Here is a 72,089-nt window from a genome sequence, read left to right as displayed (position 1 = left end):
ATAAACTAACGACTTTTGTCTTCATCGTGGAATTGATATTCGGGATAGTACCATTATAAGACTGTGTCCTTAAAAGAAAATACACTATTATTCTTTTATCTTTATTCAAAAGCAAGGAAGTTTTCGGAACCAAATTCTAAGGATATTCAGAACTGAGGAAGAGTGTATTCTCGCGTAGCATAAACTTAACACCTGCAACAATTATCTGGTTTAAAACCAAATAAAAAATTTAAATCGGTTCAAAACTAAGGGAAAATATGAAAAAATTTCCTATATTTTGGTGCTACTCAATGGTGGCTCAATGAGGAACTAATCTCGGCACGTTTATCTTTAATACTAGTAAATAATAATGCTGTAGATAGTGCAACATACAGTTGTCAGTGGATAGGCAAAGGTTGTGGTAGATACAATTCTTGAGGTATAAAATTTGTCTCTGAGCTTTGTTTATGTTTAATAGGAAACTGTCATCTAAGTTGAAATTTTAAAGGAAAAGTAGTATCAGACAGAAAAGATGTACATTTTAGTAGCATAACACTACTCATAGTAATAACTTTAAATTTTAAACATATTTTAATTGTTAGTCTTGTCCGAGTAAATAAAACAATTCCTAGATTCATATTCCTCAGTAAAATTACATTTGCTCAATTAATAAACTCAGTTTTTGTGGTAGCCATCAAGCTATTAATATTAAAACTTATACAGGCCGTGTAAATTGACAGGACACATCCTTAGTTCTTTTTTAAACTATAGCACCTTTGATTAAATATCTTTCAAAGGATATGTATATTGATATATATATATATACACACACATACCATATATATATATATATATATATATATATATATATATATATATATATATATATATATATACATACACATGTATATATTCGGATACGATCCCAAGTAATAGTCTTAATATGAAACTGAAGAATAAATCCACCCAATGATTGCAAAGTAGAGTACAAACAAAGGCAAATGATTGAACGAGGGAAAAATGGCGTGTCGAATTGCTGCAGGAACTGCTACTTGCGATGCAGACAACAGCTTGCCGCAGGAAGCCGACAGACCAACCCTTATTGTCTTAGAGGAACGAATCATTGTTGAAACAATCTCAGGGCAATCGGTGAAACTATTTACGATTTAATGCTGGATGATTGCTCATCTTATTTCAACCCGCGTTGCCACGATTTCTACATAAGATGTTTGAATTAGTCCATGTGCATAAATGCCCAGTATTTTTATGAAGCACAGTATAATTTGGACATTGAACATAATACTCAGATTTTGCAAAGCAAACATGAGTAGTCATACAATGAGTATCAAAGAAATCTGCCTTACAGCATTACATTGAAACAAGTGAATTGCAAAAAGAAATTGCCAAATTTACTCACATTTCATAAATATATTCTGAGGGCTTATTAAATAAAACTAAATTTAATGCCTAAAATTGTGAATACGTGTACTGCAGACAGATACACTTTTATAAAATAAATATTTGCGCCATCACAAAGGAGAGATGGCGTCATGAACGCATGGACTAATGCCGTGATTGTGGGTTCACCAGATCTAGGACTGCCTACAGACTACTTCCATTACTCTTAGACTTCCATTTTAATTCAGAAAACAAGAAATTGTCACATAAGCCCAAAACCTGACCTTCTAGCCCACAGTCTCATAGTACACAACAATTTGTATGGCTTTCAATACAACATCCACAAGGAGACAATACAAAACTAACGGTAATACATTGTCCTGCCAAGAGCAACAATTTGGAAGTTGTGTCGCACATGAAGACAGCTTTCATTGCCCACTATTCAACAGTGCTTGGACACAACTTAAAAGGGAGAGATTTGTGTAAATATGCTGATAACAATCCATACAGAAAGACACATCCGATGTTATTGGTAAACACATAAGTAAGTACTTAACACTCTCATGTTCCAAAGGTTTTGCCTCTCATTTGACGCGAGACCTCTCAATAACAATTATGCATGATTCCGGGGAAGTATACCGGTTTGGTAAGGCTTAATATCAGGTTTGCTTCATGAAATAAAAAACAACACTGTGGTGGGTTAATTTTTTCAAATAATTTTAGTGTTTTTGGAACAGCCTATGCTCAGTAATACAATATTTAGTACTTTAGAGTTAGAAACATATCTTTGAAGTACTTAGCACAAGTAAATCTTGTAAATTATAAAATTAGTTTAGAAAAAACTATAAAAATAGTACTGTTACTGTTAGTAATTTTTTGCTAATTTAATTTTTTTTTATAATAAGTCTGCACTTTTCAGTATTTATTGTAAGTTTACGACGCTCTATATGTCTTACCGTAACAATACCAGGATCTCAGCATACAAAATAATAAATATATTGTTGTGACTATACCATCTCTGTTTTGAGTAGAGAATTAAGAACGTATGTGTAAGAAAAAGGTTCTCAAAGTGTATAATCATACTACCAGTTATCCGTGGACTCGCACGAAATTTCGTAGGGTTTGCTCCTGTATGAAAAATTCTGGTTCGAGAGAACTGTATTTCTGTCGCCAATGTTTGCCTTCTTCGAGCAAAAGAAAGTCTGTTAAAAAGTATATTTGTGGCCATTGTAGTTTACTCCAGTAGTTAACTTTACCTTTTTCCTGATAAAAAAAATAAATATACATACCGGTACACAGCTCTGAGAAGTCTACTTCTGTCAAAAGACAACTAAGATGTGTTTCATAACACTCTTTAAATGTATAGTAAAAGTGAGACCACATTGTCTCTTATATCTGCACTGCTAGCGGTTACCCGCTGCTTTGCACGCAATTAAGTAGGCGTTGCACATCTATGAGTAATGCTAGTTCAAGCGAATTATACTTCCGATGCCAATGCTGAGTTTGTATTGTTGCCTCGATCACAAAAATATGCCAAAAGGTATATTTATGACCATTGTAATTTACTTCGTTCTTAGTTCCAGTCGATTTTGCTTTGTTTCCCGATTCAAGAAAATGTATGTATATTTAAATAACCAGATCAGAGAAGTCTACTTCTGTCAAAAGAGAACTAAGATGGGTTTTATAACAGTGTTTCAATTTATAGCAAACGTTAGATAGTAACTTTGTTTCGTTATACCTATACTCAATATTTGCTAAAAATGTACATTTAAAAGTCCGTTAACAATTACACTATTTAGGTGTTTGGGTCTTTGTAAACAAAATAATATTTTTAATATTTTTAAAATTTAGAACTGTAATTGTTACATTACTTCAGCAGTACAATCCAGCGAAATTTCATCTTGCATAGTTCTTGCCGACTGCTTCAAAGGGCGTCTTTGAAGTCAAATTCTGACCATCTTATGTTTTATTATATTTGTTTAAGTCTGAGTACTCACATAATCGCTGAATAGAAACACTGCGTGAAGACTAATAGATATTCCTTAGATTATTTACAAATTATAAACAAATTTAAATATTGGTGAAAACGTGTTTGTGCTTTCTAAAAACGATGTTTACAAAGAACAGTTGATTACTTACATTTAACAGACCCTTTAAAATTCAGAACTTCAGAGACCAAGATGGGATTTTTCGCTGCTTTAGTAGTGCGTAACCCGGAGGGAGTTTCGAAATAAGAATATACCTATATTCATCCCATGTAAAATTTCAGTACTATCCGTTGAAATTTTACGTGTAGAATCAAAACAAAAAAAGGCACTGTCGCTTTTATAATATTGGTTAGGACAATATCCGATCAGGACAACGCATTGTTATATAATTATTTAAATAGTAAATGACACGTGTATTTCGTCACCAAATAAAAATGTTAACCATGTTAAAGATCAAAAGCATGAAAAGGCGACTACATAGTGCCACATTCTGCCGCTTGGAGCGCTGTCAAAGCTCGGAATGCTCAAGTAGTGTCAAAGTTCAAAGTGCTCATGATAACTTTATTCTCGCTTAATCAGTTTAAATATGCCTTTTGATACTTAGCACTAATGCTTTGAATAATCTAATTGTGTATTAATGTCTTTTATGAAGGCTTGCACAGGAAATATCCTTAGATGTTATATTGATGGTGGCATTCAATTCCCTTAGAAGTAATGAGAATAACTTGTAAATTTGTAATGGCTGGTAAAAACTGTAATGTTTTAAGGCGTATAAAATAAAGTTCATAATGTTCTCAACTACGAAATGCTTAGATCGCAGAAATTTTCATTTTTCTCATTACGTGGCAACCTGCCTCTGTTGGCCAAATGAATTGAAGTACAATCTGACTTGCAAGTGTTACCCACAATATTTCAATCCCTAAAAAACCTAGAAAAATTATTTTGAACTTTGATACAAGCTTCAAAATGACATTTTTTGAATGAGTATCGGTTTGTTGAACATGTTTTAATATGCCATTTGTTTTACATTACGATTAACATATGTGTTGGTTGTAGCATAACGTTAAAATGTTTTTACACTTTATTTTATTGCATTTATCTTTTGTTCATGTGTGAATTTGTCCAGACCTTTAAAACTTTTTTTTTTAATAAAGATGATATTTGTTGAAGATTTTTTATTATATGTTGATGTGATTATTAGAAAGGATAATAAGCAAAGGGGGAGGGATTTCAGGCGTCTGAAGCTCAACCAAATATATAAAAAAACAAACATTAAAAGTAATTAGAACACCTTTAAGTGGTCTTAAGGCTCAACTTTTCCCCTGGGGAAGATTTACGAGCCCCTTTTATACCACCTAAACCACCCTTTGTGTCAGCTCCCTCCGAAATAAATAAACCATACGCCCCTAGAATGGATATTAGGATTTCAAACATTTGCCTTCGTTATATGTACTATATTTTACATGACCATCAAATTAAAGATCAATGAAAGATACATTTGATTGTTTTAATGATATATAGCTTTACTATATCACCAACGGTTTTAGATTGTGTAAGAAAAACCGCTTTCTAATATTTTATGATTGCACGTTACGGGTGTAATGTGCTCTAAAAAGTCGATGTTAGAAAATAACGAAGCTTCTGATTGTGAACAAAAGTTCCTCAAACAAATTTAAATGCGAATGTTGAGTTCACATTCCTCGTACATTGTCAAACTGACGCTGTCAAAAACTTGAATCCTGGAATCTGGAGTCATGTTCGTCTGAAGAAATAAAAGAGAATTGAATGGTCAGTGACCAAACGATGCGCTTAGAGGAAGGTGAACTGGAGCTGACCTCTAAATTCACATTGAATCAACCCTTACCCCCATAGCCACGTCATATGAAACTTTAAATTGTAATAAACCTTTGGGAAGTGGCATGTCATCGAACTCATTTTATACTAGTAAACGACCCAACAAAACGAACAAAGCTATTATATTTAAATTTTCAGCTCACATTGTGGCGACAATTCGTTTAAAACAATATAAACTCAAGAATAGACACAAGATCCTTCGTATACAGAAGATAGGAACTTTGGTAAATTGTCATACAAGCGTTCTAAAGTTGGAAAACTTGTATCTTTATTCCAAAAATGTCTAAAAAAAAAATAAAAACAAAGTTATATTTAAACCCTGTGTCATTTTTTGTTTAACACCGTTGTAAACAGTAAAGACCATGAGACAACTTCAGAACAATTACTTATTTATATTTGTCATAGAAAAATAACATTTAATTCAAACATAGAACAGTGTAAAATGAGTAATACCTGTTTTCAGTACTGAATCCTTAACTTCGTAGCGTAGGGATAAAGCTGCTGGTCGGTCCTGCTAAGGTCTCGAGTGCGATCCTGGAGAGGTCAAAGTCAATTGACCATTGACCGCTTTCATTTAAAAGCATTTAGTGGAAAATCAGTGAAACTGTCAGTGCTGTAGGAGAACCTCTATTAAGAAAATTCCAACCTAATAATAAAGATAAAGTCCTAATATTTCCGATTTTATGGAGAGCAAAATATTAACTAATTGATAACTTTTATTATTATATAAAAATAGCATCAAGCAAATAAAATTTAAATAGCTTTCCACATATTATATCGCTAGAAAGATTTCATATGCTAGAACTTTACTTTGCAGTCAGGCAGGGATAATGTGTTCTTGAGAACGCCAAAGGGAATATGCATTACTAGCTAGCAAAGTTGGAGAATGTATAATACGAGTTTGCTGCCGTACATGAATAACTGCCATTAGTCACTTTACAGCTCTCGAGAGAATGACTTTCGGCGATAATACTCGACTGTATAACTTAGCAGTATTATAGTATATGGGAATCTGTATGGTATTAATACATGAATAACTGCCATTAGTCACTTTACAGCTCTCGAGAGAATGACTTTCGGCGATAATACTCGACTGTATAACTTAGCAGTATTATAGTATATGGGAATCTGTATGGTATTAATACATGAATAACTGCCATTAGTCACTTTACAGCTCTCGAGAGAATGACTTTCGGCGATAATACTCGACTGTATAACTTAGCAGTATTATAGTATATGGGAATCTGTATGGTATTAATACATGAATAACTGCCATTAGTCACTTTACAGCTCTCGAGAGAATGACTTTCGGCGATAATACTCGACTGTATAACTTAGCAGTATTATAGTATATGGGAATCTGTATGGTATTATTACATGAATAACTGCCATTAGTCACTTTACAGCTCTCGAGAGAATGACTTTCGGCGATAATACTCGACTGTATAACTTAGCAGTATTATAGTATATGGGAATCTGTATGGTATTAATACATGAATAACTGCCATTAGTCACTTTACAGCTCTCGAGAGAATGACTTTCGGCGATAATACTCGACTGTATAACTTAGCAGTATTATAGTATATGGGAATCTGTATGGTATTAATACATGAATAACTGCCATTAGTCACTTTACAGCTCTCGAGAGAATGACTTTCGGCGATAATACTCGACTGTATAACTTAGCAGTATTATAGTATATGGGAATCTGTATGGTATTAATACATGAATAACTGCCATTAGTCACTTTACAGCTCTCGAGAGAATGACTTTCGGCGATAATACTCGACTGTATAACTTAGCAGTATTATAGTATATGGGAATCTGTATGGTATTAATACATGAATAACTGCCATTAGTCACTTTACAGCTCTCGAGAGAATGACTTTCGGCGATAATACTCGACTGTATAACTTAGCAGTATTATAGTATATGGGAATCTGTATGGTATTAATACATGAATAACTGCCATTAGTCACTTTACAGCTCTCGAGAGAATGACTTTCGGCGATAATACTCGACTGTATAACTTAGCAGTATTATAGTATATGGGAATCTGTATGGTATTAATACATGAATAACTGCCATTAGTCACTTTACAGCTCTCGAGAGAATGACTTTCGGCGATAATACTCGACTGTATAACTTAGCAGTATTATAGTATATGGGAATCTGTATGGTATTAATACATGAATAACTGCCATTAGTCACTTTACAGCTCTCGAGAGAATGACTTTCGGCGATAATACTCGACTGTATAACTTAGCAGTATTATAGTATATGGGAATCTGTATGGTATTAATACATGAATAACTGCCATTAGTCACTTTACAGCTCTCGAGAGAATGACTTTCGGCGATAATACTCGACTGTATAACTTAGCAGTATTATAGTATATGGGAATCTGTATGGTATTAATACATGAATAACTGCCATTAGTCACTTTACAGCTCTCGAGAGAATGACTTTCGGCGATAATACTCGACTGTATAACTTAGCAGTATTATAGTATATGGGAATCTGTATGGTATTAATACATGAATAACTGCCATTAGTCACTTTACAGCTCTCGAGAGAATGACTTTCGGCGATAATACTCGACTGTATAACTTAGCAGTATTATAGTATATGGGAATCTGTATGGTATTAATACATGAATAACTGCCATTAGTCACTTTACAGCTCTCGAGAGAATGACTTTCGGCGATAATACTCGACTGTATAACTTAGCAGTATTATAGTATATGGGAATCTGTATGGTATTAATACATGAATAACTGCCATTAGTCACTTTACAGCTCTCGAGAGAATGACTTTCGGCGATAATACTCGACTGTATAACTTAGCAGTATTATAGTATATGGGAATCTGTATGGTATTAATACATGAATAACTGCCATTAGTCACTTTACAGCTCTCGAGAGAATGACTTTCGGCGATAATACTCGACTGTATAACTTAGCAGTATTATAGTATATGGGAATCTGTATGGTATTAATACATGAATAACTGCCATTAGTCACTTTACAGCTCTCGAGAGAATGACTTTCGGCGATAATACTCGACTGTATAACTTAGCAGTATTATAGTATATGGGAATCTGTATGGTATTAATACATGAATAACTGCCATTAGTCACTTTACAGCTCTCGAGAGAATGACTTTCGGCGATAATACTCGACTGTATAACTTAGCAGTATTATAGTATATGGGAATCTGTATGGTATTAATACATGAATAACTGCCATTAGTCACTTTACAGCTCTCGAGAGAATGACTTTCGGCGATAATACTCGACTGTATAACTTAGCAGTATTATAGTATATGGGAATCTGTATGGTATTAATACATGAATAACTGCCATTAGTCACTTTACAGCTCTCGAGAGAATGACTTTCGGCGATAATACTCGACTGTATAACTTAGCAGTATTATAGTATATGGGAATCTGTATGGTATTAATACATGAATAACTGCCATTAGTCACTTTACAGCTCTCGAGAGAATGACTTTCGGCGATAATACTCGACTGTATAACTTAGCAGTATTATAGTATATGGGAATCTGTATGGTATTAATACATGAATAACTGCCATTAGTCACTTTACAGCTCTCGAGAGAATGACTTTCGGCGATAATACTCGACTGTATAACTTAGCAGTATTATAGTATATGGGAATCTGTATGGTATTAATACATGAATAACTGCCATTAGTCACTTTACAGCTCTCGAGAGAATGACTTTCGGCGATAATACTCGACTGTATAACTTAGCAGTATTATAGTATATGGGAATCTGTATGGTATTAATACATGAATAACTGCCATTAGTCACTTTACAGCTCTCGAGAGAATGACTTTCGGCGATAATACTCGACTGTATAACTTAGCAGTATTATAGTATATGGGAATCTGTATGGTATTAATACATGAATAACTGCCATTAGTCACTTTACAGCTCTCGAGAGAATGACTTTCGGCGATAATACTCGACTGTATAACTTAGCAGTATTATAGTATATGGGAATCTGTATGGTATTAATACATGAATAACTGCCATTAGTCACTTTACAGCTCTCGAGAGAATGACTTTCGGCGATAATACTCGACTGTATAACTTAGCAGTATTATAGTATATGGGAATCTGTATGGTATTAATACATGAATAACTGCCATTAGTCACTTTACAGCTCTCGAGAGAATGACTTTCGGCGATAATACTCGACTGTATAACTTAGCAGTATTATAGTATATGGGAATCTGTATGGTATTAATACATGAATAACTGCCATTAGTCACTTTACAGCTCTCGAGAGAATGACTTTCGGCGATAATACTCGACTGTATAACTTAGCAGTATTATAGTATATGGGAATCTGTATGGTATTAATACATGAATAACTGCCATTAGTCACTTTACAGCTCTCGAGAGAATGACTTTCGGCGATAATACTCGACTGTATAACTTAGCAGTATTATAGTATATGGGAATCTGTATGGTATTAATACATGAATAACTGCCATTAGTCACTTTACAGCTCTCGAGAGAATGACTTTCGGCGATAATACTCGACTGTATAACTTAGCAGTATTATAGTATATGGGAATCTGTATGGTATTAATACATGAATAACTGCCATTAGTCACTTTACAGCTCTCGAGAGAATGACTTTCGGCGATAATACTCGACTGTATAACTTAGCAGTATTATAGTATATGGGAATCTGTATGGTATTAATACATGAATAACTGCCATTAGTCACTTTACAGCTCTCGAGAGAATGACTTTCGGCGATAATACTCGACTGTATAACTTAGCAGTATTATAGTATATGGGAATCTGTATGGTATTAATACATGAATAACTGCCATTAGTCACTTTACAGCTCTCGAGAGAATGACTTTCGGCGATAATACTCGACTGTATAACTTAGCAGTATTATAGTATATGGGAATCTGTATGGTATTAATACATGAATAACTGCCATTAGTCACTTTACAGCTCTCGAGAGAATGACTTTCGGCGATAATACTCGACTGTATAACTTAGCAGTATTATAGTATGGGAATATGATTATAATCTGATTAGTGTGACTTCGGCGATAATACTCGACTGTATAACTTAGCAGTATTATAGTATATGGGAATCTGTATGGTACACTGCCATTAGTCACTTTACAGCTCTCGAGAGAATGACTTTCGGCGATAATACTCGACTGTATAACTTAGCAGTATTATAGTATATGGGAATCTGTATGGTATTAATACATGAATAACTGCCATTAGTCACTTTACAGATCTCGAGAGAATGACTTTCGGCGATAATACTCGACTGTATAACTTAGCAGTATTATAGTATATGGGAATCTGTATGGTATTAATACATGAATAACTGCCATTAGTCACTTTACAGCTCTCGAGAGAATGACTTTCGGCGATAATACTCGACTGTATAACTTAGCAGTATTATAGTATATGGGAATCTGTATGGTATTAATACATGAATAACTGCCATTAGTCACTTTACAGCTCTCGAGAGAATGACTTTCGGCGATAATACTCGACTGTATAACTTAGCAGTATTATAGTATATGGGAATCTGTATGGTATTAATACATGAATAACTGCCATTAGTCACTTTACAGCTCTCGAGAGAATGACTTTCGGCGATAATACTCGACTGTATAACTTAGCAGTATTATAGTATATGGGAATCTGTATGGTATTAATACATGAATAACTGCCATTAGTCACTTTACAGCTCTCGAGAGAATGACTTTCGGCGATAATACTCGACTGTATAACTTAGCAGTATTATAGTATATGGGAATCTGTATGGTATTAATACATGAATAACTGCCATTAGTCACTTTACAGCTCTCGAGAGAATGACTTTCGGCGATAATACTCGACTGTATAACTTAGCAGTATTATAGTATATGGGAATCTGTATGGTATTAATACATGAATAACTGCCATTAGTCACTTTACAGCTCTCGAGAGAATGACTTTCGGCGATAATACTCGACTGTATAACTTAGCAGTATTATAGTATATGGGAATCTGTATGGTATTAATACATGAATAACTGCCATTAGTCACTTTACAGCTCTCGAGAGAATGACTTTCGGCGATAATACTCGACTGTATAACTTAGCAGTATTATAGTATATGGGAATCTGTATGGTATTAATACATGAATAACTGCCATTAGTCACTTTACAGCTCTCGAGAGAATGACTTTCGGCGATAATACTCGACTGTATAACTTAGCAGTATTATAGTATATGGGAATCTGTATGGTATTAATACATGAATAACTGCCATTAGTCACTTTACAGCTCTCGAGAGAATGACTTTCGGCGATAATACTCGACTGTATAACTTAGCAGTATTATAGTATATGGGAATCTGTATGGTATTAATACATGAATAACTGCCATTAGTCACTTTACAGCTCTCGAGAGAATGACTTTCGGCGATAATACTCGACTGTATAACTTAGCAGTATTATAGTATATGGGAATCTGTATGGTATTAATACATGAATAACTGCCATTAGTCACTTTACAGCTCTCGAGAGAATGACTTTCGGCGATAATACTCGACTGTATAACTTAGCAGTATTATAGTATATGGGAATCTGTATGGTATTAATACATGAATAACTGCCATTAGTCACTTTACAGCTCTCGAGAGAATGACTTTCGGCGATAATACTCGACTGTATAACTTAGCAGTATTATAGTATATGGGAATCTGTATGGTATTAATACATGAATAACTGCCATTAGTCACTTTACAGCTCTCGAGAGAATGACTTTCGGCGATAATACTCGACTGTATAACTTAGCAGTATTATAGTATATGGGAATCTGTATGGTATTAATACATGAATAACTGCCATTAGTCACTTTACAGCTCTCGAGAGAATGACTTTCGGCGATAATACTCGACTGTATAACTTAGCAGTATTATAGTATATGGGAATCTGTATGGTATTAATACATGAATAACTGCCATTAGTCACTTTACAGCTCTCGAGAGAATGACTTTCGGCGATAATACTCGACTGTATAACTTAGCAGTATTATAGTATATGGGAATCTGTATGGTATTAATACATGAATAACTGCCATTAGTCACTTTACAGCTCTCGAGAGAATGACTTTCGGCGATAATACTCGACTGTATAACTTAGCAGTATTATAGTATATGGGAATCTGTATGGTATTAATACATGAATAACTGCCATTAGTCACTTTACAGCTCTCGAGAGAATGACTTTCGGCGATAATACTCGACTGTATAACTTAGCAGTATTATAGTATATGGGAATCTGTATGGTATTAATACATGAATAACTGCCATTAGTCACTTTACAGCTCTCGAGAGAATGACTTTCGGCGATAATACTCGACTGTATAACTTAGCAGTATTATAGTATATGGGAATCTGTATGGTATTAATACATGAATAACTGCCATTAGTCACTTTACAGCTCTCGAGAGAATGACTTTCGGCGATAATACTCGACTGTATAACTTAGCAGTATTATAGTATATGGGAATCTGTATGGTATTAATACATGAATAACTGCCATTAGTCACTTTACAGCTCTCGAGAGAATGACTTTCGGCGATAATACTCGACTGTATAACTTAGCAGTATTATAGTATATGGGAATCTGTATGGTATTAATACATGAATAACTGCCATTAGTCACTTTACAGCTCTCGAGAGAATGACTTTCGGCGATAATACTCGACTGTATAACTTAACAGTATTATAGTATATGGGAATCTGTATGGTATTAATACATGAATAACTGCCATTAGTCACTTTACAGCTCTCGAGAGAATGACTTTCGGCGATAATACTCGACTGTATAACTTAGCAGTATTATAGTATATGGGAATCTGTATGGTATTAATAACTGCGTAAAAGGGCCATTACATTTTCACGTTCTCTCAAAAGTTTAGTCCAGAAAAATGTAATTACTCTGAAAATTGATTTCTAAATTTAATGTGGTCATTGCTAAATTGCCATATTCATGGTTTTTTTTCTAAAATATTTTGCATGTCTGATTCATAAATACCTTCAGATCAATTGTTTCTAAAAGAAAATTAAGTAAAACAAATTTTCTAGGGTTATCAAGAAATTTCTTGTTGAAAAACTTCGATATTTTGTTTAAAATAAAATATTAACAATGTAACTCTGTACTACATATATTTCAAAAGTTATTAAACAAGGAATTTCAAATTTGGGCAACCATGGTAGAATTTAAATGAATCGTACATATTAACCTAAATGAAATTTGACGTTCAGTTTTTACTGAGTCTTATACCACTCTTACGTTGTTTAATTTTAAACCTAATTACCTATTATTGTTGAATAAGTATGTATTTAAGAAAAGGAAAATATTTTCTAGGAGCGATGTTATGGTGGTGATCGTGTCTCCGCTACTTGTGGACCATTATGAAACGAACTAAAGTATCATGAATCATTGCTTGGGAAATATTTATTCAAGAATTACAAAATGCTAAATTTTAGACTTGTGATAATTGTGTTTTAAGTGTGAGAGGTTATAAAAAGGGCGGGGCCGTAAAGGTGGTTATGGGTGTTATGTTATCCCTACAGTCCTACAGCCAAGAGAATATTTTAACGTGACCATAAAAACCTAATTGTTGATTCCGATTAAAATATTTTCAGATTACCGTCGTTTGTCATACAAAGGTAAAATATAATATTTCCTAAATAATAAAAGAACAGTGTGCTGTACTTTATATGTTATTTTCACCTTATAAATGAGTAGTCATGAAGGGAAAAGGGTTGAGTCAATGCGAATATTGAGTTTAGCATTCGCTGATATTTTTACGGATCTCTTCATACAAACAACTCGGACTGTCAATCTGTACCAGCGTCAGATTTCCGACGCTGCGTTAAGCGAGAAGCGAAATAGAGTTTAAACTCAGTATTCGAATATCACTTGTGCTATAACAGCCGTTGCATTCAGGTTATTCAAGGGGGGATGGGAGCAAACATTCTGTCTGGCCACTCACAACTGGGTTTACGTGACTTCTACAGGGAGAACGTGATCAGTTTTAAAATAACACACGAGTAACGAAATTTTCCCTATCATCTATAAACAAAGCCCATTATTATTGTCAGTAAATCCCACATTTCTAAGGTGTACCTTCCTTCATATTGACCCAAGGGTCACTTGTAGAACGCTGGTATGAACAACGAAATGTTCCCTTGTAAAGCTGTGATAAATCATGACAATTTTTGGAAATTAAAAACTGAAATATGCTCATGCGCCCACCACCAGGAGCCTAAGGAAGGAAAGAAAAATTTCCTTCTGCACTTTTGTGGTATTTCATGGTGATTTAGATAAACCCCTATATCTGTTCACTGTTGATTCCTCTGCCTAGCTGCACAACAACAGCCTATAGTTCCAACGTGGTTACTTATTATAATCTGTGAGATCAGTTAAATGCGATATTTCAAACCTCTAGGGTTACTTAGCATCGTCTAAAAAGATACCTTCATATATATACGTAGTAATAACATAATACCAGGGCTATGATTAAATGCCACTAATATAATTATTTTGTGTAACTAAAACTTTAAAATGAATGTTGAATGATATCACGAATAATACGTAATAAACTTGTACGTGGCACTCACTCATTGGCAATGAATAAAGCATATTGTGTCTGCAGTTCCTAGGATTCAATGCTGATAACCTCGCTGTGAGGTTGTAAAAGTTCTAAATTACTTTAGTTCTAAATTTTATTCGTTTTTGTCTGAACACGCGTGCACGAACACAAACGTAGCCTGCAACTTCCATAGCTATTTTAGGCTTCGTAATTTCAATAAGAGTATTTGCTCTATCTTGAATTACTATTATTTTTGAATCTGCAATTAAATGATATAGGTGTATAAAAATAACTCGCCCCAGGCCCCCATGATGTACGCTTGCAAATTCGGGGATATGCGGAATTCGGGGACAGGAGGGATTCGGTTGTTGGTTAAATTCGGACTTGAGGTTTTCAATTTACGTGTACCCCACTGTGTCCTTTCTCGTGGGAAACACATTATCAAACAATATTTAGTGTATAATGTGGTCTACAATAAAGTTCAAGTAATATATTGCTGTATCTCCCTTGGGTAGGCCGTGAAACGCCATTACGTGCGAAATTCTTTTTTAATTTTTACGTGAAAATTGAGATTTCGTGTCCGGTCAAACCGTTACTAATATTGTTTACGCATCACGGCTGCAAGTTGGGAGATTTAGCGGTACATATGTTTGTGTCAAATTAGTTGCTAGTAACTTTTAGTTGATAAAACTGTTCTTTGCCCGTTAGTTTGTCAATGCTCAAATACGGAGACCATATAATTATAATTAACAAAATTACAGCTATGATATTTTGTCAATGATATTCTCTGATGTCGTGTGGAAATTTGCATATTTAGTTGTGTATATACTTGTGTCAAATGATTTGGTAAAAACTTATTGTTGTTGAAACTGTTGTTTGCCCGTTTTTTAATGCTTTAAATGCAAGCATGACGTATCCAGTCTCGCCACGGGGAGGCCGGCAAACGTGGAGACCATATATTATTAACAAAATTACATCAATCGTTGGTTAATGTTGATCTTCACTGTCGTGTGCATCTTTGCATATTTAGTTATGTATATACTTGTGTAAAATTATTGGGTAATAATGTATTTTTATTGAAACTGTTGTTTGCCCGTTAGTTTGTCAATGCTTTAAATGCAAGCATGACGTATCCAGTCTCGCCACGGGGAGGCCGGCAAACGAGAGACCATATATTTACACATATACAGAAAACTATTTACATCGACGAGGAGTTTAGGTGTATAAAAATAATTATAACATAGATGTAAAACCAAACTAAACGAATAAATAGGTATTTATATTCGATTTGTATTCAACTACAATTACAATTTAATATCTTTATTTTCGCCGTTTTTGTTCCTAGATTCTGAGACAGTCTAAAACAATGAAAATAAGTAGATAAAACTAAAAAGAAATTACCTGGTGGTATATTTCAATTGATTTGACTTTCCAAACTAACAATCCGGAAAGAAACGATAAAAATACAACATATCTATATGTAGAATATGATTAAGATTCATATATGCTTACGTTACTTTAACTCATAGAAGCTACCACGAAACAACTTTGCCCTAAAGTAACCTAATTCTGTATTATTGCCGAAACTCATATCTCGTAAGTGCTCTGAAGCACCTAACAGCATTTACAGCGCTGAAATGTATTATGCAATCTTAAACTTTGCTTTGCTGGTATAATCTGTGCTTTTACTTAATTCTGAGAGACAGTTTTGCATCATTTACAAAAAATGAACGAAACCAGTAATTATGAAGAATTTGCACATTTGGACAGTGAAATTATACCAGAAAAAGCTATGGATGAGTTTTATATCAAGTACAATATTTCTCATTGCCAATGGTTTGATTATTGCAGCGTGAATTAAGTTTTCCAATGCTTATTTTTCTGGCCTATATTTTGAGGCATTCGTATGAGATCCCTTGGAGGGGCTTGTTATCCATATCCTCTATAACCTCCCTCTCGTTAAGGCAAGGCTCTAGTATGATAATAAAACATCATAAGCTATAACATTTTACGTTTAGCTACTACGCAAATATTCAATTTTCATAATAGGAAAGTTTAATCAAAACTTAACGCGCACAATATTTAATATAAAATGTTAAATCTTTGATACTGACTTATTTTTGTTACCTCCTTTTCTGGAGGAAGGAAACAATATTGCAAGGATGTCAAGTCATCGTTTACAATAAAACATATTACAGTCACAATCAGGAGTTTTCTCTATGTCGCTGACTCGATTCTATTATCTTTAACTATAGTTTTAAACCAAATTCTATTTATAACTTATTTTCTAAGGGTAGAACCGATACAAGTGTGCCAAAGCGCATAACCGAACATAATAAATTACGGTTTTATTTTCTTTCAATACTTAATAATTATAACTATTTTTTAAGTTATATCAAACCTTTACTAAAATACACCTATTCTAGTGACAAATCCAGTTAACCTAATGGTATGCTAAAGCATTACAAAATTAATAATAATAATCGAAATACAAGTAGTTCTGCAGTAAGTCATAAAGTTTATTACTCAGTATGAACTGCAAAATTTGATTTGATAAATTCCATTTCCAAAGTAACATGAAGGGCCGGTCGTGCTTGTTTGTATTTACATGTGAGGCTAAATATTGGCATTAAAGTGACACAAGGCTTTTGTATATTCGACCCTTCCAGAGATATTAAACTAAACACAGAAATTATCCAGCGCGCTACGCATTAGTGCTTAATTTCAAAAGGCATATTTAAACTTATTAAGCCAAGAGTAAAGTGAAAATGAGCACTTTGAACTTTGACACTTGAACATTCCAGGCTTTGACAGCGCTCCAAGCGGCGGAATGTGGAAGAGGGTCCTCAGCGTTTCCAGCTTTTGATCTTTCAACTTCGCAAACATTTATTTTGCTGTCACAAACAGATGTTTTAATAACATTACGTCTTATGAAGTAGACAACTAAACTTTGTCCTAGCTAGTTAGTTTGTCTCTACTCCGTACTCTTTATTTATTTGGCTGTGACAAACAGATGTTTTAATAACATTACGACGTATGAAGTAGACAACTAAACTTTGTCCTAGCTAGTTAGTTTGTCTCTACTCCGTATTTATTTGGCTGTGACAAACAGATGTTTTAATAACATTACGTCTTATGAAGTAGACATCCTGTAGACCTAACTAAGTACAAACAGATGCACTCTGTCCTAGTAGTACTCTTTATTTATTTGGCTGTGACAAACAGATGTTTTAATAACATTACGTCTATGAAGTAGACAACTAAACTTTGTCCTAGCTAGTCTCTACTCCGTACTCTTTATTTATTTGGCTGTGACAAACAGATGTTTTAATAACATTACGATGAAGTAGACAACTAAACTTTGTCCTAGCTAGTTAACTCCGTACTCTTTATTTATTTGGCTGTGACAAACAGATGTTTTAATAACATTACGTCTTATGAAGTAGACAACTAAACTTTGTCCTAGCTAGTTAGTGTGTCTCTACTCCGTACTCTTTATTTATTTGGCTGTGACAAACAGATAATAACATTACGTCTATGAAGTAGACAACTATTTTTCCTAGCTAGTTAGTTTGTCTCTACTCCGTACTCTTTATTTATTTGGCTGTGACAAACAGATGTTTTAATAACATTATATGAAGTAGACAACTAAACTTGTCCTAGTCAGAGTGTGTCTCTACTGTACTCTTTATATTATTTGGCTGTGACAAACAGATGTTTTAATAGAGCACTTAGAGATGAAGTAGACAACTAAACTTCATGTCCTAGCTAGTAACTATGTTACTCCGTACTCTTTATTTACATCAACTAGAAGACGAACATTGCCAGTCAGAAGTGGTGACTGTATTATATTATATCAACTACATTATCACTAACACCGCCACTAAGAGCACTTAGAGATGGAGAGCTCTCACTGCCTCGTACACATTTAACTATGTTACCCCGAGTATTACATCAACTAGAAGACGAACATTGCCAGTCAGAGGTGGTGACTGTATTATATTATATCAACTACATTATCACTAACACCACCACTTTAGAGCACTTAGAGATGAGAGCTCTCACTGCCTCATGTACACATTTAACTATGTTACCCCGAGTATTACATCAACTAGAAGACGAACATTGCCAGTCAGAGGTGGTGACTGTATTATATTATATCAACTACATTATCACTAACACCGCCACTTTAGAGCACTTAGAGATAGAGAGCTCTCACTGCCTCATGTACACATAACTATGTTACCCCGAGTATTACATCAACTAGAAGACGAACATTGCCAGTCAAAGGTGGTGACTGTATTATATTATATCAACTACATTATCACTAACACCGCCACTTTAGAGCACTTAGAGATAGAGAGCTCTCACTGCCTCATGTACACACATAACTATGTTACCCCGAGTATTACATCAACTAGAAGACGAACATTGCCAGTCAAAGGTGGTGACTGTATTATATTATATCAACTACATTATCACTAACACCGCCACTTTAGAGCACTTAGAGATAGAGAGCTCTCACTGCCTCATGTACACATAACTATGTTACCCCGAGTATTACATCAACTAGAAGACGAACATTGCCAGTCAAAGGTGGTGACTGTATTATATTATATCAACTACATTATCACTAACACCACCACTTTAGAGCACTTAGAGACGTGGTCTCTTACTGCCTCATGTACACATAACTATGTTACCCCGAGTATTACATCAACTAGAAGACGAACATTGCCAGTCAAAGGTGGTGACTGTATTATATTATATCAACTACATTATCACTAACACCGCCACTTTAGAGCACTTAGAGATAGAGAGCTCTCACTGCCTCATGTACACATAACTATGTTACCCCGAGTATTACATCAACTAGAAGACGAACATTGCCAGTCAGAGGTGGTGACTGTATTATATTATATCAACTACATTATCACTAACACCACCACTTTAGAGCACTTAGAGATAGAGAGCTCTCACTGCCTCATGTACACATAACTATGTTACCCCGAGTATTACATCAACTAGAAGACGAACATTGCCAGTCAGAGGTGGTGACTGTATTATATTATATCAACTACATTATCACTAACACCGCCACTTTAGAGCACTTAGAGATAGAGAGCTCTCACTGCCTCATGTACACATAACTATGTTACCCCGAGTATTACATCAACTAGAAGACGAACATTGCCAGTCAGAGGTGGTGACTGTATTATATTATATCAACTACATTATCACTAACACCGCCACTTTAGAGCACTTAGAGACGTGGTCTCTCACTGCCTCATGTACACATAACTATGTTACCCCGAGTATTACATCAACTAGAAGACGAACATTGCCAGTCAGAGGTGGTGACTGTATTATATTATATCAACTACATTATCACTAACACCGCCACTTTAGAGCACTTAGAGACGAGAGCTCTCACTGCCTCATGTACACATAACTATGTTACCCCGAGTATTACATCAACTAGAAGACGAACATTGCCAGTCAGAGGTGGTGACTGTATTATATTATATCAACTACATTATCACTAACACCGCCACTTTAGAGCACTTAGAGATAGAGAGCTCTCACTGCCTCATGTACACATAACTATGTTACCCCGAGTATTACATCAACTAGAAGACGAACATTGCCAGTCAGAGGTGGTGACTGTATTATATTATATCAACTACATTATCACTAACACCGCCACTTTAGAGCACTTAGAGATAGAGAGCTCTCACTGCCTCATGTACACATAACTATGTTACCCCGAGTATTACATCAACTAGAAGACGAACATTGCCAGTCAAAGGTGGTGACTGTATTATATTATATCAACTACATTATCACTAACACCGCCACTTTAGAGCACTTAGAGATAGAGAGCTCTCACTGCCTCATGTACACATTTAACTATGTTACTCCGAGTACTAAATCACCTTTTACAAGCTTCTCGTTTTTTCTTGTTTATTAAAATTTTACTTATCTTTTTAGTAACTCTATCTCTAAGTTATTGTGTTTTGCCAAGTTTATTTTTTTAATATAACTTACAACTTATTTGTTTTATATTTAAATAAATCATTACTATGGCGTTTTAAAATATTGTATGTAAAAAGGCCCTATTACATTGTAATAATATATGTACGATTATTCATTCGAAAATATTATTATAATTTATTTTGAACTTATGAAGCTAATAAGGCTATAAGAATTAGTAACGAATTAAACTATATTGCCAGTTTCTGGGTGATTACAAATGCTGCGTTTAGCAAGATCATATTTAAAAAAATAAATGTTATTCTTTTGTGGATGTACAGTTTGAAACATCTATGGAAGTACTGTAAATATAATATAACAACTTTGAAAATGTCATATTTATATTGACATACATGCCCTATCAACTGCGTTTTACTAACTTATTTGTGAATCATTATTTTTCAATATCAAAACTAAAAAAAAAGAATTATGAAGAATACTGCTTGATTTTATTTTGATTATTACTTTTATTCCAATTAATTAAAAATGCATATTTATAGATGAATCGATCCATATAATGTGTGTGTTCCTTATGGAATTGTAAAAATTGCCATAACGTGCATGAGTTTATATATAAGCCACTTCAGAAATAACACATTTTGTTTCGTATATTTGATTTACAAATGTGTCTTACAATTATTCGGATTCTTGTTAGTAATCAATAAAAATAAAGCACGTTTAGTTAAAAATACTTTTTTGTTTTTTGTCTCATTAGATCACATTGCTAATTTTTGTTTGAATAAATTTATGTTCAAAAATGCAAGAAAATCGTCACCATATTGTAATCCGCCAATTACATTACTGACGCCAGTGTACATGAGCTCCAGAATTGTTCTGAGATTACACTGAGTTACACTTTTGTCTTTGATGATTTGCATCCAATTAAAAATATTTCTTTTTATTGGATATTTTGATAATATCCGTCACTGTCCGACGAATAAATCTACCGTATTACTCATTAAAAACCTGAATAATTCTCGCGGTAATTTTTCCACACACAACACTACTATGTGAATAATTACTCTTCGCAAACTCCGTAATGAAGTGTAATATATTATAATGTAAGTAGATTATGAAGATGAATATTACAGTTACTTGCACGAGTCAAAATAATGCAACCAATATCCAAATGGAGACCATGTCCTTGTGATAAATGCACAGTACGAGCTATGCTTACTTTGTTAACTCATTCGAGGAGATAATAAAATATTTCATTGAAAGTTCAAGATGAAATAATGTGAACATAATCCAAATGGAGACCATGCCTTATGTTACGTACAGTACGAGGTGTTCATACTTTGCTAACTGCCATTGCTTGAGGAGATGATAAAATATTTCATTGAAAGTTCAAGATGAAATAAGGCCAACATAATCTAAATGGAGGCCATGCCTTGTGTTACGTGCAGTACGAGGTGGACACACTTTGCTAACTGCCATTGTTTGAGGAGGTGATGAAATATTTCATTGAAAGTTCAAGATGAATAATGCCAACATTATCCAAATGGAGACCATGCCTTGTGTTACGTACAGTACAAGTTGTGCATACTTTGCTAACTGCCATTGTTTGAGGAGGTGATGAAATATTTCATTGAAAGTTCAAGATGAATAATGCCAACATTATCCAAATGGAGACCATGCCTTGTGTTACGTACAGTACAAGGTGTGCATACTTTGCTAACTGCCATTGTTTGAGGAGGTGATGAAATATTTCATTGAAAGTTCAAGATGAAATAATGCCAACATTATCCAAATGAAGACCATGCCTTGTGTTACGTACAGTACAAGGTGTGCATACTTTGCTAACTGCCATTGTTTGAGGAGGTGATGAAATATTTCATTGAAAGTTCAAGATGAAATAATGCCAACATTATCCAAATGGAGACCATGCCTTGTGTTACGTACAGTACAAGGTGTGCATACTTTGCTAACTGCCATTGTTTGAGGAGGTGATGAAATATTTCATTGAAAGTTCAAGATGAATAATGCCAACATTATCCAAATGGAGACCATGCCTTGTGTTACGTACAGTACAAGGTGTGCATACTTTGCTAACTGCCATTGTTTGAGGAGGTGATGAAATATTTCATTGAAAGTTCAAGATGAAATAATGCCAACATTATCCAAATGAAGACCATGCCTTGTGTTACGTACAGTACAAGGTGTGCATACTTTGCTAACTGCCATTGTTTGAGGAGGTGATGAAAAATTTCATTGAAAGTTCAAGATGAAATAATGCCAACATTATCCAAATGGAGACCATGCCTTGTGTTACGTACAGTACAAGGTGTGCATACTTTGCTAACTGCCATTGTTTGAGGAGGTGATGAAATATTTCATTGAAAGTTCAAGATGAATAATGCCAACATTATCCAAATGGAGACCATGCCTTGTGTTACGTACAGTACAAGGTGTGCATACTTTGCTAACTGCCATTGTTTGAGGAGGTGATAAAATATTTCATTGAAAGTTCAAGATGAAATAATGCCAACATTATCCAAATGGAGACCATGCCTTGTGTTACGTACAGTACGAGGTGTGCATACTTTGCTAACTGCCATTGTTTGAGGAGGTGATGAAATATTTCATTGAAAGTTCAAGATGAAATAATGCCAACATTATCCAAATGGAGACCATGCCTTGTGTTACGTACAGTACGAGGTGTGCATACTTTGCTAACTGCCATTGTTTGAGGAGGTGATGAAATATTTCATTGAAAGTTCAAGATGAAATAATGCCAACATTATCCAAATGGAGACCATGCCTTGTGTTACGTACAGTACGAGGTGTGCATACTTTGCTAACTGCCATTGTTTGAGGAGGTGATGAAATATTTCATTGAAAGTTCGGGATTAAATAATCAGGAACTTGGCAGATCAATCGAGGCGCAACGAAGTTTTGTACTGATTTACAATTTAATCGGATTTTAATTAACTTACTGTAGAACTTTTTATTAAAATTAAGTTTATCACATTATCTTGACTATTGATCTAGTAAATAAAATTACTTATACAGATAAAAACAAATAAGTGTTATCATATTTCTTTAATAGTGATTATAACTCAAACATTTTAGAATTTGTTTGTTATGTTACTGATAGACCGTTTTAGGTTGTTTTATTTTACTCTTTATTCATATATAGCAGATATAATTTTAAAAAAAATTAACTCGCTGTCCACAATCTGTGACACATAAAAGAATTTAAAATATATTTTCCATTTATACTGTTTAAAATTTTGAAATTTGAGTTTAATTTTAAACAACACCAACAATTTCGTACCCTAATTCAAATCAAATATATTTAACAAAACATAATAATCAAATATTAATCAAAATATTAACAGACGTATATCTTATTATCCAAAAACGGACGGTTGTTGATTGATTCACAACCAAAAGTTTAAAAAATAATGGCCACCCGTTTTGGATTGAAAACATAGCATTATTTTATGAAAAATACATAATCATAAATTGGTTTCAATAATGGTTTTAGAATATTCCAATAATTTATTTTAAATGGATAAAGTTTGTAATTCTTCCAAATAAATCCAGACTTTACTTTAATTCAACCAGGAGACATATTGATTTTTGTAAAATGAAAATTCGCTGTAGCAGAACTAAATTTCATTTATGTTTTTACACGGAATAGTGATTTGAATAAGAATGTAAATTGGGAAAGCACTGATAGAATGGAAGTTGCAGTTATTTAATTGCATTGTGTATCTAGGGTACAACTGGCTGCACATAACTGGGACATCCATCAGCGAACATTGTTTAACATGCACCAGCCAGTTCAAACAATTAGATTATTGGCTGGGGGGAAGGGGGAGTCGAATATGGGGGAAGCTATCTGACATTTTAAAATCTAAGAAGAAGAGCAGTTTTAAGAGAAACTAAAATTATTTTATGTACAATATTTCGTTGTAATTACAAATTTATTAAGTACACTTTATAAAAATACACGGAATAATATAAACAAACAAAAGAAGAAACACCTGGTAATAAACTTTATAAATGTAAATAACAATTTTGACAATTAAACAAGTTTGGATTAGTTGTTAATTTAAAAATAATACAATACAATTTTGAATTTAGGTAAATTTATAGATCAGAATCGAAGGATTCGAGTGGAAAAATAATAATTTAGCGAATGTTAAGTCCATATGGTTGTTTCGATTTCAATATAAGTTGGTGTGCCAATTCATTATTCCTTAAATTTCAATAATTTCGAGAGCTATTTTCAAAAGGTGTAATTTTGTTTGTAGCTTTGAGTTTATAGTAATCCTCAAAGCTTTTGTTATGGTGAATTGCGTGTAAGGCTACTGATTTTTCGTCTTTGTGATTAATAGAAAAACGGTGACCGGTCATTCTTACCCGCAAAGAATTTGAGGTTTGTCCAATTTAGTCCTTGGAACAAAACCTACAGGTTAGCTGGTACATTGAATTGTTGGAGGTACAGACAAAATTTAACAGCTCCTGGATAAGTTTTCTTAGTGACACTACGTTGGAATTGATCGGTCTTATCCGTAATTTTGCAAATACCACAACGTGGTTTATTACATGGTTTACAGCCAAAAGATACATTTTCAGAATTTTTCCAACATGAATTTTGGGCCTTACTTACAAGCATATTGCTCAAATTTGTAGGTCTCTTAAATACTATTCCAGGTGGCCTGGACAATAATTTCTCAGTTAAGGGATTAAAATTTCATAGCCAATTTTCATAACTCTATTGAATGTGTGCAAACCAGGATAAAATGTTGTTATAAATTTGGGATAATTTTGGAAGTGATTTGGAATATTTGTAATCTCTGCCGGTTCAAAAGTTTTTTTAGGGTATCCCCTGTTAGAAAGAGCTTTAGTAAGTTTGCTTTTGTAAATTTTGAAATCTGAAGCGTTTGTACGTAAGGATTTGGCTCTAATGGAAAGACTTTTTGGTATGGACTTTTTGCCATGATTTGAATGGCAGCTACTGTAATGTAGGTAATTCATTTGATTTGTACCCTTAACATGTATTTTGGTTTCTAAAATATGATTTTCTAGAAAAACTTCTACATCCAAAATTTTGTGGTTAATATTCCAATTACAGTTAAGACATGAGAAGTTATTTAAATTATCAAGGAAATGATGAAGTTTCTCTAACCCATGATTCCAGACTACAAAAATGTCGTCTATAAATCTGAACCACAATAGAGGAATAAAATTTTGAGTTTTAAGAAAATTTTGTTCTACAAATCCTATAAAAAGGTTGGTGTATGTGTGCGCGCGTGTGTGTGTGTGTGTGTTTTATTGATGAAAACCATTGATAATAAATCGACCTTCATAGTGAAATATGAAATATGTACTTTATTACTTTACTGTAGATGAAGATTCCAACCTCAATGTAATTATGGTTGCGTCCTTGTTACACTATCTGGAATGATAGCCATAAATATCCGTACATTCCTAGCATGAACTTGATGTGTATGAAAACACAGGGGGAAATTTATAGAGGAGTAAACTACTGTTTAGGAGCTGAGTATCGGTTAGTTATTATCTTAGTTTAGTTTTTTTTTTTTTAATTAAAACCTAAACAAAATATATACAAATTTAACGTTTGAAATCTGACAATACAGTAATAAATTAGCTTATAGTCAATTTAAACGGCAGATATTTCATAAAACCACATTCAAAATTATTTGTGTACTTTTGCGTAAAAATTGTAAGAAAACTGTTTAAAACTGTAAACATTATAAATATTACTTTTACCAATTAATTTTACTACATAAAGAGGTTTTTTTATTATTTTAAGAATTAATTTAGTTAAAATCAGAAAAGAATATGTAGAAAAAAACATTACCTGGCGAATCTTAAACGTCGGATTAACATTTCTGTGGAATTTCCACTTTGAGAATGCGCAGCATGCCGCAAACGTTTTTGTCAGAAGAGAGCTTTTTACTAGAATTTTAATTATTTCCTCAGGTGTAGTTAGAATGACGTATTTTATAAAAGAAACACCTACCAACATTTCTTTATTACCTTTGATTGGGCATTTGAAAAGAAATACCTAATAAATACCCGCACTAGTAATAAGTCACCCATTGATTGCCAAACCTGCTTTCGTATATGTTTAAACTCAATATTTCTCTCAATTCACTATTTGACTAATTTAATTAATGTTGATAAAGAGTGTGGTTTTACTACTTAAAATCTTTTGTTGAATTTCAGCCTTTCAGCAGCATGTGACACTAGACAAGACTATGGTTATAAGAGACATTAACACGTAAAAGGGTTTTTGTCAATCTCTATGACGTTTCCAAATCAACCTCATACATAAAGTTCTTATTTATGAAGATGCCGAGATACAATATTGATACCCAACCAGTGTCTCCAATACATTTAACCCCACGACCATAACAAACATTCACGGATTTTTGAGCATGCCATGTAATAGATGAAAGGACCGTGATCATGTTAATTAGACTCGTGAAAAATAACTGTAAGCCATCTTGGTATTTAACACGTAATGTCGAGTGCCGATGTTTTTGAGCAAACTGTTTGAGCTCTTCCTTGACCTCTGGGTCAGTATTACCGGAGACGACAAAAAATAGTTCGAGCAGAAATGTTGAGACCGCGGACATTATTATGGCCAATTCCTGCGATTAATTGTGAATTCGTCTTGTGATGGTCCGATTTCTCAAAGTAAAAAGTACGGAAAAACTGATCATTCCTTTAGTGTTTGCCTATAGGAAGACCTTGCCCCGCCGTCTAAGGTCAGGGGAACGACAGACTACGCTATAAGACTGTGATGTGTATACCTATATACCTGGCCACTGAAAGTCCAGCTTCTCACCAAATCCCTCACCTTGTCGCCACGAATTCTGTTAAAACCCATTTATGATCCATAATATAAAAAATAATCTATCCACGATAGTAGAAATGATCGAGAATACATATCTTGTAACACTGAAATAAAGATTAAGTTTCCTGGGCAAATATGTATCTGATAAGGGTAACATTTTCCTGTGACTGGTTTTTACTTTATCAGGATTGAGTAATCATTACTTTGTATCTTATACGTCTTATGTGTTGTTTTTGAAAGCTACCGTAAATAACTGAAAGCAAATTAATTCTTAATATTTTTATTTTTTTTAATTTTTAATTTCTATTTTTTTATTTACTGAAATGCATAGGCTTGCGTTAATTTTGTCCAAGAGTTTATATGGAGTACAAGTTGATCTAACAAATATTCAACCTAATTCAAAGTATCAAGACAATTTTATTGAAATAAAGATTAGTTTACAAAAGTATATTTCTCCTAGAAACTCTCATAAACCTCAAATAATACTAAAAAAAACAATGTTTTTCAGTAATTTTTATAATTTTGTTTAGTTGACTTTTCTTTTTTCCAACAGTAAACACTGAAATATATAAAAGTAATAAGAACTCGCGATTTTACATTTTGTTTAATGTAAGTAAAAGAAAGTTCTCTGTTTTCATGAATATGATCTGTACAGTGGAGAGTTCTTCTTTACTGACAACATAATGATTAATGCAGAAGAGAGTTAGATTTTGTTTCCTTCTTTCTTTCCAGAAGTGTCAAACTTTTCACCAGTATTGAGCAGAGCTCGAGCAAACTGTAACTTTTAATTGCCACTGAAGTTAAGGGAACCACTAGAAATTAATTAAAATGTTAATGTTTACAATTTTAAAGTTGTTCAGAAAATTAGCAACTGTCCTAATCTCGTTTCACTTCTTTGTAGTCGAGATTTCTTTAGCTGCACAAACTTTGGAATTGCTTGAAATATCTGAGTTATTTACTGACAAGTTGACGTTACTGTTACAGCTTTATTGTTGATTACTGCATATACTAAGGTCCGTATTACTGTTATAATGTTTATGGCTTATTACATGATTGTATAATCAATGTGCGTTGAGGTTAAATCAACGTATATTTTTGTACCTGGATATTTGAAGAATAACGTGACCTATGGTATGTTGTAACCAACGTTCGGGGACACCGTATTGTCTATAACTCCTTATGGCACTATTCCTTGAGATTAGCAGGATCTCAACACCCTTGTTTGAAACTTAATGAATGATACGTAAACATAGGGATCAATCTCAATAAGCGATATAACCCAAAGCTCAGATATATAATTTTATTTAAGGATTCCTGGATCTTATTACTTGCCAATAAATTAAATAAAACATTTACTTGTTGAAAATAAAGGAGTTAATTAATGAAAATGAAACTAAAAATTTAACACTTAATGATATACATATATTCTAATACTAAAAATAATGAAAATCAATAAATTAAAATTGAATTATCTCTCACTTAGTTCGTATGGATTCAAATTAATTTCTGCTCTCCTCAAAGTAACAGAGCGGTGCTTTAACATACGTTTTATCTTCACAGTCTATTGGTTAATATTTTTCAAAATTTGTATTTCTGAAATTTTGTTCCTTAAGAGATTTAAATTTCCTGAAAGTAACTACAGACAACGCAACACATTAACACAAACCTGCGCCAATCTTAAGCGATTTATACCAGATTCTATAAAAGGACAAACTATAACATCCTAAAACCAAATTACAATCAAATAATGGGCCACCTAAAAATATTACAAAGTGAGACGCAATGTACAAACCAAATAAATATTCAGCAGTTACTTACTCGGTTAATGTTAGTACGGTAAACGTAGGCAGTCTTCAAATGGTAAAAGGCGCAAGCTCAGATTAACAGAAAAATTACAAACTCAGACGTCTGCCGGATGCGCATTACACAATGAGCAAGTTTTAACTGGAAACAAATACTACAAGAACCGCGACCAAACCTGTAAGCGGCTGATCATCTCCAACCCCTGCCCACCACTAATCATTTAATTTGCAAATTGCCCCTTCAGAGCCAATTTCCAAGGGTAATTGCAGTAAAATTAAAAACGAATTTACGCCTCACAGTTACGTTAATTTTAAAATCGGTACATCAGTATATACACAGATATGCTTCTCTTGCTATCCAGAGTTCTTGATGGCCACCTTGTTTAAAACAATAAACACGGACTCATAAGCCCACGTCAGAGACTTGATGCAATGAGATGTGATGTCAACATAGGTATTTATCATAAATATTAGCAAACAAGAAATGATTTTCGACATTTTGCTACCCGTGGCTTTTGTGATAGCCACCTCGTTCAAAACAATGAGCACTGTCTCATAATCCAACGTTAGAGACTTGATGCCACATGTGACGTCAACATAGGTATTTATCATAAATATTAGCAAACAAGAAATGATTTTCGACATTTTGCTACCCGTGGCTTTTGTGATATCCACCTCGTTCAAAACAATGAGCACTGTCTTATAATCCAACGTTAGAGACTTGATGCCACATGTGACGTCAACATAGGTATTTATCATGAATATTAGCAAACAAGAAATGATTTTCGACATTTTGCTACCCGTGGCTTTTGTCATAGCCACCTCGTTCAAAACAATAAGCACTGTCTCATAATCCAACGTTAGAGACTTGATGCCACATGTGACGTCAACATAGGTATTTATCATAAATATTAGCAAACAAGAAATGATTTTCGACATTTTGCTATCCGTGGCTTTTGTGATAGCCACCTCGTTCAAAACAATGAACAATGTCTCATAATCCAACGTCAGAGACTTGATGCCACATGTGACGTTAACATAGGTATTTATCATAAATATTAGCAAACAAGAAATGATTTTCGACATTTTGCTACCCGTGGCTTTTGTGATAGCCACCTCGTTCAAAACAATGAGCACTGTCTCATAATCCAACGTCAGAGACTTGGTGCCACATGTGACGTCAACATAGGTATTTATCATAAATAATACGAAACAAGAAATACTTTTCAACATTTTGCCATCTAGGGCTCTTGTGACATTATTAATCTTTTCCAGAAATATCACCCACAAAGTCACTGAAGTAGTTAGAAGATGTACTGTGAGCAAGGTGGAATTATTATAAATTTTTATCAGTTTATCGACAGTGAGTCTTATTCGAAGACATTGACAGTGTCACAGAATGTTTCTGTGAAGGAAACAGTGTTTTCTGGACATCTGCCATAACCTATGAACTACAATGTAAAGTCAATTACAATCCTATAATGACATTAATTTGATACTTATTATTTGAATGTTTAAATTAGGTTAACTCGTATTTCATTAGATGTGTAAATTTCTTCTTATGCACTTGGCATTAAATACACGTTTAAATTTATTTTGAATAAATTCCAAAGTAACAAATTTTTACTCATTAACAAGCGGTGATGTAATAAAACATTGTGATTATATATGTTGGTGCTTTTAAACCATATTTGATTATTCAGAAACCATTTTTATTTTTTTATTACAAATGCATTATTCCCCATACGTATTTGTTATAAATCGGTAGACTTACAATTATTATAATATTAAACACTGCCTTCCTGGTTAATTTATTATCAGTGCGTTTGGAACTTTAAGGATTTTATTTGACTCCCAAAATCCACATTTTCATGTTTTGCAAAATACGACTCTCTTATCTGTATAAATAGTATTTAAACATAGAGATTCCTCAATGGTAAAGTATGAGATAATGGGTTTACATCCTGCCCTAAAGGTGAATCCTGGATACGCTGCTGATGTTACGCTACAAAGTTGTTCTTGTCGCAAGTAAACAACTTGTCTGCTGAACATTTGTCCACAGAATCTTGTTACTCTCGGCTTGTGTGTGTCTGTTGTATAATGCAGGCACAAATCTCCCAGTCCATCTCCATGTACGTTACACTCCACCTAAATAAATTAGGCTTAAAGGCTTTCCTTGTCGCCTTCTCGAAAATAAAAGTCCCCAAGTGGGTTGGCTTTCTTAGCATGCAAATGCTTTTAGCTTTCCCGTCTAGCTTTCTTTTTATTTTATACCCTCTGCATTGTTGTCTTAATGTGTGGAGGTTTTCTTTCAGTAGACGGGTTTTCCGAGAGTTTATAGCATTCGTATTTTCAATGTTCTTATTTACTTTCCTGCTTGGTTTATAACGATTGTAACAATAAGATTTATATTTATACATTACGTTCTCATGACAATAAGAATACTGTAATAAAATACATTATCCCATAATTCTACATGTATTTTATAAGATTAGGCGTATTTCATTTTATAAGGATAAAAAAACCAACAGAAGTAATTCACTATTATTATTGTATTCAATTTTACTGATATTTATACAATTAACATTTAATGCAGTTGCATTACATAAAAAATGCGTGATATACACAAAATTGCCTGTTCTCATTCTAATATTGTCTAACTAAATTTTACGATGAAGTTAAATTATAAATCTCGTCAGAACATGTTTCTTGGTTAGGAATAATTTCCCGGCCCCCTGTCCTCTGTCCCTAAGTATGTCCGCTGGTAGATATTTAGGCCTACTGTTATTTAGGGCTAAATAAGAATAATGCACGATAAAAAATACATTGTTAAAATTGCTCATGTTATAGTTGATGGTTAATAAAGTATCATTGACATAAAATTGTGCACCATATTCAGTGATCATAAAATAATTACGTTTTTTTAAAGCGTTTTAATAAAGTTAAAGATATTTGTATTATGCACATTACTCATTTCTGTCCGTCTGAATGATCATCACTAAAAAGTGTAAATCCTGAAACTTTGATTCTCAGTACAGTAATTATAGTCGCTTATATAAATTGTGAGTGAAATCTCCAAGTCTCGTATCACCAGGATCACAATACGTTTCTTGTTCACTTCAACACTCCATTTCAACGTAAAATATAAAAAAAATGTCCCAACTTTGTTAATACCAAATCAGAAGCTGAACATGATACTGGACTTCCTCAAAACCGGTAAGATAAGGAAGGCCTGCCCTGCAGCAGATAATAACTGTAAAACAGGTTTGAGTTTGTAATTAAAGTGCTTCTCTATTGAAGTTATTTACCTTTTGAATGTGGATGTTCTTGCACGTTTTACCCTAACTAATTTCAATGAGCTGCTATTTTGTACTGGGTTGGGAAAGAAAGCTTTAGTTTCCACTGTTCTTCTTTTATCAAGACCTTTCAAATAAGGTGTCACTTAATAGGACTTTACATTTAAAAATTTTGAGCCGCCTCCTCCCCAAAATCCCAATTTGAGAAAATGGTCAAAGTTGCAGAAGTGACAAAAAATTTCATTTCTTAGAAAGGTGTCCTAAGTTCCATCCCTCCATCAAACTAAACAGAGTGTATCCATACTCTTAACTAAGACTGTACAATCGTTGCTCAATATATTTGAAGAAGTTATCCCGATACAAAGTATGAACCAGATACAGTGAAGCCCATTTTTCTCTATATCCGCACTCATCTCTACACTGCCGACTATTGTAAACTATATCGAGATTCATATCTCTTTGTAAACTATATGACTGATTGTAAGAATAATCCTGCTAGTGGGAGTAACGGAAGTACTCATACCAAACAATTGGCCTGATAAAGAAATGTTCAGCACATTGGAAGTCATCATTAAATGTTTTAAATAAATATATACACACACTGTGAACTATATCACCTGGCGCGATTGTAGCGGTACAACAATTGACGATCAGATCAAATCGTTCATTTGCTCGTTACAATTAACATTGCATGACAAACGTCATTTTAATTTTGCGTTTTGGAACATTCAAGTCACAATCCTGCCACGTTATTAAAATTACAACAAATTCGTACAATCAAGTCTCATTTGTCCCTGGCCAATTGCAAACCTCTTCCAGCGCCGGAGTTAGTTAGAATTGGGCGATCTCTCAGTTAAATGCCAGAAGCTCGACAACACTGTAAAATGTGCTTCACGCTAGCGAGCGTTTCACATGAGTTATAGGGGAATGTTTTTTATAAAATAGAGTTATCTGATGATGAATTGAACAACTGGCTGCGAAGACAAATGCTCATACACTACTTTTCTGTGTCTTCTAGTACGGTAGTTGTCTCTCCCTCTTGTCTCATACCCATGTATGTCCTGACTAGGGCACATTTAGACATACAGAATAACGTTGTTTCCAAAATGTAGAGACTAGGCAGAGTCAACAGTTGCTAATTTTTAAATGCTTCCTGCAAAACTCTCAACTTGGCGATAACGTGAATCGTCTTTTTTTGGATCTGAACACCCTCAGCAAATGACTACTTGCACAGGCTCCCCACAAAACCACCCTGTAAGAGAGGTGGGGGTAAATTAAACCATAATTACGGTAATCCGTACTAGGGCAATATCGTGCCAAGGACTCAAAACACATATTCCTGAGGACAATTTGGTACATACATGGTAAATGTGATTATTCCAAGTCAACCCCCGATCAAGGTGCATTCTAAGGAATTTTGATGAATGGACTTCCTCCAATATGGAATCTGCCATCATGACGGTCAGACCACATTGGTACTCCACTAGTCGCAATGTGACATACAACACGTTTGATTTCGATGAGTTTGCTTGAAGATTGAGGCTGTTGAAGTGTTCAACACAATTGTTGAAATAACAAAGGTTTGTTACACCAAGCATTCTTGTGGTTTGTCTCTGAAACAGGGAGTTGGGTCATCAGCAAACTGCATGATTTCACCGTGCTGAATTTACGTCGTTGATGTAAATCAGAAAAAGGTTGGGCTGAGTATAAAGATTTGAGAAACTCCATGGCTCAGTTGAATTGGTTTGAGATCTGGAACACCTAATGATCTAAGCCATAATCTGGCACACCTCGGATGTCATGAGAATCTAATTTTTCAAGTAATTATTATTGGTCAACACAACTAAATGCTTCAAAAAGGTTGAGGATTCAATCACAACTGCGTCTATCGTCTATTTAGTTTTCTTCCATCCAAATTAGTGCTCAAAAGACTGGTTATGTTTTGTTCTAAAAGTAAAGCATTCTTGTTAAAAAGGTTTTTAGAATATTTTGCTCAAAATTGAGACTGGCCTATAGTTATTAATTGAACAAGGGTCTTCTTTCTTAAAGATAGGATGCACTTTTTTGAGAGGAGGAAACACATCCGAGTTAAAAGATAAATTGAGTCAGTGGTTTTACAATATGCCTTGAGCAATTTTTTACTAACCACATGGATCTCAACTTGAGAACTTTTAAGTTTTTTTGCTGTAAGGTGTTGAATGATTTGATTGAGCTCTTACTCAACTACAGGAACCAGAGCCATTAAGGCAACAAGACTCTGTCTACGTGCAGGATTATCCTGTGGCTGGGACGAGGGTTTTTTTCACAAGCAACAGACACGAACAATCTCATTAGCAACCTCAGAAGCATCACGCACAAATCTGTGAACCCCCTAAAAAATTTGTAAGGGATATTTTTGGGAAATTTTTAAATGTAAAGGATGGGTAGTGTGGTACCTCAGTTGAAAGGTCTCTTGACACAGATCGTTTAAAAAAAATATCTAAATTTAACTTGCTGTAAATATACAGTGTGAAAAAATCTAAAAAAAAAAAAAAAAAAACAGCTTTAACAGATTTTTATTGTTTCTTTATCAAAAACCTTATGAAACTCCATATGTTACCCAAAAGAAGTTGAGGTCGTTTCAAAATATAATCAAGATAGTTCAGTTCCAAAAACATTTTGACACTTAAACAGTTATATACATTTTGAAATTTTTCAAATTTTTATAACTAAAAAGTATTAAATACAACCGTATGGTTTGTGAGTCATGACGGTTTGACATATGTTACATATTTCACATAGACTTTTTATTTATCTCTTCAATGGGGCAAAATCTAATTTTAGTTCTCATTCTTAATTAAGTTTATAAGTCTTTAAGTATACAGTATATGTCTTTGCAATAACCCATTATAAGCTAAGTCTTTGGCATTTCTGTAAATGTAGCCTGCAGACAAAGCGTCCCACAGGCAAGGATAATTTCAGAATAAATCTAGAAATGTTATGTCATCGCCCCACCACTTGTTGGTGTCAACCATATTCACTGTTATTCTCAGAAAGAAGTAGAAAATACACTATATATATGAACCTAAACATGCATAAAACCAACTAGGGGCACCTTAATTCAACAGCCACTTTGAGCAACTAGGTTTTCACATTGCGAGATCACCGAGCTGAGGGTAGGCAGCGTTTAAAAGTTAAACGTGTTCAACTTCTAATTGTGGCTAGTAAACACTAGCCCACTGGATTCACCTGTCACTGGTTCTGGATAGTTAGAAGCGGCTGTTAAACAGCCCAATGTAACTACGGCTATAGCAAATATGCATAAGAAATTTTATATTCAGTATTTTAAGCCAGTGTGCAGGAATACTAAATTCGGTCACCCATATAGCTTTCATAATAAATTCACTTGCAACTTAATGTAATATGATGGAGCCTGAAGACAATTTAAAAGTGGAATTAGGCATATTTGTTGCACAAATTATTTCAGTGTCAATATACAAATTCAACACAAATTGTGCACAGCAGCTTTTGCGTGACAGAAGCACAAACATTCAAACAATGATATATAGTGTAGTCATGGTAATACATGACACTCCCCTCCACATCTACACTGAATTCTTCTAGTAAAATAATGAATAACTGTATAAAATTTGATGCAAAACGCTTCACTAGCGAGTTAAGATAGAGAGCAACAGATTTCTGTTAATTCCTGGGCAGAGTAAAAATTATTCATTTAAACTTAAGCCTAAGTAATATTACTGTATTTTTCTACAAAATATATATTCAAAGTATTTTGTGCTTTTAGATTAAATACCACAAATTTAGTTTTATTACTTAGAAGCATTGCATTCAAACAAAATTTTAATATTTTTAAATTATCACTCATTTTTCTATAAATACAATACATTAGTTTTTAAATCGTAATCAGAATATGTCAACACTATCATCAGCAAGCTGCTACTTGGCCATGTAATATTCCATTACATAGGTCCAGGAAAAGATTGAGACACAAATCTGAACATTAAGCACCCACCTTTATCACTGTATATCTCTTCTATTCTTACAAAATGGCACAAAGTATACACATTTTTAAAACACTATATTTTTTCTATGTTTACACACTGCTCTCTATCTTTTAATTGTATTGTCTAGTGCTATGAAACACTTTCAGCTACAGGTGTCTATGTTACTCTACATTAAGTAGAAGTGTCATTCCCATGAATCTTCTTTTTGGGTGGATGAGAGTGATAAAGATCCCTTGCTGTAAATGTAGTCTTTATCGTCATTGGAAAGCGCTACATACTTTGTTCCAAAAAGATTGAATTAATCTGATTTATAAACTAACTAAGCATCTGTAATCATGATTAGTTGTCATGATGTTCTTGGAGGGGTTATTAATTAATACTGAAGAAAAAAAATTCTCGTAATAAGGGGTAATATAAATTCGTCATTTAAGGTTGTGTAACCAGTTTTATTTAAGCCTTACAATTTTAGTTATAAGTAACAAATACAATACAATAATTGTTTCTATTTTATATCTAATGCCATGAATGTTTATTTCTTGAAGCTGAGATTGTAGTAAAGGGCAAAGTTACATACAAGAGCTACGACACACAAGCCCATTGTGCCTCTGTACATAAATCCATCAAGACCACCTGAAACAAAATCACACTGCAAAAGTACCTAATTTTATAGGGATGTGAGAAAGGGAATGTGGAATAGAATTGGAAGGTATGATGGAATTTCAATAATCTTTCCAGCATTATATAACTGTTACCCTCCTTACCCATAACAATTAGCACATATGCCCAATATTGTAAATACTAATTTCAATCTCTTCAAGCTCAAGTCTTATGATAGAGAATGCATGGTAAGAAATTAATCAGTAAAAATCAAAGGGACCATGAAGACTTCCTGACACAACATTGTGTTTTCCAAAAAATCACCCACGATAATAGGTGCTAATAAATGCAGCATTTGAAAAAGTTTTCATTTTCTAGCACAGTTTCTCACAATAGCCCGTAGAAGATGAGAAATTAATTTTAAAAAATTACGAGCTCCTCCCCCAAAAATATTACTTTGATTAAAACCTCATCATTAATTCATTTATACCAATAATATAGTTAATAAAGAATGTGGTAAAATCTTTCCTAAACGCTCCTGCAAAATAGATGTATTTTTCACTAACCTTTCATATGCTTGATTGAGACTCGCATTTCATTATTACAAATTTATATTTATAGAAATATAAAATTTAACCCTTTCAGTGCCAGTCTTTTTTTGGAATGTTAGTTAATAATGTCACTGGTATTTTGCAGGTGTTATCCAAAAGTACCAAGCCATTTCTTGCAATTTACATGATTATTATAAAATGTCGTAACTTTGTTATTTATCAACTAATTTTTATAATATTTGTTTTTTTTTTTGTACAAAAATGTGTACCCAACAAATTTTTACAGGTATACTAAAAGAAAAACAAAAAATAACAATAAAATGTAAAAAACCTATTGTCTATTGTAGTCCTCCAGTCTTTCCCAACGTTAGATAATGTTTAGTTATTGCCCTAAACATATATCGTATATCGGCTACATTAAAATGTATTCCTTTTTTAATTATGCTCTACTTAATGTTGTTTAAAAAAAATAACATTTAAACATGTTGTTACAATATCCTAGTTTGCGTAAATTTAAATTTATTTTGAACGAGTGATGAATTTAAAGAAGTGAATTAACTGTCCTGTAACACTTTCATCAGCACAAATACAAAATAGCAAATGCATTAAAATGGAACAGTTATTAGTTGTAAGAGAAACAAATAATATGATAATTCTTTCAAAGCCAATAAAAAATTATAGCAACCACTCATTGCCCATACACCACCACAAACTAAACTATACAGAGAAGGTGTCCAGCAAAGTTGCTTGAAGAAATTCCCTGACTTTTCCCTATAAAAAATAATTTTCCATATCTTATTATCTATCAAATCAAAGGTTTTTTTAAAGTTCGTTTTATTCATAAATAATGTGAGTGTATTGTGGTGTTTGGAATTGACTTCTGGTGAACTTTAGTGGTCTTTGAAGCAAAAAATCTGTAACCTATTTCGGCAGCCATTACAAATATAATGTACAAAATCAACATCTTTGCAAAGCAATATTTTAGGGAATTTCGCTTATTAAACTAGGAAATATATGCATAAATTGAAGAAACCTTTTAAACAAAAATAATATTACCTTGCTGTGTGTATGAAATGAAATGAAATATGCCTTTATTTAAGAGGCGGAGTTAGGGCTATTTAGCCCTCTCTACCACTCAACCTTACATAATATACAGATATATGTACAGTGAATAATCTTAACTAATAACAAATTTTAAATTAAAATAAATGCTTAAAAATTAACCAAAATACAGGGTGATTCGGTTAGTGTTACCGGCACTTTCTGAGCTGATTGTACTATAAAAAATAAAGAAAAAAGTTTATATAAACATGGGTCCGGAAATGCTTCCTTACTGGGTTATGGCCAATTGAAGATTTCACCAAAAATTGTGTGCAGGAGGTCAAATGATGATTTGCCGCGTGTTTATGAAGAGATATTTATAGGCGAATGCAACTTTTTCTAACGGATTTTTAGATGAGAAATTGAATAAAGTTCATCTCATAGCTGTATCTCATTTAGTTTTTTTGTTATACTACAAAAAAACAGAAATAAAATAATTTTGAAAACACTTTTTTAAGGTTTAACGGACAATTATTTTGTTAAATAGGCATTGAAGACCCACATTTTTACAAAGAAACTTGCAGAAAATTTAATTCTGAATAAAATTATGTGCCACACGGCTATTAACAGCGAAGTATTAGTTTCTGGAATTTAATTTTACAACAAACATTCTACCAAGCAAGAAATTCCAAAGCAAAGGAAAACCGCATTTTAATGACATAGAGTAGCCTACACATAAGATTTATTAGGATGCAATTTAAATTAAGTTTTAAATAAATTATTGTTTTTCATCTAAAGCTTATAATACTACGTACCACTTTCATAACAGGTGTTCAAAAATCAGTCCTTGTACTTCAATACACTTAGCAGCTCGCTTTCTGATTGATCGAGTTATCCTCCGCAACGCTGCACGATTGTTTTTGATTTGTGCGGCGGCATCTTCAATTCGATTTATTAACTCTTCACGTGTATTTACTTTTTCCTGGTACACCAGGTTCTTCATCCAACCCCATATACAGAAATCTAATGGAGTTAGATCTGGTGATCTTGGTGGCCAAGTGTGTGGTCCACCGCGACCAATCCATCGCCCGGGAAACTGCTCGTTTAAGTGCATTGTTACATTATGGGAAAAGTGGGCAGGGGCACCATCATGTTGATAAATAATATTGCACCTTGCTGCTAATGGAACATCTTCTAATAATAGTGGTAGTTGTTCTGTAAGGAATTCTAGGTACATGCGGGAATTTAGATGTCCTCAGAGAATGAATGGTCCTATTAATCGATCATGAATGAGTCCACACCATACATTTACATTAAATCTGTGTTGAAAGTTGCGCACGATTGTACTATGTGGATTTCCCTCTGCCCAAGTGTGTTCATTGTGAAGGTTGTTGACGCCATCTCGGGTAAATTGAGCTTCATCAGTGAATAAAATGGTTCTATGATGTTGACGGTTTCTAATTAACCAGTTGCAAAATTCCAATCGAAGAGGAGGATCTTTTGGTTGAATACTTTGAACTTGTTGTTTATGGTAAGGGAACATGCTATTTTTGCGCAAAGTTCTCCATACTTCAGACTGAGACACTGCGAATCGCCTAGAAAGACGCCGTGTACTGACACCAGGACTGCGTTCAGTAGCCATGATTATAGCCTCTTCCATATCTACATTATTCTGGGCAGGGCGATCCCGATAATTATTAATACTAGGAAGTTTACCTGTTACTCTTAGGGTACGAAATGATCCACTGATCGTTTTTGGTTTTGGAACTCTGCGATTAGGAAATCGTCTTCGGTATTCTGCAGTAGCAGCGGTTGCATTTCCGTCACAAACGCCTAAGACAAATACCATGTCGGCATATTCTTCCGTTGTAAATAACAAAGGCATTGCAATTGTGATAGTAAGTTACTTTAAAATACACTTCACTAACAAACGAGTAGTAAATTAATTGTATTAAATTGCACTCATTAAACTAGTACAGAATTGGTAACAAATAATTTGGATTCCTCAATAAATTGCAGTGTATTGTTGAACAGCTGATTTGTGATACCAACTTATAAAAACATAATTTACCTTCTGTAAAGCTAACGTGACAAAGATATGTAGGTACATGATGTAACCATTTGGATAGTCCTAAAAAGTAATAGTATTATTGTTTTTTAGTTGAGCATTAATCTATTAAAATCGTATTTACAATTGTATGCTAATCAATTATTTGTGTACCTTATATCATTACATTACGGTGTTTATTTACTAAATACGTATTTCTTGCTTGGTAGAATGTTTGTTGTAAAATTAAATTCCAGAAACTAATACTTCGCTGTTAATAGCCGTGTGGCACATAATTTTATTCAGAATTAAATTTTCTGCAAGTTTCTTTGTAAAAATGTGGGTCTTCAATGCCTATTTAACAAAATAATTGTCCATTAAACCTTAAAAAAGTGTTTTCAAAATTATTTTATTTCTGATTTTTGTAGTATAACAAAAAAACTAAATGAGATACAGCTATGAGATGAACTTTATTCAATTTCTCATCTAAAAATCCATTAGAAAAAGTTGCATTCGCCTATAAATATCTCTTCATAAACACGCAGCAAATCATCATTTGACCTCCTGCACACAATTTTTGGTGAAATCTTCAATTGGCCATAACCCAGTAAGGAAGCATTTCCGGACCCATGTTTATATGAACTTTTTTCTTTATTTTTTATAGTACAATCAGCTCAGAAAGTGCCGGTAACACTAACCGAATCACCCTGTATATACATACTATTTAATAATTAAAAATAAAATTTATCAGCTTAATATGTAGAAAAATTCAAACAAAGTTAGATTAAAACTTAAATTAACAGATTACTTTTTAAAGAATTTCTCGTTATTACTACATTCATTCTCTCAAACACACAGCCTGACCACAAGCATGCCACGAGCACCGCCACTCGTCACCCCTACAGACCGCCCAGCAACAAGTCCCTGACCCCCGCCCCAAAACGAGCCCGACCTTCTATAATACGGATATTATCAGGAAGAGAGTTCCAGAGGCGACATGCCTGAACAGTGAACGACTTACTGAAGAAGTTCGATCGATGAACAGGAATTGAAAGTAACGTGGATCCACTTCTCGTAGGTCGCTCACTTATATCGGAAATAAATTTGAAATGCATGATTTGTATGCATGCATGTGTGTGTGTATGGTATTCAGTAGCCTAAGCAATTTAACTACATAGCCTTTAATACTTGTAAGAAATCAATATAACTTTGTCTGGCAAAATCAAGAAAAATATGAACTGAAAGAAAACTATTGTTGACAAAAAAAAAATTACAGTTTGATAATCTATCTACACTTTTTTCTACATAAGGTATGACAACATGTTAAAGCAATCTGCATATTGCTGATCAGCTGCAGTCCGTGAATATACGCAGCGGACTCGTAGCGATGCGTGTCAAATTTACAGAACTACAAGCAAAATATTTACAAAACTTGGATAATTTGGTAATTAGGATTTCTATCTACGGATTTGTACACACAATGGACAACTATAAACATGTTTTAGCAATAGGTAACTCGCATACTGCCGATCAGCTGTCGTTTGCGTATGTACACAACAGACTCGTGGCGATGTATGTACATAAATACAGATCTACTGGCAAACTATACAAATAAAAATACTAGAAGTAAACTGATGTCAAAGAAAGGATATTCGACACCTACCTCCCTTGAGATGTACGGGCTTGCCATCTGGCTTCTGGAATTGCTCTTGTTTGGTGAACAGTTCTTTGTACTTCGGGTGGACTTCATCGGCTGTACGACGCAGCGACGTGGAGAACTGGCGTGTCACAACCTGCAGTACTCGCCTGGAGCTCATCTGCTCGGACAGTGACCACCGTACAATGAGTATACAAACTGTCTTGTAAAGTGTGAGGAAATGAAAAATAAACACATCATTGAGTCAAGTAACAATGAGTGAATGACTGTTAAGTAATTCTGCCTGTGCTAACCATGTGTGACCACATGGCACTGAACTCAGTTAACATGCACAGGGCAGGGGTTTATCATGTTGAATTATCGGTTACCAGTCCATCACGCTAGCCGAGCTGGTGAGCTAGGCTTGGACACGGATAAGTGCTGATATAAACAGGCGTTTTTTACAATAACTTTGGCTATCAAAATAAGATGTCATTTATCTTTTAACCCAATACAGATATAAATACATTTTTTGCACTGAAACTAACCATTACACATCATATGTTACTAAAAGGCAGTGATGATACTCAATACTACCAGACTACTCGGATCAGTGATAACACAGACAGACAATGTATAAACATCAGATGATGGCAGAACATTGTACTGATATCCCATTAATCTGTCAATGTGTGGTTTTCCAAAAAACTGGTTTGTTAAATAGTGTAATACTCCTTGAACACTATGAAAACCTGGGAGTGAAATGAAGGCTTGTTTCGCACCACCTCAGCATAACAAATCTATAATTAGCTAAGGACATTTCCCTTCTGATCCTAAACAAAGTAAGGTATACTCCATGGTAAAAGACGGATCCCATACTGAGGCAGGCAACTATAGACCAATATTATTAATTCCAACATTTTCCTAGGTGATTGAAAGAATAGTCTTGATAAAACTGATTGACCATTGCTAACTCCATAACATCCTGACAGAAGACCAACACGACTTTGGCAAAGGAAGCTTAACATCTGCCATGATTAAACCGGGAGGATTCATAATCAATGCCTTGGAGGAAGGGAATATGGTTGCTGGTATTATCTTGATTTCAGAAAATCCTTTTATTCCTTGACACAAAAACTGATTCTTAGTAAACTCGAACAACTTGGCATGAAAGGTTAGCATGGTTGAGGAGTTATCTGGGATGAAGAAGTCAAATCGTGGAGAAACAAAACATACAAAATGGCATAACCCAAGTAAAAAAATCAAAGCCTCTTCCAATCTGCAGGAGAGTACCACCAGGGTTCTGTATTGGGGCTAATTCTGCTCATCCTCCTGACGAACGACATGCCACAAGACTGTTGATATTTGTATCATCCTTCCATTGAACACCCAGCCATTAACTCATATACGGGGTGGGCCATAAGTCAGTCGTCAAAACATTCCACCATGTTTGCAAAACAAACACACGCTGTTCTGTTGTTAATTTCCTATTCATACTTTCTCAGATATCGACAATAAACAAACATAACCTCAAACTGCTAGTGTTTGACTTAGTCAAGTTCACAACTACTACGCTAGGAAAAACAAAGTCTAAGGATTGCTAGTGACAATTGACTTATGGCCCACCCTGTATTGCACTGAGCATGACTAATAAGATCAAATAGCTTGCTTTTGGAAGAAGAAATGTTGAAATTCTATCATTCTAGATGTAAAATTGCAATCTCATGCTGTTGGAATGGAATATTAGTTAACCACAACATACAATGAAGTAGTAATTATATTGAGAGTCTTTCCAAGAAACTAAGTTCATGCCTTTACATTTTAAAAAGAATCAAGCATATTAATGATGAATCCACAACTAAGTTATAGTTGTGTACCACGCTCTGTTTGAGTCGCATATAAGATACAGCATGATAGTCTGGGGAGGGACAACAACTAGAACCCTCAATCAAATTCTGCTGATTCAAAAAAGCCATAAGGATAATGTCAGAACTGAGTCCTAGAAAAAGCTACAAAACTTTTCTCCCAAGCAAAAAGATTTTAATAATACTTGGCTTATATATTCGAGAAGTTGTTATGCATGTTGACAAGGATAATCTACGAGGCTAAAACATTCATAGACATAACACTTGCCACGAATTATCTGTCCCTGGACTACACCACACAGTGTTTCAGAAACCATCTTACATAAGACAAAAGTTCTTCAACCTTCTGCCAACCGACATGAAGACACCCCAAAGACAGTAGCTGAAAACGACCATGACCATTTCTGGTAAATGGTTCATCAACAGACATTCTACTCTGTGGATGAGTTCCTGGACTAGGGTAGAAGAGAAACCAACACAACTTGACCAATCTGTATAGAAAATTGACACATGCACATTTCTCAAAGAAGTTGCAATAAATATTATTGATTATTGTTTAGATTCAAACAGGTTTAGTTGAATTGTTTTAAATTAAAACACAAATAACCGTTTAATTAGCCTATAATTTGACAAAAGGATCAAGTTTGCTTTAGTACACAATCATTTGTAAATACAATCCTGTACTTAATAATGTTGCATTTAAAAAAATGTTAATACTGAATTGATCTTTAGTTAATGTAATAACAAATTGATATGCGTTACTTCTACAAAATTACTAATTTATAGATCTTTACTATAAGAGCAACAATAAGAAAATTCACAATTTAATGTATATGAGACCTTTATTATCACTATTTAATTTGACAATATTAAAATTAGGTGTTTAATGTAAGAACTTTCTTTAAGAAATAAAGATTGTGAACAATTTAATTTTGTTATTTAGACAAAATTGGAAAGAAGTTGCAATATTAAGGCATATTATATTAAATTTACTAAATATGTAAATTTGCTCCTTGAATTTAAGATGTGAAATTTGTGAATTGTATAGCTTATAGTTTCAGAGAAGAGATAGTAAATTTAATATCTAATTACTCATTGATTAATTGATTAAGCTTTAGTGAAAACTATTATTTGTGGGGCTGGAAAAATGTGATTTCTGTCTGTCTATCTGTCCGCCCAATATCTCAAAAACAAACTGACCTATAAATCTACATGAAGAACACTGAGTGCGATTATTGTGCATGTCACTCCATGGGATTTGGCTGTGCATTAGCGAATGCTTTTGCATTGGTAACCATGATGGCAACAAGAAAATAGCAGAATAAATCAATATGCAACCAAACTCAATACACCCATAAGAGTTATAATTCACATATACAACATATAACCTGGCTATCGCAACACCTACATATGCGGCGAGTGCCGCTATAGATTTGAATTTGGCGCGCGTAATCCATCATTAGCCGCAAACACGATAGCCAGCTGCGCCGACCTCTAGGTCATAGCTTAAACAAAAGGTGCCTCCTACCATCCGGAATTCTTCTGGACAGGTTCTGGTAGGATGATTACTGCTAGGTTAGCAAGCAGAGACCGGAGGTTGTGCGGGAGTCGTTGTGCAGTGTTCAAGTAGAGTGGACGGGTAGAAGTGAGTGTACGTGGTCTAGGATTTAGTATAATTGTTAGGGAACCTTTCGGAACCATATCCAAATTATTAGTTTATCTTTAGTCATTAAAGCTGGTTAGGTTTTGGATAGGGGGAATCTAGTGGCGGATCCACGGTTAATTATTATTCCTCTGAAAGGTGCCCTCTTCCGGTTGTGACGACACGAAGTTGCAGATTATTTTATAGTGACTTGTTGTGTGGTCTTTTGTTCTTTAAACACTTATACAAAAACCAATTTAATGAACAAGAATACCAATGTATCATAAGAAAACCCTCGACAGAGCCTGTTATAACAAGTGGTATGGCGTACTCCTACCGTGTTATTACTAAGTTGTCAACAGAGCCTGCTATAACAAGTGGTATGGCGTACTATTACCGTTATTACTAAGTTGTCAACAGAGCCTGCTATAACAAGTGTTATGGCGTACTCCTACCGTATTATTACTTAAGTTGTCAACAGAGCCTGCTATAACAAGTGTTATGGCGTACTCCTACCGTATTATTACTTAAGTTGTCAACAGAGCCTGCTATAACAAGTGTTATGGCGTACTCCTACCGTGTTATTACTTAAGTTGTCAACAGAGCCTGTTATAACAAGTGGTATGGCGTACTCCTACCGTGTTATTGCTAAGTTGTCAACAGAACCTGCTATAACAAGTGGTATGGCGTACTCCTACCGTGTTATTGCTAAGTTGTCAACAGAGCCTGCTATAACAAGTGGTATGGCGTACTCCTACCGTATTATTACTAAGTTGTGTTCACATAATTTCAAAGATATTTATTTTCCAAATTTGACCCTCCCAAACAACATTGCACTGTAGTGCTTGGATCGATATGGCAGAACCTGTTTCAATGTGACTCACTTTCTTAGAAGAATAACAAATAGACTGGATAATTTTCTATCACCTAGCATCCTTTGCCCTGCGTACACCACCAAAACCGACATGTTGTCATTTGTTGTAGATATAACTCATCAATATGGTTGATCAATAAGATATATTTAGTAATATAGATAGTGGGGGAATTACAATAATTCCACAATTATTTGTAAGGAGGTTACTTGCACATGGAGGTTAATTTACTTGGGATTAAAGAGTAGCCAAAGATTTGATAGTTCAGGGTAGAAAATATTTATTAACAATGAGAAGTTTAGATAGTTCCAGAGCATTCTAGGGTGAGAACGGAAAGTTAGCCCAAAAAAAGATGGTGATAAGATTAAGGGAAAACATTGAAGAATGATTATCAGTGATCACACAAAAGATCACAAGTGACATAATTTTAAAAACATTAACTAATTAATTTCACTGGCATGGATTTTAAGAAACTTTTCTAATGAAACACTCACTGTTGATTTGGTTTACAATCATACTCATCATCTCCGCATGAAACCAGACTCTGCTGGAATTCACTGCTCCCCTGTCACAAAAATAACGTTACAACGGCACAAGAAGGGAGTTCACGCATTAACACATCACCAGCAGCGAAACAGGCACATTAATCAGTTTTAGCCCATAAAGTGAAGTGAGGCAGAAATAGCCTGTCAGAGTCAGGCGGAGTAGCGTCTGGCTCAATTATACCATAACTTCCACGACAACTTCCGTAACACCTGTCTCTGTTCGCTTTGTACCATCACAACGTTGGGTACTTGTCTCGTATGGCCTCATCACTTGTGACTGATGCTCGCTAGTCTAATGTCACGCCACATTTAACCCTGTGTCCTTGTTTGAAATTTAATAAACGTAAAATTTAATAAAGGTTGGAAATAATTATGTTCTTGTAAAATAGATAAAAGTAGGGTACTGTAGCCTTTACTTAGTGTTTTAAAAATACAATTTGTATTATGGTATGAAATTTACAATTTTCATAAATAAACCTGAGTGAGTGTAAAATATGAAACTAATAAAATAGCTATTTTCTTCATAATGGACAATTAAGTTTGAAATAGAATCCTTAATCATAAAACTGTGTATATTATTGTTCAGAAGCATTTTAGGTTCATAATAGTAGTGTAGAGTAAGAGCGTAATGTATTACAAATTGTTGTATCTGGTATTGAACAACATGCAACAAGATTACTTCTCAAAAAGTTCCTAATAATAAAAACTAAGTTTTAACGTGTTTTGGATTATAAATCAAAGATAGTTAAACAACAAACTGTTTCTGTCTAATAGATTTTTTATTATTTTAATACTATGACAATCCAATGGTTTTATAGACTATTTCATCCAGAAACTGATTTAGCCATTATTCAGGCCAAAGACATTATAAATAAACACATAAAAGGAATAAATAGAAACACAGATTTTTCTTCATATCTTGAAAATTAACATATAAACACTATTAGTGTCAAAAATGTATTGTTAAAGTGTAATTTGATTACCTAGACAATATGTAGACAGTAACTTATGTTGTTAATAGGTAAATAGTACGAGATACACAAGTTTTATTTCGAGTTTTTAAAACTTTCGGTCACATTAACACAAATTTTTATGTCACTTTTTATAAAAAGTACATATATATATATATATATATATATATATATATATCACAGTAGTTTGTTAGCTTTATATATACTAATTCTAAATTAGTTGAATTGGTCATTAGAAAACACAGCAACCATGTTCATAAAAGAAAATTGTTGGTAAACGCACCAAGAAACACAAATTGCAATAATGTGACTGTTTAATTATAATAACAAATGCATTTCCTTTTTTTAGCTGTGTTTATGGTTTATTATAAGAATTGGCTTAAAGTTGAAATTAAAAAATAAACTTAAATATCTTAAAAGTGGGATGCATTGTTTTTTCATGAAAATAATGAAAGTGACTAAATATTCTTTTAACATAACTATAGTTAAAAGAAGGAAATAATTAAAATTTTTAAATAGGAAATTTTTTTTAATATTTAACATTTAAGATTAGTAACTCTAAAAGGGGCTGTGTAGACATAGGATTCTCAAATGACTAATACAGTTTCAAATTCAATATAATATAGAAATGTAAAAATCATAATTACATTTCCTAATTATGAAAAAGACTGGAAATACTTTAAGATACTGGAAGTATTTTTTGCGTTAACTATTACCAAATATGGCACTTTACAATTTGTAACTGTTAGCAAAAGGAGTACAAATGACAGATATAAACCTATCTCTTATTACAAATTACTATTATGTTATTAGGACTAGATAGGTAACATTTTCATGAATTTACCTTACAATCATGAATTTATCTACTTCTTGATCACAAATTTGTTACTCCCTTTCTGAGTTTTACAAATACAATAAAATATAATAGAACTTACAAATCCAGTTTTATACCCTTAACACGTTCAATCCTGGTGACGCCACAGTGGCGTCGTGCGTATGTCACACCGCCAGTACCGACGACGCCACGGTGGCGTCAAGTACAGTGGTATTTTTAAGCCGCCGAATGAATGACTAATTATTAAATAATCGTCATTCTCACTATATTAGATGTTTATTTAGATGTCGAAGAATGCCAAATCAACCTTGGTTTCCAGGAATCAGTCTTCAAAGTATTGATTAATTTTTATAATGTTTACAACTTGAGTAACAGCTGATTTCTAGTCAGACGTGATTCCCGCCAGTTTCTCACATGTTTATATTATTTTTGCTGTCTCGGCTTCCCGCTGTTTTCTCACTTTCACTGTTGCTATTCGGGAGATAAGTGAGTTTGAGGTTATGAAACGTAATTCTTACTTGGTTGTGTATTATTATTATTAGTGAAGTGAATAGTTTACGTTTTCTGTAACCATGGAACCTTCACCGTCTACACTATCTACTAGGAAAACCATTTCTGACGATACATTGAATAGTATATTGAATGGTAGCCTAAGCTCGGAGAGTACTGAAGACGAAAACATTGTGAGTGATTTTGACTTTCCAGACAATAAATTTCGTTCTTCAACACCACTGCCAGACAATGCCGACGGGTCTGATTCTTCTAGATCACCGTCACAGTAAACTAAGTCTACTACGTCTGTGAGTACTGTTGCCTCTACTTCCGGGTTACTCAGTGTAACCCCCCCCCCCCACCAACACAGCTAAATGATATAGAACAACAGTTTGCTGCTTCACAGCCACATGATTTACCAAGCCCACAAAATACTGCACAAAGTGAACTAGGCGCATGGTTGTCCCTGCTATTCAGTGGACTAATGATAATTCCTCAATGAAAAACTTTGATTATGTTTCTAAACAAGCACTAAAAATACAAATGCAACATAATGCAGAACCTTTAGATTTTTTTAGACTTTTTATAAATGATGAGTTTCTTGACTTGCTTACAACTGAAATAAATGTTCAAGCTCAGTACATAATGGCAACTACCGATCAAAGACCTCACTCTTCAATAAAACTTAGGAGCGATGTTGACCAGGAGGAAGTAAAAATATTTTTGGGCCTATTGTTACATATGGGTGCTCTTCAGAACTCTAGAATGAGAGACTGTTGGAAGACTCATAGACAACATTCCATGCTTCAAGCAGTATATGAGCCGAAATAGGTTTTCGCTTATTATGCAATGCTTGTATTTTGCTCGCAATCCGTTTGGTGAAGAGCCAGTACCAGATGACTGACTTTACAAAATTAGGCCGGTTGTAGATCACTTTAAAAACACTATGAAAGCTATTTATGAACCAGGGCGGGAACTGTGCATTGATCAGTCTATGGTGTTACGGCAGGAAGACTAATTTTCCGCCAGTAAATCAAGAACAAAAGACATAAATATGGTATAAAGCTATATGTACTGACAGAACTAAACGGACTTGTCATCAACTTTGCTGTGTATGCCAGAGTCAATGATTTTGACCTTGGAGGTGTCGGTCATTCAAAAACTGTGGTCTTACATCTTATGCAAGATAGCCTTGACTTAGGTCATGCGGTATACATGGACAATTATTATAATAGCTTTGACTTGTCTAAAGAGCTACTTGACCGGAAAACCTACACTACAAGAACCCTCTAGAGCTAAACGCAAAAATACACCTTCCGAGGTTGTAGAAACCAAGCTTGCACATGGGGAGGTAACATCCTACTACGCTGATTGAGTTGCAATTGGTAAATGGCATGACAAAAGAGATGTACGTTTTATTTCAACAGAGCATGTTCTTGACATGGAAGAGTGTAAGAATAAACGAGGTGAAACTACAACGAAACCCACAGCTATAGTTGAATACAACAAGTACATGAATGGAGTTGATCGTCTAGATCAGATGCTGGCTTATTACCCCGTCACACGAAAATGGTACAAAAAACTTGGCATTCACATCATTGAAATGATGGTGGTGAATTCGTACAAGATGTTCAAAAGCCATTCTGGATTACAGCGTCTGTCTCTGTATGACTATCGCTTGTGTGTGGTTGAACGACTACTACCACCTGATTATGTCTCTTCAAATCGAGGAATGAGAGTAGACATCCAACCAACTCCAGGAATGCATTTTGCATCTAAGATGCCTCCTGCTCCTAGTGGAAGGACCCTACGAAAGAGATGCTGTTTGTGTCTAGGAAAAGGGAAGAGGAAAGACACGATCTTCTACTGTACCAAATGTCCGGGACAGCCTGGTCTGTGCTTGGGAGCTTTTTTTGTGCAGTTTCACAGTGTGACGTGAACGAATACGTGAACTTCTTCTAAATAGCAATACATAACATATTCAAGTATTCAATATATTCCAATTGTGTGTTTTTAGAGTTATTACAAAAGAGTGAATTGTAGCAATGCGCCTTTCATTCATCTCAATAATCTGTTATTGTAAGGTATTTGATTTGATTGATTTCAGTCACCAAACAGTGGTATAAGCAGATATTTTATAAGTAATATATAAAAAAACAATAGTTATGTTTTACGCAATGTATTCTGCGTACTTGAAATATTGCCTAATAATTATACGTTTTACTGCCAGTCCTAAATCTTTTTCAGGTATTACTTTCATAACTTTTATGACGCCACTTTGGCATCATAAACTTTTAATGTAAAATAATGTTTTACCTATAAAAATTGTGATATTTATTGATATTGTTAGTAAATAAAAGCCAGTACATATTATCACAAGTTTCAAGCCACAACTATTTGGTAAGTATGATGCAAGTCAAAACCATTAGTACCGATGACGTCACGGTAGCATCATAGTACTTTTTACGCAAAAAGTATAATTTAATCTACAAAAATGATGTTATTTATCAGAGTTATTATAATATAAAAGCCTGTATGTATTGTATCAAGAATTTAAATGGAAATATTTGGTCAGTGTAACACGTGGCAACACCATTAGTACCGATGACGCCACGGTGGCGTCAAAGCATTTGATACACCAAAAACACGTTTTTTTTCTTTTAGTGATTATATTCCATATTTGTAATGCTAAATGAATACAATAAGCTAAAAAAATAAGTTTGGGATTCCGGGTGCTATACCCGGAAAAAGGGTTGGGCTTGAACGTGTTAAATTATACAAGGTGTGCACTCATTCTTCATGTAACAGGCTTTGTGACGTGAAACAATCAAGTCTGGTGACTTTTTGTCACAGTAAGTTCAACCCTGAAAGACCTGAAGCATCTGAGTCATCCGTGCTTATTTTTGGTGTCTGTAAGAGCTTTCCTACAATATTTTTCATAGGTTAACTGCAGTATTCAACCTCTCCAAAGTACATTAAGCCTCTAGATTGTCAACCTTTTTGAACCTACAACTCCCTTTTTGTGTCTCAGATTCTGACAACCCCCGACCGTAAATTTAAACACCACTACATAAATAGGGCTAGTATCCTGTAAAATGCTGTGGTTTTATTTTATGGTATGCCTCATTAAATATGTGATAAAAACTAAATTTCTTCCCCTAATAAAAGTAGGACAGTAAAACCGATAATACGAAAAAAAAAATGAAACCAAAATATAATAATTTTGATCGCGTTGTACAGCCTGCTCATCTACGATAACTTGGTCTTCTGTCTGTCCGATCTAACCTGAAAGTTCTTACTCTTCACATGTTTAATTTGCTATTTTGAGCTATCGTATCTTATTTATTTCACATCTACAAAATCACAGAATCACATAAAAAAAAAAAAATGTATTGCAACATTTAAAAATAAAACATCTTTATCGTACGATTGTTTTAAGTTTAGAAGTTTTAATAAAACTAAAGCCTAATAAAACAAGTAATAACTTTAGTTAATTAAGAATAAAAGGTTAAGTACAACACTAACAAAATAATTTTAAAGATGCAGACATTTTAATATTGCGTAATATATTACTCATAGTAAAAATAATAATCTTAAATTATTATTATTGCCTAGGCCAAGCTCCTTTTATTGTTCCAAAGGAATGTAAATGAATGTTAGGGTTAGGCTTAATGTAAATTTTGTATCAACTATAATAATCCTAGACAGCATACTTATAAAGATCTAATTTATTAGGTCATTTACAACATAGTGGTTGTTTATGAAACCCAAAAAATAATTCAATGTTTAAATTAAAAATTTTCCTTAATTCATAGTGCGCACTATTTTACTGTTGGCTAAAAAATATAAAATTTTGTATATATCATTATCTACAAAAGGAGAAAAAATGTAAAGTTTCATAACAATTTGTGATGATGGGTGACAAATCAAAAAAATTCTGGATTATTTTATGTGCAATGACTTTTCCACTTTTATTATTATACAACTTCATTCCTAGTTTTCACTTTCATCTGCTTAAACATGAGCCTATATACTGTTTTATTCAGGATTTAAGTACAGTGAGGTAAAATCAAATAATGATTTGGCATTCAAATGAAATGATTTCACATAAATTTACCAATCAAACAATTAGCAGACTCTGTAAGGTGAGAAGTCATATCTACACTAGTTATGACCGGAAAACTATCAGTTGTAAAGTTATTAGTTGCATTAAAAATAGTATACAGTGTAAATAAAAAATATTTAATCATAATTTATTTTAAAATTATGTAAATTATACAGTTAAATCTAGTGGTTAGCTATGGATTTCTAGTTGCCTGAATAATGATTTTAACCACTACTTATTATTTTTTCAAATGGAAAACACGGTACTTATGTATTAACGCCACCACAGAAATATTTAATGGTTATCACGTACAAACATACCAAACCCAAATTTTTTTAACAAAAATGAAGTAAACTTTATTTAACATAAAAACTCTTTAGAAGCCCAAAAAACTTTATTTAAAAGCGAATTATTCATTAGGATTTAGATGAAAAATGGACCGATAAAGGATTGAAGATAGATTTTTTAAACTGCCTTAATTTCTTTCAACTAATGTTGTCACCATATGAACTCTAATAAATAAGATTCCAAGTTATGTCTTGCTGCCCACCTGTCTCTTATTTTTCTATTTAGCACTGCCCCACATTCTCTCAACTGTTTGTGTATAAAGTCCTACATCAGGATCAATAAAATTTTATTTATGATTAACTTTAGCTTGGTGCTATTTCTATTATATTTGTTTGTTAACCATTCCAACCAAATAATTGTTTCTGACCATTGTCAGAATAAATTGTGCTGCCATCTGCAACGTTTTCAATAATTTTATCAAGAATGGTAGATCCAGTTCTATTAGGAACAGTGACAATAAACAAACTTTTTGTTTCTCTATATATACCACCTAACACCCTGTTCGGGTAATACTCGATCCAGAATTATTTCTACATTATCAGAAATCAGACTTTCATCAATGTCCACAATGCAATCTGGTCCACTTATCTTCTTGTTTGGTTTATTCTCCATGTTCAAGATACAATTCACAGATGTAATTGTTCCAATCTATAACAGTTTTATCGAAAAAAAAAAAAAAATCTAAAGTTAAATTTACTCCTTGCACCAGCAGTATACGAATCTTAAAGCTGAACAAAATGGAATTCTGCTTAGGCTAACTCAAACGAGTTGTTTTTTCTAAGTTCCACTTGCTGATCATACTGTCTTAGATTACATTTCCAAAAGTTATTTAGCCTACCAAATAAAGTTTCATGTTATGGGAATTCTTACATTTTAGTTGTTTTAGGTAAAATATTTTGCTCATGAAAAATAAAATAACATCTTGTTCTGTTCTTAGTTAATCTCTGATAGGCAGTTTCGTAGCACTAAAAATTGGGATTAAAAATCAGCAAACAAAAAGTAAAAAAAAAGATTCAGAAATTATGTAGCAAACTTAATGCTGTTTTTACTAGGTATGTGGGTATATATATATATATATATATATATATATATATATATATATATATATATATATATATATATATATTACACAGCAACTTTGTTGTTTGTATGTGCACGAAGTTATCTCAAATCAAATCACGTTTATTTCCACACAAAAAATTAAGACAAAGTAGATCTTTATATTGAATAGGATAACAATATAGCATTTGGATGTACAAAAGTATTCTAGAAATACACTTCAAAATACATAACATTAAATAATTAAAACTAAATTATATAAAGAAGTCTTATATCACAAGAAATAAATCTATGTAATGAAATAAAGATAAAAATGAAAATATATACACACACACACACACACACACACACACACACACACACACACATATATATATATATATATATATTTATATATTTTAGAAAAACCGTACAACTATACAATTTAACAAAATAACTTAACTTATTATAGCGTATACTTTTTTGCACATGACGGATTGGCTATTTAACATTTTTACTTAATCGGCATTGTTGAAAACTAATATTATCTTTATTATGTGTATTGTATGGATGTAGGTCTTCATTAAGTATCATTTTTGGTAATTTTTTTTGAGTAAGCAGCAAGTTCAAAAATGTAAAGATTGACGAATATAGGCTTGCAATGATCTAATGGGGCTGAGCCAATTATTATTCTAATAAACTTCTTCTGCAATTTCAAAATCTCAACAACCCTTGGAGAGTTACCCCATACAAGCAAACACAAGTATTTCATTATTGACTGAAAGAAAGTGAAATATGCCATCCTAATATATGGTTACACTAATAAATGTGGTTACACAATGTTTAAAAAAATGTGTGTAAAAACAATGAGGTTGCTATAAGTGAACACTCTTTATTGCCACATTGGCAAAAAGTTTTGCTGCGGTGGCATTAATACTTGATGACTATATAAACTACTAAATAATACAAAAATCAAAATGTAAAACCAAATAACGTTGTAAGTATTTAAAGTTAGAGTAGTTATAGTTCAGCTATGTTTTAATATCTATAAAACTAATAATGGTACTTTGGTAATATCCGGAGGCCATTATCTTTTTAACAGTTTCTCAATATTTATTAAGTTTTTGCTGCGGTGGCGTTAATACATAAGAACCAAAAACACTTACAAAAATAATAATACAAAAATTGGAGAACAATTAATCATATCTGATAGTACACATAATTTCAACCAAAAAATGATATATAAACGTAAGTTTATAAACTGGAAGTACCAAAAATGTCACAGTTGAGAGGTGTGTTGCTGCTGTATTGTCCAAGTGTATCTTTAAAGTGGTCATGCTTGCTTATGTGTTGACAGATTTCGTTCATAAAAGCACCGTTGGGATTGGTTTAACAATTATAAAATAGAATTTCGAACATTTTTATAACCCATATAAAACAGCTGATGCCTTTCAAAAGACAAAATATTTACTACTCCTGGCTTGATCAAGATATTTCTCAACGTATGTTATGTGTATGTCATTTTTTGTTAGAACTGATGAATACTATTATTCACAAAGGTTTGTAACACCCTGTACATCATGTAATAACAAATGATAACTTAGATAAGAGCACGGGATTAGTATTTTTGCTTCATTTGAAGTTTTAGAAAAAGACCTGTAAGGGAGCGTTTTAACCTGAATATATTCAATAATAATAATGTTAAATTCATAATATATCCTGCAATACAAATAGTAGATAGGAACAGACGATTACATTATTTTAATATTTATTAGATTATTTCTCTTTCCACAAGTGAAATTAAAAACAATTACTTTGTGATATATTTTAATGTTAAAGAAATTGAAAGTTGATATAGTACTCTACTAGTATAAAATTATTAAAACTAGCAGGTCTCTAACTGAAACACACTCCAGGGTTTATATTGCTGTTAATTTATAATTAATCGATTATTTATGAGTACCCATTACAAAGTGAAGATCTACAGTAACTATGATTGTTGAAATCGATTATTTAGGGACACCTTAGATCATTAAGTGTGTCCAATATATTTGGTCACAATCTGACAACTTTTTAAGGGTAGGGTACGATAAGCGGACCCGGGTTTTTTATTGAAATTGGCAAACGATATTACTTAATAAGGTACTTTGGGATTATACCGACCACACCCGCATGAAGAACACAAAAATATAAAATTTATAGAAACAAACATGATAGAACGAAAAAACAACTCTTTAATTAAAACTTACAAGCATTTCCAGGTATTATGATCGGTATTGTTGTCGCTGTTATCTTATCTTTCTCGAGAATCCCGATTACGGCAGGCCGCACGGCATCACATGATTATTTAAGTTTTTTGCACGGTACCTAATTGCCTTTCCATTACAATTTAATTTATATTTATTTCTGATCAGCCCCTCTAGAATTTGATATTTTACTGATAGGTACTATCTCGAGGGATGTTTTTCTTTCGTTGACCTGTGGTGCTGCCCCGCGCTGATGGCCGGAGGCACTCACATTTTAGGTGGCGGAGTGTGATCAAGAATAAAAACAAGTTTTGAGTGTTTTTTTCAATAAGAGTTTAGTTTTTGTTTGTAATATTTGTTTTTGTTGAATTTTTGTGTTTGGAGAAATATAGGGATAAAACACGGAAGTACAACAAAGCGACGCACCAGCTGAACGGGCGGCGAGACTGCAATCACGTTATCTACTAGACTGCTCGACTTTGACCTCTGTCTGAGGATGGGGAGGGGTTTGCGATAAGACAATTCCTGTTTTATATTGACGAAATATTGTTCTACGCTAATCTAGTAATCAGTAGAAGCAAAATGTCAAATAACGATTCATGTCTGGGTGTGGTCTGTATAATCCCAAAGTACCCTTAATAATAACCATCGATATAATCAATCAATACTGATTAATTATTTTGAATAATTAACTTAAATAATCTATAATATATCAACAGCTGAAAACACTTTCAAATAATACTTGTAATGCAATATTTCAATTTTATATAAGTAGCCTAACATTTGATTATTAACAATGGCAGTCAATTTTAGAAACCTACAAGACATTGCTTTGATAGATGACAAGACTTCATGCGAATATTTTAGGTATCGATGATTACATTCTTCGATATAAAAAAACCGGGTCCGCTTATCGTACCCCACCTCTTTTTAAATTGGGAGGCTCATGGTACCAGCTGCAGTATGACAAGCACTCAAACCTCGAATTGAATTAAATATCGATTATATGATTTAAATGCTGTCAGACATGTTTATCAAAACTGTAAAGTAATTGTAAGAACTATGCTGCTCATAAATAAAATTATATTATTTTCGATAATCTAAGATGCATATATTACTTATACATATAAAAACTTAGCCTAGCTTAACTATAATACAATCTTAAACATCTATAATGTAGTTCAGTTCCAACATTATTGTTCCAAATGAATTCAAACGAAGTTAAATCATGTGTATGGTATTTGAGTACCTAATGGGTATTTGAGATGGGAAATACTGTTATTTGTCAATAACTTACTATAAAATAATGTGTTGAGGTATTAAGTTCATGCAACCTATTACCGTGGTAACATGTTTCTAGTTGAACCACTGAGGTTGGGGAAGTACTGATTGGAAATGCCTCTGGCCATCAGTGTGGGTTCTATGGCAACTGGTTAAAAAAGGGTAAACATCACTCAACCCAAATTCAAGCTCAGATCACATGAGCACTTGTAAAGGTTACCTTCAACTTCTGTATTACTGAGTAACCTAATACCAGAAAGTCATTATGAGAATGCCAAATCGTACAGCCCAGCTGTTTCTAAAATAACAATAAGTTACCACTGATTAAACTGTTACAGACAACATATTTGTAATGGCCGCAAATACTTATGGCGATTTACATGTTTTATTTATGTCACAAGATGTCGGACATGTTTATCCCGGTACTTAGGGTACGATAAGCGGACCAGGTTTTTTATATCGAAGAATGTAATCATCTCGAATCCTAGACTATCAATCGATATAAAAGTATCTATAGTCCGCAACAACAAACATATGTTTTAAATTATAATGTGAATTTAATATTAACAGTGATCAAACAAATTATTATAACCAAAATTAGGAAAACTGAAGACGACCATATTTGCTCCTCTCACAGTTACATTTGTTTCTTTCCCACAAATTTCACATAATGGGTTTTTCGGTACGAGTCCTACATGTTAAAGCAACGAAAAACATGTCATCATCTTTCAAAGCAATGTTGTGTAGTTTTCTAAAATTGACTACCATTCTTAATAAATCAAATGTTATTTATGTAAAATTGAAATATTACTTTACCTGTATTATTTGAAAGTGTTTACAGCTGTTGATATAGATTATTTAAGTTAATTGCTCATAATAATTTATTAGTATCTATTGATTATATCGATGGTTATGATTGAGTAATATCGTTTGCAAATTTCAATATGGGCGGCTGAAAGGCAAAGTGATCTAAGTCACTTTTTTGTCATTTTGAGTTATGGTCATATTTGGATTGCCAGCAGCTGATTTCATTTTATGGCAAAGAGACCCAAGTCATAGTTCGCCTAAAAATCCGCTAGAGCGCAGAAGCTTACTGTGCCTGACTGATGTCAGCTGTATATTCGGCCGGCAGAGTGGTCTAAGTCAGACTTAGACCAGTTTGCCTGAAATCGATTTGTTCATTCACTTGTCATACCAGCTGAGGCTTGAAACAGTTGCTTTCTTTTGCCAATTATTGTTGTGTTTATAAAGTTCACGGTGATGGAAGACGATGATACACCTAGTGAGCCTAGCGTTCTTCAGTACTCAGGATCAGATGACTTCCAACCTTCTGATGAATTTAGTTCAGGTAAGAAAATAAATAATTATGAACCTAACCTCAAAACTTGTACCGGGCTGGGCCTAGATCTACACATTACTAGGTACTTTTTTTAGAGCGTACAGCTATAGTTCAATCTGCATAAACGAATATGTGTTTTTTGTTACAGATGACTCTCGGCACTCTGGAAACCCTGAAAATTCTGCTGGTGATGGTGATGGCGAAGGACATGATGAAATGATTCCAGTTGCTGTTCAAGAAGAGCCACCCAAAAGGACACGAAAACGTCAAAGAAGAGAAAGCAAGCGACAAATTAGAAAGAAGCAAAGGAATTCTGGTTCGTCCTATAAAACAGAGAAAGGTAAAAGAGTTGTAGCAAAATTATTTAGAAATACTCCGTGCTTGTGCAAAAATAAATGTGACAATAACATTGATGAAGAAACAAGGAAACATGCTTTTTCAGTTTTTTGGAAGTTGGGATCTTTCAAATTGCAAAATGCCTATTTGTGTGGCTTGGTTAAGCAAGAAATCCCAAAATTTCGTCGGCAAAGGGATGGTTCCCGCCCAAACAAGAGCTCGTCCAACCATTTTTACATTCATAATGTGGATGGCAACAACATCAATGTTTGTAGACAGTATTTTGTTGACACCTTTCAGATCAGCCACGGTCGATTGACGCGATCCTTGAAGAAGCTAAAAGATGGAAAAGCACCTGGATTGGACGAACGTGGCTGTCATGTTCCAGCCAACAAAATTGCTGTTGATCGTATGAATGTTGTTAGGGAACATTTATATTCTCTTTTCCTGCGTACCAATCGCATTATACTAGGACTCAAAACCCTAACAGAAAGTATTTACCATCACACTTGACCATCACTGCTATGTACAAGTCGTATTTAGAATACTGTAATGGGAAAGGCGATCCTGTCAGTGAGGCGGTGTATCGTCGCACATTTAACACTGAGTTCAACTTACATTTTCATTCCCCTCTAAAAGATAATTGCGGAAAATGCGATGTGTTTAAAAATAAATTGAACATATTACAAAATGAGCAGGAAAAACAACATTTGAAAGCAATGCATGAACTGCATTTAAGAAAAGCAGAAGCTGCTAGGTCAGCAAAGGACGAAGACGCAAAGCAATCAAAAGATGATCCAAACTATTATGCGTTCACATTTGACCTAGAAAAAGCTTTACCATTTCCTAGACTTACTACTGGTATAGCTTATTATAAGCGAAACATGTATTTGTACAATTTAGGGTGTCACGAACTAAAAAATGGGTTAGGGTTTATGTACACATGGGACGAAACCCAAGCTTCCCGTGGTTCCCAAGAGATTAGTTCCTGCGTAACCAAGCACTTGCTATCAAGGGCTAAAGATTGCAAACATATTGTTATGTACAGCGATACATGTACTGGACAAAACAGAAATTGGAACTTTGCTCTTGCTATGCAAAAGTTGACACAGATGGAAACGTCTATCGATGTAATTGATTTGAAATACATGGTAAGTGGCCATTCATTTTTACCAAATGACACGGACTTTGCTTCAATCGAGTCCTATGCGCAGAAAAAGCTACAGGTAATTTATTCCCCAAATGAGTGGAATGAGGCCATCCTGAAATGCCGAAGTAAGAATCCGTTTCACTTAACAAAAATGGACAGAGAGGACTTCTATTCCACCACGGAGTTAGTTGATGCTGTAACTAAACGGTCAGTGAACGTTGATAAAGGAAAATTCAACTGGCTGAAAACCCAGTGGATCAGATTTATCAGAGAAGAACCTTTTGTCCTTTTCTACAAGGAAACTCTACAGAAAGATGTACAGTTTGAATCAGTGTCTCTCGCTTGGTCGAAACAAAAGACAAAGAAAAATCGAAACAATGACCAAATACCTGTTGGGTTGATTGAACAAAGTCACTTGTACAATGCTCCCCGTCCTGTGACTAAAGAGAAGAAAAGGGATATGTTAGACCTTTTGGACTATATTCCACCCGTTCATCATGAGTTCTACCATAACTTGATCACAGGTGATGATGTTGAGGACATTGGACTTCTGGAAGAGGTGGCTGAACCAGAGCAAGACGAAAACATTGATTAAAAAAAACATTTATCTGATGTAGGCCTATCATGTCTTTTTATGCAAGTTGAACTGTAATAAAGTAAGCTACTTTTTATTATTACCAGTTTTTTTTATTTTTCATTTTCCCAGATAGCTAAAAGTATCAACTAACGTAAGCCAAAGTGATCTAAGTCACGTTTTACGGTAAAGTGGTCTAAGTCCTGACTTAGACCACTTTTACCCATCTAACTAATTAAAATTGGTATTAAAACTTACTTAAGGTAAAGTGGTCTAAGTCAGTTTTTTGGCTATAGCGTTAAGGAAAAACACGCTAAAAAAACGTTATATGCTTTAAAAAATAAAAGATTATTTTACAAAAGTAACTAAAAAATAATTGTTTAACTAAAGTCAGTCATTACAAAATTATTGCAAAAAATCTAAAACATCAATTATCTCAGAAACAGGTTTGTATGACTTAGACCACTTTGCATTTCAGCCGCCCATATAAAAAACCGGGTCCGCTTATCGTACCCTGCCCGTTTGTCCTTCAAAATAGTGAAAAGTAAGTAAATGTCTCACTGTTTGTTTGTTAAACTTTATAAATACACATAGCCTAGATAGTTTTTTGTTCATCATTAAATTATTACTTTTTATGATATAAAAACAGCCAAAACATATTGTAATTTGAAATTCCTATAAAGTATTTTGGTGTAGGTATTTAAATTGAAGATTTGTTACTTTTGAATAGGCTATTGATGACTTAATAATCAGAATATCGATAACTCAAGTGTTGGATGCTTATTATACTGCGGCCATGGTATCCTTCTAAGGGAGGAAGTTAGGATACAATGAATGTTGAATAATTTTTATATAATTATTAAAAGGCACAAAAACAGCTGCAAAATTAAAAAAAACATGAGTAATGGATTAACCTACAAAGCTGAAAGATCATCCTATTGTTTTAAATCATACTAGGGATACTTATATCAAATGCAATTTATACACTATAAAATTAATAATAGAACATAAGAAGCTAATAAAAATAAAACTATAACTGACACCAATGCAGTGCTGTAAAGGTCAAACTAGGCCTATAATCATGAGATCTGCTGAACTTAAATTTTACGCTATTAGGCTTATATCAATAATTATAGATAAAGAAGTTTGCTCAAATAAGAATAAAATACCTCTATAATACTACAATGTTTATTCTTAAACAGATATAATCCTGGTATTAGCAATAAAAGTAAATCAAACAAATTCTCACCTTGGAAGTTATTGAAGATCGACTTCGTCTACCTAAAAGTAAGAATAAGAACTATGGAAAATTGAATCGACTGGTTGGCTTGATCTACATATAATCAGCTGTTTTATATGCAGACTTAAGCGAAACAAAAAATGCTTTTAATACAAGTAAAAATTATGTGATAAATGTACGGGTTTTACTAAGCTTAAACTATTAAGATAGTTGTATCATATCTGTATACAGTTTCTCTATACTATAATTAGGGTACAATTTTTTCTATTGATATTACTAAGTATGATCATCAAAATACGTTTTTTAGTAGGTAAATTATGCAGTTTATCCTCTTCAGATACCTGTTTGGTTTAAAAAGTAATAGGTACGTGATATTATATTTTATAAAACCTTTTGACTGAGAAGCGTTGTTTGCATTGGCTCTTGTGGACTAACTAACTTGTTATTATTCACCACATATTTACTGTTGTACGATTAGTGGAGGAGAGATCATTGATTCGTTGATTAGAAAACTTGTAGAAATGGAATAGTGAAAGGTTTACATTGAAAATCAGACGAAAAAGTTCCCTTTACCATTAAAGAAAATCCTTTTTGGCACTGTCCGTGAAGATGAATCTGGGTAGTAGTAAGAAGTGAGGTAGAAAGAATGTCCAAGATTGGAAAATTTAAGCTCGCAATACCAAGCAGCTTTTGATAAGACATTTTCAGAATAACCTTACACAACGATAACTTTACGTATGCAATTGATGAAAAAGAAAAAAATCATACTGTCCACTTCTTGTGTTATCCTTTATTATTTACTATTTTTTAATGTATTCGAACGGAATGTATTCAGTTAATACTGACTTTACTCCTTGCGGAATCTCAAAGCCAACAAAACACAATATCTCTAGGCTTATGATTATTATTTGTGTAGAAATGCGTTGGGAAAAGTCTTATTGATATGTCTCTAAATACGTTATGAGAAAGGTCTTTATGAACGCGTTTTCGTACTACAATAGTATTATCGAGTCGATCAAATTAAAAATGATTGTATATACTGTATAAGAATCTGAAAAACAGTGTTCTAAGTCTTATATTTCACCTGAAAATTAAAAGACGTCCTCAGTCCTAAAAAGGTTACTACCGGCATTGTACCATAACAACAAGGTGTTCTCTTCCAGATTACATTTTGGTAGTGATGGGAATAACCTATTGAAAACGAGTGATTCATTCAATTAACTGATATAAAAACTATTCAATCTGTAGTTTTTTGTGTCGATTAAATATTTGATCCCTGATTTTGTTCATATGCTGAAACCAGTTGGGTAGTTTTAGTCGGTTGACTTAGTTCTGTCAGTTCAGCAGTAAGTGGCTAAGTGAGTAAATAAAGTCAACTGCATCCTATTCATGTTTTACTAAAAGAACTGTAAAAGGCTGTTCAAAATATTCTATACACATATTAGTATTGCTCCATCTATTGTTTTTATTAAGCGATTAAAATTTGGTACTATTCTCTCATCTTACAGATTTATAATTGAAATCAACATTTATTAATTTGGTCACAGAACGTGATAACTCATTGCTTCAGACATTTTAACGGTTATTGTTACTGTCCTGTACTAAGATAATTAAATACAATTTCTAATGTATTTACGATGGAGAAAAATACTTTATTTAATAAGATTCGATAAAAATTTAGAGCTAATTAATTCTATCAACACTATTTCCTTTCGCAAGTTATAGTATTACATTGGTACTTGACCCCTATTATTATTGTTTAGCATATGCATTCGTTATGCACGGTAACTGAAAACACTATAGCGAAACAGATTTTCAATGAATTGTTTCATTCAACGAAATATAAAATATTATTGTTTAAAAGTATTATAATAATATGTTGACCATAAAACAACCGATTGATAAGAAAGACAGTTCTGATTTTAATCGGTTGTCTCAACTACTTACTATCGTGTCTTTTCTCATGAGTGCTTGTTATGGTATTTAAAAACAAGTTTCTTACTGTGTGCTAGTTAATATATTAGAGCAATCTAAACTGCAGTTAACAGCTAATATTTAAATAGTACCTATTATATCTGACCATTATAATAATTTACATTTTATGTATTCGTCTATAACGTTTGTCATCTCAATAAGGGAAGAATAATTGTATTTTTTACATATCTGCTAGCATGGGTAATGTGTTAACTGGGATGTTCCTAGAATAGATGCAGGGAATTTATGCGGTGTAACGTAGCCGAAACACGATTATATAAATATTACCGTTTGGTCTCTAATTAAAAGCGTATTATAGTTTATTATATAAGATATTAAATTAGTTTGTTTTTTAATTAAGCATTTTTCTTTTAAATATGGATTAAAATACAATAATCAAACATTAATTGAGAATAATATTAATGGCTTTGTTTCTATATTTTGTGTATTAAACATTTTCTCCATAGTTTATAGAAAATAGTCGTTATTTATTTTGCAATTATTAACATTGCTTCATATTACATCTGTATACATTTCAGCTCAAATATCATGGAACATACGTTACTGTAGAAAATAACATGCTTTGTTGAGGTATAACGTTTGTCTCGCAGAGCTGTTGGAATACACAATACTGCTATAACTAAAATTATGAAAGGATGTTCTGTATATGTCACACGTAGGATTGAACAGTAATTTTTTTGTGACACTACAATGACTATGAATTGCTATAATAAAAAAGAGGTTACCATATGTAACCGGTGAGTTGTCCGATATTGAAACGAACAGCACAGCTAGGTTAGGAAACTCTGGCAACCAACGTGTTAATCTGTTAATTAAACTAAACAGATTGCGTTTGCATTGTCTACAGAAACTTTAAGTAATGTTCCTGGAGTCAAATTAAGCAAACAATCAATCCAATGGTCAATCTCGTTCCGTAAACAGTTTGTCTGCCTGTCTGTGATATTTAAAAAAAACATGTTTTAAAATCAATCAACCAACTTTAACCAAAATTCAGTAAACTGTTTATGTCGGTAGAACTCATCAACAAAACATGCTACTTCGAATTTTCAAATACAATTCCAAAATACTCGTATTAGAAAATTAAAATATTTTAAATGTACTACATTTACAAAAAAGTCAAAAATTATTTTTGTGGAATTCTTTTCAAAAATCCAATTACACTTAAAATTTTGAAATCGGATAAAAAATAACTGAATTATTAGAGTTTAGTCCGACCATGCATATTTAAACTTAAGTTTCTTCACAATACGTTAACAGTGTAACAATAAGACACTGTACATAAATTAACAGATTTAAAATAATATTGTTGTTTGCCACTTGTTCCATTGTTAAATAAACCTCTGCAATTTATTGTGTTTAGTGTTTTATTTTCAATAAACGTACACAATTAATCTCATTCGGTTTCTGACATCTTGGGTCTTTCAAACTTCCCATTTTTTCTACAAGTTCTACATTTCTACAAGTAGAACGATTTTCTATTTTATTCTTTGTTATCTTGCTCTTGAGTATCAAATTTAGTATTTTCTTAGAACATGGAACCATGCAGCCCAGACATCACGTTAGTTTATTAATTTGGTTTTAGCATATTATTAACTTAGTCATTAACATTCAAATTTTGAAACATTCCTCAAACTTAAAACAAACAAAATTCTTTGAGTTTGGAGTACCATGTTAAATTCAAACTGGTTTACCTCCCCGTTTAACATGGCCTTCTAAACTTAAACTTTAGCTTTGTTTTGAACCAAACCAAGTTCAAAACAACTTCACGTAAGTGAACATAAAACAACCTGGGATTGTGATTATATGGCGCTATTAACAGTTACTAAAATATGACGACGTTCTGCGAATGCATAGTTAATTCATCGTGTCTTTTTCCTCAACATGGCGGCACCCAGCGGCATTTGGGTATTGCTTATTCAAACTCCGAGTATGCTGGTGTTTAGTTACGATCTCAAAGATTTTTGGCGAACCTTTTATTGTTATCACTTTGATTAATTTTCTGGACGTTGTCAGACTTGGAGACCAACTGTGCATTACCCTATACCAACTTTCAAATTGATATTTTACGCCCGATTATCTTGTTACTTGAATTACGAACGCATACCTAGTGATTAATTATCAAAACAGGAGTAATATTGTTATTGTTATATAAGGAATTTTGTTTTTGCCGAAAGAACTACTGACTATGCGTGTCTGTTTTATATAACATGGATTAAAAAGTAAAAATAAAATAAACTTATGATGTAGTAACTCAACCAAACGATTAGAAGTTGTGGGTTTACACCAAGTTTCCTGTGGAGATACCTTATTCAGTTGGCAACACTGTCCAAGTACAATATAATGCAAGAATTCTAAGAGGATCTGACAGCTACAAAGAGATCTAGGGAGGAGTACAGTCTTATGTATTTTACTTGAACAAGCAGATTAAATGTTTGCTGAGAATTTCTCTTTGTTTGGGACTTAACGTTTACATTAATAAGCTTAAGACCAGCCTTAGTAGTATTGGAAACACTTAATTGTATTGTTAAAACTACCAACAGCCTTGCTAAAGAATGTTTTGTTTAAGAAGCTTAACGTTCTCTTCGGTACGTGTTATTGACTCGTTTTTATAAAATAGTAAGAGACTGTTGAGCTTTAATTGTATCAGGTTGGTGCATTTAAACATCAATAAATGAACAAGTTTAACTGGTAAAAATCGTTCAAAATTTCTCCTATTTTTATTACAAAATTTCAACGATTCTTAAACACTGTCGTATAAGAATAATACTGTTCGACTATGTCTACAAAGTAAACTATTCGTATTCTGAAAATGTTCTGCTCATGTTAAATGTTCAACAATATCTATTAATACAGCATTTCTATTACACTATAGCATACAAATAGTATTTTACAGTTAAATATTATAATTAATTAAGTTTTGACTACTTTCGCGTACAAAGGATACGACAAAGTTGAAGGTTTTGTGATGGTGCAAACGATCTTAACTTTGACATGTTAGTGGAAATACTCATTTTCTGATACAATGATTCGTGAAATCTGTAGGTGCGCTTGTGTGTGGGTATGTTTGTGTCTTTGTGTTGTGTTGTGTGTGTGTGTGTTTGTGTGTGTGTGTTTTATAGTAATTAATGATAGTAAAATTTTAATGAAATCTGACATTTATCAATTTGCGAATAATCAAAGTAAAACTTACTCGAAGTTTATAAAATATTTCTAGATTATACTTTATTTTTTCTATAATTGATACTTTTAACAATTTTGGAATACTACTTCAAAAAAATTTAATAATTTTAGTAACATTTTTAAACCTGTATTTATATTCAATAACCTGGAAAGGTTTTAAGCGGCGATACGCAAAACGCTAGCGGATCGCTAGACATAATATGATATTAAGTTATGCCAACGAAGTCTAATTTCACAATGAGAGAAATACAAGAATTTAGCGAAAATGAAGCTATAACTTGTTACAATGTTGTAAATTGAAATCTTCTAGGTAAGTTAGACATCCTTCCTGATACACAGATGCATCCAGCGGCTGGGATTTGTCAAGCAAAGGATTAAAAGAGCTGATGAAACAATCGAAGCGATGGATAAAAATTCCGACAGAAGAAAACCAAGACAGCGACACTTGAGGAGCAGGAATACACATAATAGGCTACTGTTTAAAAGTTACGATCTAAACGTATAATCACGTTTCAAAAAATTACATTTTTAGGTTAAATGTGTCCTTACTCAAGAATCACTGTAGGCTATATGTCACAATGGATGGATTTTTGTTTTATTCAGCTAACTAGCCACCTCGTTAATTCCACCTGAAGATATATCGATATCATTTATAGTTTCTTAGTAAAACATGTTAAAGCTGTTTGACAAACAATCCTAAACACCATAAATAGAACAATTTGGTTACTCCACTAAGAAATCTGTTACTATAGAAAGAAGTTTGTTATAGATAAAAAAACTAGTAATATTCTTTATCTTTTCTCAGTATTAAAACTAATTCATAGCATTCATGCATATATTTAATCACATTTGCATCTTTCACTTAGTATAAATGTTAAATAGTATCCTTATTTCGCATATAACGTTACGAAACACTGTGTAAGTATCGTAAAATGTTTCTATCTGATCTCAAATGTTCCATACTTTTTATATATTTAGATTTTGTCCAGCTACATCGTTTTATATTCATCAAAATCGTATTTATTTTCTTTGGCTTTGAATTAACAAGACCCCGATTGAGATTAAAAGCTTATCATAACATAGCTTTATTATTTTCCACTTTAAAAGTTGGTAGTCAAAACTCTAGTATTTTGATCTCCAATAGAATATGCAAGCAGTTTGGTGCTGAACAATAGTAATTATTTCCCAACCAAAGGGGCGAAGAAGTTATTCGTGGAATTTGAAACACTGCATAGAACATTGCTGCTTTGTCTTGCGGCAAAACAGACATTCCAACGCATGCCTTGCAAGTTGATGTCGGGCAAAAATCTGTGCCAGAATGCTGTTCATCTTCTTCAAGTAATAAGACATTTTTAATTTTCGCTGGACGTCACTTCCACTGACAACTTCAGTAAAGTAATAAGAATTACTTTCCTCAGCCCTCTTAATTTGCTTTTAATCTTTTATTGGCTTCTGGAATATTTATGACAACTACTAGCAAACTGGAACGGTTCGTAAAGATCTTGGTGTAGAAGTGTGTATAAGGTGTATAAACGAGTATAAAGGTGTATAAGTGTGTATCAGGCGTGTCTCGTGAAGTTCCAGAACCTGAACGCAATGAGTGAGGGTGGGTCAAGGAATCTCGCAAAACGGGAGTTTGGGATCTACCCATAGAACATATTGAAAAGCACAACCACTAAAACCGTGATTTTATTCATCCTGAGAGAAAAAATTAGAACTACCATATATCTCACATGTTAAGATTTGTCTTAATAAGTTATTTAAATGTAGTAAAACTGTAAATTGATTAATAACTGTACGTACATATGTTACGAATAAGACATAATGTTATTACTACTACAAATACCATTAAGAAGAATTGAAAAATGTATATTATTATAACATGAAACTTTTATACATATTTTCAATCTCCGTTTCTCTAATATATACATTTTTGTCAGTAGGTAACTGATAAGGTTAGAGCATCGTTATAGTTCATCTAACAGATTCGTAGACCATTTGATGGAACTGTGGTCTCTGTGATGACAGAGTGGTTGGAAATCGTTGTGAATATTCTATTTTGTAATTTGATGCAACGTTTGCCACGAAATGTTGATGTTTGCTTTATAGAATTGTTTTATTTTGTGACCATAGAACAACACTAAATTTTCCTTCATTGATAGTAAGTTTTGATTCTAAAATGTTATTTTAAGTATTTTCTTTCATACCTTCGAAATATGTAAATTTCTTCTTATAATTTAGACAGCATACAACATAGTTTTTTGGGGGTTTGCAGAGATTCTGAGAACATAGACAACTCGGCTATAATACGTATATTATTGCTAAGTTAATAACAAATCTGGGCGTTAACAGCTTTTTGATAAACCCTTGATAAACCCCCAGCTTTTTTGTACATTGATCATTCTGTAAAAGCTCTAGTTCTATCAATCTTAGCTTTTATCATCAAATGTTTATACATCCAAAATCCTTATTTAAAAAAAAAAACTAAGGATGTCGATGCAAACCCTCTTGTTTTCATCAATGCATTAGGCTCTTCTAATGTAGATTTGGTTATCATTAAGCGGAGTTACATGCATATTTAACTTTCTTTCTTAGCTTCAGGAGCGACTCCGCCAGAAGTTGTGTGGCATGTAGATATTTTTTTTAAGCGTCAACTGAGCAATTTTGCTTGATCTGTTGAAAATTACTAAGTAAGCTACTCGTATATTTCACAAAGATGCTGTAGTTTCTGTTTTTTAGTGGTATCTTCATTGTAACTAATTGCAATGCCATTCGAATGAAATATGAACTTGAACTAATATAAGTTATTTTAGTATAAGCACACATTTGTTAACCAAGAGCCGTTCAGTGCCATGCTAGGAATACTAAAGTCTACCACACGACAAATCTCTCTAATACTAAATACTTGTGTTGATTGAAGCATCATTAACCATATCAAGTAATGTCAAGGTAGATACAATGTTCAAATATCCCCGTGATTTGTTTTGCTTTTTTAAACGACCTTTTGAATGCTTTTAATTCCTTATCTAGATTTTGGGCGATATAATGGCATGCTTATAAATATAGTAAACCGTTAGAGAATAAAATTAACGGAGTTATATTGACAGAATTGCATGAGGATATCATAAAACTGTTATTTGTATTTGAACTCTGTGCGTAACATCTTAAACATACACACACGTAATATGATTGTAAATATTTTAGGTGCCATAAAATAAATATTATATAAATTTTATACAAGATACAGTAATTTTGTTTCATAATAAGCAGCAAGGATATGGTTACAATTAAATGAACCACTTTTTAAAT

General features: G+C 33.3%; 1 protein-coding gene across 1 annotated transcript; it reads right to left on the bottom strand.

Moving 5' to 3' along the window:
- Nucleotides 1-37,279: 37,279 nt before the first annotated feature.
- Nucleotides 37,280-63,762, bottom strand: LOC124366455 (cytochrome c oxidase subunit 7A, mitochondrial). Its single transcript, XM_046823024.1, has 3 exons — nt 63,615-63,762; nt 42,754-42,907; nt 37,280-37,484 (listed from the first exon to the last, which is right to left on the bottom strand). Exons 2-3 carry the CDS (start codon nt 42,905-42,907, stop codon nt 37,384-37,386), a joined length of 255 nt encoding a protein of 84 aa, XP_046678980.1. The 5' UTR covers nt 63,615-63,762; the 3' UTR covers nt 37,280-37,383.
- Nucleotides 63,763-72,089: the final 8,327 nt, after the last annotated feature.

The sequence above is a fragment of the Homalodisca vitripennis genome, chromosome 7, assembly GCF_021130785.1.
Source record: "Homalodisca vitripennis isolate AUS2020 chromosome 7, UT_GWSS_2.1, whole genome shotgun sequence".
Classification (NCBI taxonomy): domain Eukaryota; kingdom Metazoa; phylum Arthropoda; class Insecta; order Hemiptera; family Cicadellidae; genus Homalodisca; species Homalodisca vitripennis.
Note: the sequence above shows the minus strand (reverse complement) of the source record. Positions and strands in the feature narration are given on the sequence as shown.

What these genes read in the sequence shown, in the direction of transcription:
- LOC124366455 (XM_046823024.1), bottom strand. Translation starts at nt 42,907, where the DNA reads ATGAGCTCCAGGCGAGTACTGCAGGTTGTGACACGCCAGTTCTCCACG. An exon ending in GCCCGTACATCTCAAGGGAG is followed by an intron (nt 37,485 to 42,753) that starts GTAGGTGTCGAA and finishes ATTTTGTTTCAG; the next exon opens with GTGGTCTTGATGGATTTATG.